General features: G+C 41.5%; 1 protein-coding gene across 2 annotated transcripts; it reads right to left on the bottom strand.

Moving 5' to 3' along the window:
- Window positions 1-6,950: 6,950 nt before the first annotated feature.
- Window positions 6,951-49,865, bottom strand: LOC114879326 (homeobox protein abdominal-A homolog). Of its 2 annotated transcripts, none has more exons than XM_029194157.2 (3): window positions 46,358-49,865; window positions 42,514-42,546; window positions 6,951-17,452 (listed from the first exon to the last, which is right to left on the bottom strand). In XM_029194157.2, exons 1-3 carry the CDS (start codon window positions 47,109-47,111, stop codon window positions 17,025-17,027), a joined length of 1,215 nt encoding a protein of 404 aa, XP_029049990.1. In that variant the 5' UTR covers window positions 47,112-49,865; the 3' UTR covers window positions 6,951-17,024. The 2 variants fall into 2 exon arrangements, with proteins under 2 accessions (XP_029049990.1, XP_029049998.1); XM_029194165.2 differs by having other exon boundaries at window positions 6,951-17,425.
- Window positions 49,866-57,311: the final 7,446 nt, after the last annotated feature.

Here is a 57,311-nt window from a genome sequence, read left to right as displayed (position 1 = left end):
GCAAGAGGGCGCGCCTCTCGTCGGTGAATCGTGATTTACTGTCGGACAGACACTGTTTCAAGCGTGGATATTACGCAGACAATACGGACGCGTGTTCGTTTTGTAAGTTACGAGGTGGTGCATCGGCCTTTAGGAAAGTTTGGTAGGTCGAGACGCGTCCGAGAACGGCCATAGTCCACGGTGGATGAATGGTGGACGTTAGTCGTCGAGGCACTTGAGTGCTTGAAATTTGAGGTTTTGGCCAGAGTCGTTTCGTCCTGGAACAACGTGACGTTTGAACGATGAGTACGTAATGAAAGGATAGCGAAAAAAAAAAAAAGATGAAAAATGTTGCACCATGGACCTTCGTTTTTATATACTCAGTTAATGTTCCATCACCAGAAATCAGTATATACACTGTGAAGCGGGAAATATCCAGTGAAACAGTTTAGAAAGCATGAACTCTTCAAACGATTAACCCGAAACTGGCAGGAGAAACTTTTCGCCATCAGATAGCCCCATGACGAAGGAAAGGCTTCGGTCGTTGGCGAAAAAATATTCCCTTGTAAAACGGTACGGTATGGGAACAGCCGCGGGGGAAAAGGAAAGTCTGCCGAGATCAAAGGGCCTTTCTTCAACCCTGTCTTTTTAAAAACGTGAAATTTTTATGACCGCACTTTCGCACCGCACTCGACAAGTCCCATCGTCGGAACAGTCAACTTTCTTCATGGATGTTCGCCGTGGGGGACGATTCGGATTGTTTCAAAAGGGTAGTTTTCACGCTTCCCTTTAGCGATTTCTTTTGCTGAATCTTCACTATATTACATGTTTTTTTTTATAAACATATCACTTTAAAAACACATAAAAAATAACATAAAAGAAACTTTGCCAGCGATAAAAGGTACCGATGTTCAAACAGAGCTAAGCAAATAACGAAGGGAGCATAAATAGCGCCTTACACGATCAATATGTATCAATACCCATTCGCCAGCATTATACGCCAACTGAAATCCGTATTTAAGTGACTATTATAGCCATTAGGATGTCGCGTTAATGCATCTATTTACGCGTCGATGGTAATCGTTTAAAGAGACTCGCATTTAAATTTTCCTCTCCGATCGAAGCAACAAAACGTAACCCAAACACCATCTAAACGTCGAGCGTTTATATTGCTGCAAGTTTTGCATTGTTTCATGCCGAAACGCCGTAAAGAGTAAAAAGATACGATCTCAATTAGCCCTGGACGAAAGCTCGGGACAAGGCGAAACAGCCACGATAAGAACTCGACGACGAGACACACGTTCCACTTATGGTATGCAACTGTTCCCTTGAATTATATCTGACCCTCAGCTTTTGAGTAATTCTACGAAACTGTTCGCAGAATCCTTTGGTCAGAATAAAAAGGAGCCTTCGGCTTTTAAGGCTGAAACTTCACTGATTGATTCGCTTGCTTGGCCTTTTAATTCTTATGTTCATTTATGTTATTCACGGTTAATGCACTTGTAAGATACATAATTATGCACGCATGCTCGTTTCATACGTGAGATATCAGTGCAGTGATATTCATTGACTTTCTGTGGAGAAATAGTTTAAAATGACAAATTTGTGGTAACTTATATCATGTTGCTTTCCATCGAAACACGTTTCGTCTTTTATTTCAGCTGAGATCAGTCACGTCAAGTTCACCGAAATCGGGAATCCTGCAGTTGCATCTCGAGAACTGCATCAGCTTCAAGTGCAAGAGGTCGTGCACACGACTACACAGCATACTCACTCGAACGCGATAAAGTGCTCGCGATTCGCGGAAGCGTGTATACGAGAACATCGTGCGTCCATTCGGTTTGGGATCTCTTGCTTTAGGATCCATCTCCTGTCCATTTCTCATCCACTCCCATTTTCACAAGAGTGGAGACCCATCTTTGAAATCTCAGCTTGCGAAATGATCGCTTTTGTTTCGAAGAATTTGTACTTTTCACGATGCACATTTTGTATGAAACACCTTGTAGAAGATCAGCGCGAAGGGAAGCGATCCGATGGTGGTAACGGGGCCGGGGTCACCATGGCCGGACAGCATCTTCGCGACGAACACTGTGAAAGCGATAACGAGCGGCGCGATGTTACGAGCTCCGGAGATAAAGGGACGTGAGAAGAACGGAACCGTGACAATAAACCTGCCGCCGTCTAATAACCAGACTCTTGCACTGCAGCCTCTTCGATCGCAGTTAATAACACCGATAAACAGATTTGACCAGGTTTAGAAGAGTAGAATCCAGTTTGCTCGTAATTTCATTACGATCAACGGAGATACGTCTTTTTTTTCTTTTAGTTACCGTACCTAATGGCGATTACGCGGCTGACAATAGTGGATCGAACAGTACGATAAGTAACAGGAGCTAGAATTGTATTCTTGCAACTCTGGTTATCTTGGATCTCGATGGAAGCCAGAGTTTACGTTGAGCAACTACCACTACCGTTACGGCTTCCGAAGCGATATAAGAGCGCGGTTGCCTTTCATTTTGTCCTTTAACCCTTTCACCGGGTATGAAGTCATACGTGGCTACCAATGGAACGCTTGCCATGGACTTCAGAAAATAGTTCTTCATGATCTGTGGTATAAACATTATTAAATGTTTATTGTATTTGATATTAGTGGTCTTTATAAGTGCGGCGCTAAAGTGTTCCAAGTGTGAAAGGGTTAAATTGGTCCACCGTTGTTTGTCGCTTTGCGTAATAAATGGCGAACGGCAGCGAGTCACAGATTTCTTTAATAATCCGAAAGCAACGGCGTCGTTTACGATAATTGAGCCACGCCCTACATTGCGAGTACCGTGAGGCCCTAAATCCACGTACTAATTGGTTCCTGAAGGGACGATATAAGTCAAAAAAGATGTAAGTTGGGGTATACAGGTACATTTTACACATTTTCTTTTAATTGTACGAAAATGCTAGAAAGAGTTATATTGAAAGTTTAAATACTCATAAAATTAGTAGTTAAAAATAATTATATATATATTGAATATAGTTATAGTTATGTTAGTTGAAAATGGTTGATTATTGAGTCCTGTCGCGTTGCGCAGAGATGACGCGACTGCGGAATGGTGTAAGCTGGAAACATGTAATCAGGGGCATCAGTGTAATTTGATCCGCAAACGCTAATTCGCGAAAACACTTTTAATAGCTTGCTTACTGTTATATATTTTCATATTATAAATAACCCTTCCAATTAAAAATGCCATCAATAACTTTAAAAACAATCCTAAACTACACAGGTAAACTAATTTTTAAATACACAATTACTTATATACTTGCAAACCAAAAATGACATATTACTTAAACTATCAGAAGATCCATTTTTTCCAGAAAACCTGGTCCGCTTATTATTCCAACATAAACAAATGGTAAAGGTCGTCAAAGTCAAACAATAAGGTAACGTCTTTCATATCTGTGTCCGAACGAAGCTGGTCACCTAGGCCGAGGGTTAAAATCCCCAAGGAAACTTGCACCTATCGCATCGTCCTGCTTCATCCTCCCTTCTTTGACACCCTTCTGGAGCTACTTCGATCCCAACTGGCCGACCACTTTTCTTTCCTTTCTCAGCCAACCGACCGACGAAACCAATAACTAAGGGAAAAGAAAAACGGTATGGAAGTCTCGCACGCTCGGAGCATACATATATTTTTGCGACGACGTGGATATATCGTCGACGTGTATGTACGTAGGTAGTTGCAAGCGTAAGATACACGTACACATACTAAAACCTAACCCCCACGAATTAATATTCCATCCACGTGACTTACACCAGTCTCGCAGATTGCCAATGCCGTTCGAGTTCCCCGGGAACGTCCAGGACCCTCCGGAAACGTTGGACAAGGACAAAAACATAGCTACCCGTTGCTAGAGTCTGGGTTCCGTTTCTATTCGTCAACCGGGAACAATGACTGGTTTCTGGCCTCCTCTTCCCACCGTGGAAAATAAGATTCCACCATGAGGAGATACGTAATTTCGCTACTGATCCGATGAGTTATCGCCACGAGCCAGCTCGACGACATCCTTTCAGCGGACAGAAACGACATTTTATTTGCTCGTTCGGAGAATCGTTATGGCGACGTGCTAGCTCGACACGATCGGGAGGGACGGGGTGGTTTTCAAAAGTATTGAGTTGAATAATAAATTCAACGTTGAGATGGTTAAGAATAATCCTTCTTTCTAGACTTCCAAGAGGTAACACCGCCATAGTACAGATAGAAATAGTTAATTTTAAGATATAATATGTATTTTATCGAAATGGTTCAGCAAAAATTTATATGCGATTTGTAATCGAGGGTAGGTATTTCATATCATGTGTCGTTAAATCAGTTCAAAATGGTTGCACATATTTTAGCAGATTTTCATAACAGGACAAAGTGCCTCTTTCCCGAGGAGAATGCATTCCTATGCATTTAAAGTTAACCCTCGACTAGAGCTCCAAGGGATTTGAATTGGGTGAGGGTCTTTGTATGGATCCTTCCTTATTGATACCGGTAAATGTTATTGAACATATTTCGTGCGTCAATAGCTGAATATTGAATGATACGACTTCCAATGTATTTTGATAGAAACAAAATTATATTATGCAAAAAATTTGTAATTTATTCAATTACAAAATAACCTACACTCGTGTTACCTAAAAGATGTTAGATTAAGAAGCTTTTCCCTCCTGAAGACGGCCAACTAAATTTTCCAGCCACCTTCCATAAATAATCGGTTTTATTAATTCAACCTCCCCTTTGGTCGCGACATCCTTAATTACCGTACCCATGAAACGCTCCTTTTTCAGCCGGTTCTACAAGGCAAAAATTCACCATACTCCTTCTAGTTCCCCCTAGTATAAGATTCCCGATCTGTCCCCGTGATAAGGGTGGGTGTCAACGCGTGTGCGCCATGGTTATTCGTTTCAGCCGATGCCCCTCGCTTTACGCATCCAACCGGCATAGGAATACACTTGACGAGATATAGATAATTGGAAATTGGAAATTATATCTACCGATAGGTTGCAACTAGCCTGTTTCGCGCATATCGCAATACCTGTTCCAGAAAAAATTCTAACTTCATACTTAATTAGAAATGATTTTCGTTTTCCATCGTGTGTGATTCACCGATTCTCTTCCCTCCAACGAGACTTTGATTTCCCGTTAGACCTCGATCCCGTTTCACCGAACAGAACCGATATTTTATTCGCGCCACGGGTGTTCGAGTAAAAAAACACAATTATCGTAAATACAGCTGAATTTTTTCCCGCGTTTCACTGCGAGAATATCGGAACACGCTCGATAAAATCGATTCTCCTCGCATTTCGATTAATTCACGCTTTAACGAGTCGACTGTTCCGTTTAGAGAAATGCGAGTTTCAAAACGGTTTAGTACCTAATTAATGTTTCTCGTTTTTGTTTTCATAAATTATGTTGAATTCTTTTCAATCATTTCTCTGTTACTCATAAATTCTCTGGATAAACTGGATTTATACGCTTGTGAAATTTGCACAATTCAATTTTTATAAGTAGATCATGTGAATGGTAATTTAAAGTTTGATCAGTCAGACCGATGAGAGGAGATAAGTAGGTACTTGTCATGCAGTCATTAGCATTGCAATTTCTTGACAAATGAATCGTAACACTGCATCCCTTTGTAGCTGGTCAAAGCATAGAACAACAGCAAAAACGTTTACACGCAATTATACGACGTTTACGAGTTCCTCATCGAGAATATCCCGAAAGGTCGTAAATTTTGCGAACCATCGAGGCTACGTTACATACGCACCACAGTCTACAGGGTAATTTTACGCTTGTTTTCGTCTCGTTTCTTTTTCGGTTTAACGCTTGTAGAACTCACGGTGAAACAACGCTTCGGGTAGATCTCAGGGCTTCGGTCTATTTCGGATGCACTTTCGAAACGCAAGAAAGGGAAACTGAAGAAAGTTTGAACGATGATAATACTTGAAAGCAACTCCTTGCTTGAACGTTCGGATCGTTTCCAGGGGAAAAGCTAAGGGAAAAATGGAATTTCTTCGCGTCTGCTTTGCATCGTTCTCGACGCTCTTCTTCGAATCACTTCGTATTGTATCGCATCGTAAGAGCCTTTTTAACGCAATCGAATCTAAACATACGAAGGGGAGGAAACAGAGAATTTATTTAGAATGTTTAAAGAAGAGGATCTAGCCCATCCCACAGAAAAATCCTAAGTATACTAATGGTCAAGGGGTAATATACTTCCTGTTAACAACGTGTTATCCTGTTTGCAATTTCCTGTCTTATTACTTTCAAATCGTTTCATTTTCTCCCTTGTAATAAGCGAAAACTCGCTAGAAGAGAGGGCAGAAATGGAAAGTCACAGGAATTGTCTTGTAGATCGAATAACAAGAATGAAGATCGAAAAACGGATATTGTGATTGTAAGGGAAAGAGGTTAGATGACCGGCGCATCGGAAGAGAAGCAAGGGGGCCATGGCGCATAAACCGATACGGTTATTTTGGAATATCTGTAGCCATACGCGACCACTCGATGCTTCCATTTCAATGTTCCGCCCATCCGAGCGTGAAAGTGGCGAAAATGCGTCGAGATGGGGTGAGTTTTGCGAAGGGTTGCGAGCAGACTGCCTCGGTAACAATACCCCGGTGGCTGGGAAAGGCCAATCGAGACGTAAACTTTGATACTCCCGGGATTAGCCCCGGAGAATCGAGAGGAAATCGCGGAAACAACAAACGTGTGTATCGTTTTGGAACACCAGAACACTTTAACCCTTTGTTTTACGAGTATTACGTTGATATTTTCAGGGCACTACTGTTAACTATTCATTGTTCGAGTACAGACATTGAACTATGCTTCGATTTTACTAATTGTGATTAGAATAAACATTGTCGTTAATACAAAAATTGTTAGTAAGAGCAAAAGGAGAAAAGGGCAGGTCACTGACAATCGATCATTAATCACATCCCATAATTTACTATACGCTTTTATTTCGTTTGTATATCATAGATATAGCTTATGAGTATAATTCTACATCAAGTTTCGAAAATGGATACATTTACATTCATTGTCAATGGATTACCTTTTTTTTTCAATTCGCCTGTCATCGTCATATCGTCAATCGTCAATCGCCAACCTCGTCGTCGTCACCCTTTTTTTTTTATCGCACGGTAATAATAATACTAATTTTCTTGAAATAGTCGAGCAAAGACATGAGACTCCATTATTCCGTTACTTTTATTATTATTTTTTTTATTTATTATTCTTAACGTGGGTAGGTAAAGGTATTGAAGGACAGCTACGCTCTCTTATCGTTCTAGCATTACATTTAATTAGGTATCATCCAGCGGCACACGAGGATCCGCGGCTCGCAAACAACGACACAACAGATCATTATTACATACTTCTCGATCGATTTGAATCGCGTTTCGATGGATCGACTCACCGCGGCTCCTCGTTCACTGAGCAACGTTAACGTTACGTAGTGTTAATATTTACATCGAAGAAACTCTGGAGTAGTAATACATCGGCTTTCCATTCATTTTAAAACGTAGGTACAGCAAAGACAATAATAATTAAGACCTAAATTTCTCTCGGTTCTGATATTTTCCTTTCGTACGTTCACGCAACTGAACACGTACATACATGTAGCTGTGTGTTTCTGTCTGTATATGTCTGTGTGCGCGTACGGTTCTTCCGACGAATGGTTCACGAGTTGGACCAACAACAGATGCCCGTGAAAAGAAACTCGAGTGTTTAAGAAAAAAAACGAGGAACAAATATGATTTTCGTTTCTGCGCAGAGATAAACAAATAACGATCACAGTACGTCGATACGTCGAACAATCTCCATTAACCCTTTGCACTCTTCAAGAACTCCCTTGGATTGTAATATTTTTTAAACAAACATTCATCAGTCATACAGCACATTCCAGAAGTTCAGGTTCAACCTACTTTTTATGAAAAGTTCGTTAAAAAATAAGGTGTGTCCAAACTTTTGATACGCCCTGTAGAATACCACCCTGTGAAGAAAATTGACGTCGAGGCAGACTCGACACAGGAGTTCAAAGGGTCAAGAGAAATTCATCGACACGAAATGACCTCAAATCGTCTTTGCGACTCGAGAGCAAAAAATGAATACGCGACATGTGCACAAAACCCGGCTACGTGGCTCCATCATTTTCCACTTCAATTTTCATTTTCACACCTTATCTCCTAATAGAATAATAACCACGACTCGCGTTAATAATCGTCGAAAACGATAAACATAATTGTATTTAAGTAACCGCGAAATCGACGCAAGAACAATATAACCGATGAGGATGAGAACTTAACAAAACAGCGTTTCGAGAATCGCACGATCGTTTCACTGGGTGGAAAAAAGGGACGATGGGTGGTGAAAGCCATCAACCTTTCTGATTGAACGTGGAATTCTCGAGACGTCATCGACCCGCTGAGAAAAATTAACGCTGTTCTTACTAACGTAGAAAATAAAAAAAAAGACTCGTAAACGTAATAGTATTCAACACGCGAAAAAATGGGACAGCTGCCAATAGAAGAAACAACACTTAAGAGTGTAGACCACCGACACATGATCAGCCTACCGTCTTTTTACGGAATCAGTTGTAAGCAAAATTAAAAAAAAAAAACCTTATCTCATTTTGTGATCGTTGATTCTGAGAGAGCTTACATCTAATTCCGATCCTAAGTGTATTCTCTAACGAACACAATAAAAAAAAAGAATACGTACATAGAAATAATATATATTACAATCAGACGCAGTTTTTGCTGAGCTTTTCTTTTTTTCCTTTGAGAAACAATCGTTAGTGACTGCAACAATTATAAATATAAATAAAAATAATTTGGAGAAAAAAGTATTAAATTGGTATCAATAATTTTGTGATATATCAAATGGGTATAGTGCATTAATGGAAGTCCAAACTACACGCGATGTATAGTCGGTTTTGAAGATATAGCCCGGTTATAAATTAAAACATGAAGCGAAAATCACTAACGATCGTTTTCACGTTTCATACCACGATCACGCGTTTCTATGGCACGAAAGACAGATGATGGTTAAAATCGTCCTTTGGTTACGTGGTACAGAACGAAAACACCGATTTCTCAAAAATATACTCTCTATGTGGTACATAAACAGCACGCTTGATTTTAATAGCAAAAACAAAAAGAAGACAATGAACTCTTCAGTACCTATATCTCTCTCTCTCTCTCTCTTTCATTTCGCATTTAACAAAAAACAAATATACGAAAGAGTACGCATAATAAACAGTTCATAAATAAACAATCAGATATACAGGTTTAAAAAAAAAAGAAAAAAGAAAATATAACAAATTGTTTCATCGTGATTTTTTTTCTTTTTTCGCAACTCGATCCTGCGTTCCGCCAGACGGATTCGGCTGGTGTTTTTTTTTCTCGTTTCACCAATCAGTACGTACTTATTCAAGAATAAATTCTACCCTTTTTTAGTATTCTCGGTTAAATTTTCGTACATGTACGTAGTACGGCGCGATTCACGCAAATATCCTCTTTTATTCTTTCTCGTATCACTCGCACTCGTTTTCTCGAATTATCATTCATATCATTTTATCTCACTCACACCAAAAACGCTCTGAGTCACACTCTACAAGTGTCTTCATGTGTGTTTTTTTTTTACGTAATTGTAATTTCCTTAATTCGGATAAAGAGAAGTGTGTTGCGCTCGAGGGCGCTAAGTTTCATCCCCTTTTCAACGACTCTTTATTCTCCCTCAAGACTAATCGCGTTAACACTCTCGATTTTTTTTTTCTATCATCGATTCGATTCAGAAACGACGATGTAAAACCCACCATCGTGGTTTGTTTTTTGTTTTATTACGCGAGTTTGGCAAGTCAGGCAATAAAGTTGTACTACTCAGCGATGCTTGTTGTCGCCTCGCGTTCTTTCTTCGTTAATCTTGTTGTGTTTCCTTCTTTTTTTTTTTCTCGTGTTTTCTTCTTCTCGATATAATAAACTATACGTTATATATAATATGTATGTATGTATGTATATGCGTATGTATAGAGACCTAGTTCGATATAGTTTAAAGTTCAATATAATACATCTATAATAATAATGGTAAGAATAGAGCGAGTTAAATCGATTGGATTTCTAGAGTAGGGAGACGGAACATGATGGAAGGATAAGGGATGGAGGGGGATGGTGGATTTCTTTTTGTCGAGGGTTGGTAAAAAGGTGCGAAGAGAGCACGAGGAAGCGTTTACGAACGTTTATATGATATGATTACGCGTCAGTTATTTGGAATAATATTCTATATAACGATGTTTAGATGCCATATAGGTAGCTTAAGCCGAGAGAGGAAAGCTTCGTATTGTGGACGGCGCCCGCACAGTTTTCTTTTTTGACTCTCTAAAGATTCTCGTTTCACGCGATCAACTTCAATCGGATCGAATGGTTTGGGAACATGATCGAGCACCGTGGTAAATCAACAGCTCATTTTTGTAACAAACAGAGAATAACAGAGAAACGTGGAGATTTTTTAAGTGTACTTAACACCCTATCGACTGAAGATCAGTACGCTTGTTATAAATGTATTATAATTTGAGTTCCAATATTTAATAAAATTTATTTAGTACCAGATTGGCAAAATTTAATAAATAACAATTTTCAGTCAAAACGACTACAGTTGATAAAGTGTTAAATTAGGATCGTCCATGATCTTTAGGGCAACCCTGTGGTCAACCGTTGAACGGCCAATACCTGGTCAATCGTGACCCACGAAATTTGTACAAGAATTTTTCGTCGAACTTTTGAACAAAAGACGTTCATGTATTAGAAAAATAATTTAAAGTACAGAAAATAAAAATGAATTGAGTGTGAAATTAAATTTACTATTCCAGTGATCTGCCGTTCAAGGGTTGAACAAAAAAAAAATGATCCAAATTATCTCGAAACGACCGACAAAGTAACAGAAACAATTGTTAACATGTAATAAACGATCTTCGTACCGACTGTTCGTCAACAAAAACAGGAGAAACAACGATCAAAAGAGAACAATAAACGCCTCAAAAGGAAACGTGAACTAAATTGAAACATGGTGCGAAATCGATCGAGGAAAGAAGCAAAAGAAAGAGAATGTCTCGATTCCCAAATCGTTCGTTCGTTGCGTCAACATACCGTAGTTTTCTCGAATAAGAGAAAAAATCTCGCGTGAAAATTCGTGTCACACTCAGCTACTTCTTTTTTTCTATTTCATAACCGCAGTCGCTAAACGATTAAAAAGACCTTAATGCATACGTACGTATATATAACACGGCCGCTACGAATCTCACCGTTGCAATTACTGTACAAACTCTTCGGCTAATTAATAATGATAATTATTATTATTGTTATTATTACGCATTACGTATATCCCTAATTTGTCGGACGTATCGGCGCCGCCACTTCCGCCAGTCCTTTACCTAGACTGGCCGCGTCACTTCTTGGGTCATGAATAGACCATCGTACGCAGAAAAACTATCAACCCTTTGCCTTATGATATCCAATCGAACTTGTGGTTTTTATTGCAATTAGTTTGGAAAAATTAAATTAAATTTGTATTAAGTGCTTATATTAATTCTAACTGCAATTTGAAAAAATAATTACTTAGTTTTGTAAGGCAAAGGGTTAACTTGGTTGAAAAATTAACCACTAGGTTATAGGATAAAAGTAAGAAAAATAATGTCCACGATGATCATGATGATGATAGTAACAATCAGAATAATAATTCGTAAATAGAGTCACGTGTAAAGCTTTTCTACAAATATAGTTATACCGATTCTCGGGATTCGATCGCGTCACGTGTGTTAAAAGAAAAAAAGGATTTTTTTCTCTTTCTCTCTCCCGTTCCCGTTAAATCTCTTCGTTCCCCTTTTCTTTTCGTTTATTTTTACGTATACATTGAGCCGAAGAAGATTCAGCGATCTTTCCTTTCGTTCGCAGCGTCGACAGAACAACGGAAGCATCCTCGAACCGGAACCACGAAAAGTTTATCTCCCAATCATCGTTAAATTCCGTAACCGAGATCTCACGTGGCTGGATCGGAATATTTTATCGATTATACAACCGTGTATCAACTTTAATTATACATTTTTTGTGACCGCGTCATTTCTACTTCAGCGCCATCTACGCGGATGGATTTCCCGCGCAATTCTCCGAAGAAGACATAATTGCTTCGTTGGAAGTCGTCTTAACTGATGTGTTTTAAACAAAATGAAACTTAATTGAGATGTATCACATGGAAACAAGTACGATATATTTGAATTAGCCACCAAAGGCAAACATAAAGATCGTTAGTAGCGATAATGTAACAAAGAAATTAAAAATTTAACAAGCAAACAAACAAGAACGATCTATGAATTCTATTCTTCAACATATATTTTCACGTGCCAACTCTGTCATGATTATTGATATGTAGAATAAGCCATGTAAAACAGGCTACTTAATTATGAATCTTCCCAAACTGTGGGTGAACTTAAATCAAATAGACACAAAATGGCACTTATGATCTATTTTACTTGGATCATTCTGTATATGGGTGATTAGAACAAAATTCATGACTTATAGGGGCATATGGAAACATACCTTCATAAAATGTCAATATTAATTAGGACTCCCATCGCTAGCAACTATATATTCTTCCGAGTATCCTGTTCCTTCAAAATATCGCTGCTCAAACCGTATCACTTTCTTGTACCTTAGAGCACGTACAATCACCTATAACGTAAATGTAAATGAAAATGTTAAAGTGTATATTTGTCTTCTTTACAATTGCCTCCCACTACTGGGTCGTATGAGTTAGTCAAGTGGTGGGAGGTAAAAAGTTATCTTTGCATGCGACTGTACACTGAAAAACTATGAAGGTGTCTTAGCAAAAGAAAATGATGATTCGTTATAGGTGCTTGTACATACCCAGGTCACTGACCACTTTACGTTAAATTATTCGTCACGATAACGGCATGTAGGTACATTTGCTACTTGGGATAGAAAAGGGTGAAGGAAGGGTAAATAGTAGGGAAGAGGGTGTCTGTGTATTGGGAGGATATTTACGTGAGTACATCTCGTGCGTAGATTCTCATGCTTAATCGTTTACGTATGGGGATAATTATAGTAATAATAGTACTTTAGTTTAGATGATTAGCGGTACAGTATTTAATACAAATACGGTTTAATCCTTTTTTCTCATGTTTAGATTCTTTTTCTTCTAAAACGAAAGCTATCTCGCCTTGATTACGGACGTCTATTTGTTTCTTTCTTCTCTAACAGGGTCTACAAATTTTTTCATTTCCTTCAATATTTAACAAAATGTCTTATGTACTTATCTTCTTTTTTTGTGGGGATTTTCATCGATTCTTTTTTTCTCTAATTTTCTATTAATTGTGTCTCGTTTTCTTTGTATCAGTACGTATTTTTAGTTCTTATCAAGCTACTATCAAAATCTTTTTTTCTTTTTTTTTGTCTTTAGAGCACGGTAAAACAGATTTTCTTCCTCGTTTGTTCTCATATACATATATATTTGACATATATATCTATAATATACTCGTTACTTTTAATAATACATATAATACGGTATTATTGTGTACACTATGATTTTACATCGTAAATAGATAGATCACTGGACGATTCGTACAATAGATTTCCCCCCTTTCGTGATGAATACATTATATGTATATATATATATATATTTGCTCTCTCTTGGTTCGAGTTACGTATATACGTTTTTGCAATCCTTTCTCCCTTACACGCCCTTTAAAATTATAAATCCTCGTCGAAACTTAACTATTATTCACGCTACAAAAAAAAAAGAAAAAACAGAAAACCACGAGTAACGAAAAACAGAGGAAGAAAAAATATAGAAATACTCAACAGGAACATTGTTTGATCGATCGTTCTCCATGAACAAGAACTTATGGAAGACCGAAAACACCAACACGTCGAATATATATTTATAAACGATAATTATAAAAAAAGACACCGGTCAACATTTGGAATCGAGGTTTCTCTCGAAAGTATTGGAATTCTTTGTACGAATCGCGTGAACACTGGGGGGGAGAAGAAAAAAAATATAATCCAGGCGATAATTTCTATGATCCAAAGAGTTATCTGGGTCTCTTTCATTTCATGGTTTTCCCATTCTACGTCCTTGTTTTCATTACGAATTCTACGCAAGTAATTATCAACGACTGCCTCTAATATATCTATGGAAAAAGGTCTACCCTGACACCAAATTACGTATTTAATGTGTACTAAGAGTGAGGATTACTCGTCCGGTGATGTGTCTTTGCTTGACGGTCACGTTTTCGCCCCCTTTTTTCCCTTCTCGTCGTTCGCGGAGACGTTGCTCTGTCCCGTGGCGAAAGCGTGGCAAAAGGAAAATGATCGAGAAGAAATAAAAAGAAAATAGAGGAAGAGAGTATCGAATACGATTCGACGCGAACTCGTCGATACGATCGCGGTTAACACTACGTAAAATTAACGGGATGAATAACGTTATTCCGAGGAGAAAGAAACAAAAAATTGGAGGGAAACAAACGTACAAGGTGTTTCCTAACATGTGGTACACATCTGGAACACCCTATACATCTAGAAAAAAACATTTTCTACAATGTTACGATAAATTATCTTAGATAATATGGAATACGTACTGGTTTTTATATACGTGTTTATCCTGTATTAGTAAAAGCCTTAGCGATATCCTCTGAGATCTAAACTGAACTGATAAATGAATGTAAGACGCTCGTCGACGAGTCAGCATTCCCGAACCGACCACCCCTGCATTTGAATTTTTCATCACATTTACACAAATCACTGTGTAATAATATTCTTTTTTCTACCTGCTTTTATTTCGCGTTCAAAATGGTTGAAACCATTGAGACATCCAAAAAATACACGGAGAAGAAGCTTCCTTTCTGAAGGGTATCTAGGAGACTTTTCGAATTAAAGATTAATCAAGCAAGGAATTTTTATAACTTTCATCCAGATGAAAATATCCCCTTAAGAATCTCTTCCGACCAATCTTTTCCAGCAAGATGATCGACGATTCGTTGGTTACTCTTCATGGTCTATCAACCGTTACCAAGATGATTTGTAAAAAAATAAACCTTCAACGTTCCGCTGAACGAGTACTTCGTTTTAAAAGAAGGAATTTCCTTGGTTTCGATGATGCCAATCGAAGCAGCCAGCTGTTTCACCGTCGATTTTCAAACGTTTCGCGAGCGAACATGGCCGATCCAGGTCAGTGAAACAAATGAAAGAAAATAATTTCCGTAATGGGCTCGATTAGAACGGACAGATGATTTTTTAGTATCAACGAAGAAAATCTCAAAGCGTACGTCAAAACGTTGAAAAATATTATCGACTAATTGCAACGCGAAGCATGTGAACCGCGGTTAATTAACTTGGGAAAAGCAGCTCGGTAAATGGCATAGGTTTGTACCGCTAAATTCCTTTCGAGTTAAAGAAATCGGCACGAATCAGCCTGGACGTACTTATGCATACACGTAGCTTTACTTGTATGATTGGAAGAAGGTATCCAAGGTATTCGAAGGAGTCTGCAATCGTTCGTTGTTTCAATAAGAGCGTACAGAGATCCTTACAGCCGGTCACGCGAGACTAATTACTTCGCGTTGTCAATTTGTTCTACGGAACAGCAATTGAACCTTGAACTTGATGATTCTTATGCTTTGTCAGATCTGATTGAACTGTTTTTTTTTGAGATAATAATTCCTGATAGGATTTCAAGCTGGTAGGATGGTGATTAGTGATGGGATATTATCCACTTTGAATTGCTAATTGGAATGATGAATTTTTAGGTACTGATTATATCAGTGCCCAAACAAGTATAAAATAATATTTTGAATAATTATCAAATAACGTAACAATCCAACATTATCTAAATGAAGTTTCCAAACCTTCAAAAATTTCTTTCTCTTCGAATACTGAGTTTTGAATTTTAAAATGATATAAAACTCAACAATGATATTGCATAAAAATTTCTAAGATCAAATATACCCATCACTATTAACGACGGTGATGGAATCGATTTGGGTAATGGCAGCGAAATTTGAAAGATCATCCCCGCGATCGTCCCAGTTTCCCCTGCTGGTGGCCACATTTATCCCTCCTCGATCGTTCCAACGCAATTAAGTCGAATTCTTCTCCAACCATCGCTTAATTACTCCACCGCGTTCTCTTCTCCGTCGGGTATTAATTGATCGTCTCGTCGCCAGTGTCGTTAGCTCTATCCTATGACAAAAGGCCTGACACCCGACCCTTTAATCACCTCGTCTTCTCTGTGCTCGTTTTATTAACTAATTCTAGTGAGTCGGTATCCCGACGCGCGCGATCATCATTGGCTTTCATCTTGCGTATGGCAGTTTCATCGCGCCAACTCGTCGTCCCACTGTTTCATCGGCCGATTAACAATATACATTTATACGTTCTAGGAATCAGTCACAGGCTAGGTCCATCCTTTGGCCCAGCCAAAATAAGTACGTAGTTTGAGGGTGTGCTTCTTACACGCTTTCTAAAAACCTCTACTTGTATGTTTACGTGTATGTGCGGGTGTGTTTTATCTTCCATTTTCCCTTTCGTTCCTTTCTTCCGTATAAAAAAAAAGAAAAATAAACAAAGAAGCAACAGAGACAGACACGACAACGAACATCGTCGCTAGCCTATTTTTCTCCTTTGCTTCGACGTTGCGTCGAAAGGAGTTCTCTTCTTCTACGATCTCGATAGGGATAAAAAGGAAGAAGAAGAACGATCACAAGGTCTTCAACGCGAACACCCATCCTTTCTCGAAACGTAGGAAGACCAGCACTCCAAACGTCCCCGTGGATCTTCGTCCATTACGCTCGAGAAGAGGGAAGGAGGAGCGTGCGCTCTGTATTTCCTTTTTCTTTAAGGTCGACCTTTAGCAATCTACCTCGGTTCGATGTCTGCGTGTCTTGGTTGCCATTCCAGTCTCTCTGTTTCTTATTCAAAAGAAAGACAACCGATCGGGTGGATTCTCCTATGTGGGCACCTTACTGACCGCTTTCAGGAGATCACTCTGAGTCTTGTCCAAACCGCTCACATGATGTTGCTGCTGATGCTGCAACGCTGCGTTCTGTTGTTCTTGTTGCATCTTCGCTTGTTTCTCCGCTTGCTGTTTCTTCATCATGTCCTGTTCCTCCCGTTCTCGCCTGGCCTGTTCGTTGATCTCCTTCACCGCCCTCAATTCCTTCTTCAACTTCATCCGTCGATTCTGGAACCAGATCTTGATCTGTCGTTCCGTTAAACAAAGGGCGTGGGCGATCTCTATTCGTCGCCGTCGCGTCAGGTAATGGTTGAAGTGGAACTCCTTCTCCAGCTCCAGCGTCTGGAACCGGGTGTACGTTTGTCGACCCCTACGCCTTGGACAGCCGTTCGGTCCTGGAAACGTCAGAAACGCAGATTTGCCTAGGTTAGTTTTTTCATGCAGGACGATTTGCCACTTTTAACCCTTTGCACTGCACACAGTCAACTCGCGTTAGCTTACCGAAATGTCTCCTTTGCATTGGCCCTCCCTTATCGAAGCTGTTGGTTGTTAGACAAAGATTCGATTAAACTGAACATTATAAAGTGAATATATTTATCGAAGAAGTTGACTGTAGGCTTACCGTGTAAGCGTGCAAGAAGTGCAAAGGGTTGGTTGATTAAATAATAATAATAATAATAGCGTGGAGAGTAAGTTGAAAAAATAAAAGAAATGATTCGTATCACTGACGCAGGGACTTGAAAATTGAAGACGAGTTTGAGTATATGAAATAGTAATTAGTCCATTTAATATTCCGAAACGAGTTTGAATTTATGTGTTCTCGCTGGTGGTCAAGTTTGCAACCTGGATCCCCAATGTTTGTCCAAGTTATGGCCACGTAATCGCGAATCGAACATATCTTTTAGCGACTAGAATAATTTACATAATCCGGTCATGTTGTAGTTGAAGAGTTGAGTGACGATTAACTTAATTTCTCGAGTACATGATTTCACAGTAAGAACCAGGTCATATTCGGGAAGTAGTAAAACCGTCTAGAGTACTTTACGTTTCCTTCGATTGAATTGCACTCGCTCGTTCTTATGCGACGAACAAGAAATATGGTACCCCGAATTTCGTTACGTAAACTTCAGCTTTTCCGTGATTTACGGTTACCCGATGTTTCGATCGCCAACTCACAAATCTCAACTCTCTCCTCGCTTTCTCCTCGGACGGGAAAAAGCACCACTTTCGGATGGTCAGTTTATTGCAGGGGTTGTGAAGGAGGTAAAAAAAAAAAAAAGGAAAAGAAAGAAGACGGTAAAAAATAGAAAGTTTCGGAAAAGCCTCGCGCGTAGAACGTTGTATACTCCCTATTGTCTGAACCCTTTCTTGAAATGCCTTTTACCTTGCCAAACTTTCTCCGGCCCGGAGTCAAAGTCGTAAAACGGGGTACGCAGGAAATGCATTTTTTATGGTGTTTAGGTAGCTATCGAACTGTGGTCGTCGCGAAAACCAGGTAAAAATTCGAGTTTGTCATCTGGTTTTTACCTGAAAACATTGCTTTCGACTTGTAAAGCTGACTCGAAACGTTTGAGAGGCGCCTCCATATACTTATTAGAATTAGTAAGAATTAAATTTGAAGATGTTTTCCATAAAATATGAGAGGAGTTGGAACTCATCATTCGACACTTAATTATAAGAAATGCATGAGGCTGACTCGTCGAATGTGCTGAAGGGATCAAGGGATCCTACGACTATTCGCAATCTAGGGCAGAAGACAGCAGAAGATCACAAATGGTACCCTAGACGGTTGATAAATCTCTCATACGAGCAATTCTCGCAATTGGCCCAAAGGTAATTTCACTTCTGACCAACGGTAGAAATGGGGAGTGGGTCGCGTTTTCGGTTCGTCGTCGTCCAAAGAACCGGTTCCCTGGTGCAACGAACAGTCGGCCATAATACCATCATTCTCACGAGAAGACGCTGAGTGGCCATATTATTGGCCCGAGACGAAGCAAATACGCGCTACCGACCAATAAAAGATAGCAAGATTTCGCAACACGAAGGTAAAATGTTTCGCGAAAGTCTTCATCGTGGTTTCAAAGGTTTAACCCTTTACTTTGTAATATGGAGTCACATTTGTGACTCACCTTCTTCATTTTATCTTTACATGTAATATCTGAAGAACACGAGGATGAAACGTATCGCAAAGGTACCCCTTGTTCACATCTCCACTCATCTTTTACAACCCTTAAAAATCCTTCATGAATTTTTCATTTTCATCCAGGACAAAAATGGCTATTTTTTCTCTCTTCGCAACTTATCGCCCAAGAATTAAATAAGTCTCATTCCCTACCCTCTTCATTCTCAAAATAGAGAAGAACAATTTTCCAAAAAATTCACAAATTCCTAAAAGATAGCGTTTACTTCTCTATCTACTGCATTTCTTTGTTTTCCAACGTTTTTTCGCAAGCAATCAGAGTGTCTCTCGAATAGTGTGTAGCCGGTGACATGCGAGATGACCCATCCGGTCCTCTTGTCATTCAAAACCGGACAAAAAAGCACGCGGGAATGCTGGGAATGCTGATATTGAATTCAGCATGGCCGTTCGCAGCAGTGCGGTCCAGGATTCACCGAATGTATACTTGTGTGTATATGTGTGTACCGATACAACCAGTCAACTCGTTCACGAATTCTCCACTATGTGATGTGTATGTGTATACAAACCCCCAGAAGGTTTTTCAGCAGGTCTGCGAGTGTGTTGGTGAGTCGAAGCTCACGTACCCCATGGCCGATGCAGCCACAGCCGCGGGGTGGCTGTGCCGAAGCCCGAAGGGTGGGCCATAGGTTACCTTGGCAACCAGAGGGAAAACCATTCCATCCTGCTGGCGGCACATCATGCCAGGGGCGAGTCAAGCAGCTAGAAAACCCTTCGTTGCATCCTCCCTACCTAGACTTGGGACTTGCCTATAGCCTCGCCTCGACCACCATGGGGGTGAACACAACTCGATTGTACTCCGCCATAAATATCACTGGACCATCCTGACCGAGTGCTGGCACGAGCATTATCGACGATTCAGTTGGATTAAGCTAATGTTCCATGTAGAATATTTCTAGATAACCGCCCCTTCAAAGGGTACTGTTTGGACAGGATTTAGTAGAACGATGGGGTTAACGAATGGGCGTGAAGCTTCTGGGTGTGTTTAACCCTCTGTTGAAAATTCTACCAGTAGGTTTTTATATTAAATTATCGAATTATCATAAAAAATGATAAATTTTTTTTAGCATAGTGTTAAAAAGGTCATTCTAATAGGAACTACGAGAGGATACGTCCGATGCTAGATAGTTATTTTCAAATATAGCTACGCTGATAACCCTCCATCAAAGATCTACGATAACCTTAAACGAGGCGATTGACACAACGTGACGAAAGAGGCGTGTAATATGCCTATATGGCTTCTATATATCACAGATAACCCGAGTACCTAAAGCGATATAAAGCACGGTCATTTACTCTGACACTTGTGACATTCATTCACCGCGTCGTCGACGTTCGTTAATGGTAGAATTAATTGCTTTACACTTTTCATAATCGTAAATCAACGGATCGGTAGCAAGCCGGAGAAAGGAACGTAAAAAAAAAGAAAGATATGAACGGTGACACGTCGATTCATAAAATCTCTTGTATTTTCAATGATAAATGCTACTATGGTAACTTGCCACGGCAGTAAAGGTTTCTTCAAAATCGTATGTAGTCACTTTGTTGTATACTAAGGTGTATATACAGGATGTTTCACGATAAGTGCCATTCTGTTGGTATCAGAATTTATACGGTCAAGAACGTACTTTCCTATTAAACATATGTACACTGAATTAGTAACAGTCTTGCAAATTACTGCTGCGAATAACTAATTCATTCAGAACACCAACGTAAACTAAGCTTTATTAGACTGTCTCTTACCTATAACTATTCCCACTCTGATAATCAACGTGTCAAATAACATCTAGCAATGGTACGTCAACATCATTCAACAGCACTTTCACCATGAATAACTCAACATTTGTTGTTCATGTTTTAATATCCAAGCCCAGTTGCTCCAATTAAAACGCGTTCCCCTACGCCCACCCCTGAGAGATCAAACAGGGACGATGACAGTGATTGGTCGAACTAACTTCGTTTCTGCTTACGAATGCTCGCTAATTAGCGATAGGTCCGCGAGTGATTTAGGGACGAAGGAGTTATGGTTGACAGTCGGTGGTCCATTTGGCAGAGGGCAACGGAGCAAAACACGGCGTCCAACGCACACGTACACGCAACCTGTAAAACGCACAGGATGGGACGAAGGCCTGCGCCTAATTGCGGCTATATATTAAGTTTAATATCTGCTTTCGGTCGCCGCACGCAGCTTCAACGTGTTCACCGTCAAGCAGACGAGGATATTGCGGAAGTTTGCCTCCTCCCCTACCGAGGCGCCACACCACCCCCGTTCAAGATTCTATCAATGATCTCCTCCTTCTACCCCGAGATCGCGTGGCTGTCCTCTTAACTTTACGAATTTATTCGAAATCCGTGGAATCGAACTTTAAACGCCTCGATTACGCCGGATCGTTTCTACCGGGACAAAACTTATCTCTCCCTCCTCCATCCCCGCCGGCTGAATTCAACTTGATGCGACACGCGCGACTGGTATAAAGAAATTCTACGGATACCTGAGAAAGTTAGAAGCTTCAACGCAAATTACAGATTTTCTGATAGTCTGCCGGTGGACTAGATTTGTACAGCGTATTCCAGTCAACGTGGTACATAGTAAGCTTCTCAAGAGAAAATGGTGATTTAGAGGAAGACTTCATCACTCGTTTCAGTGTTCGAGGAAAAAACATAAATAATTGCTCTGGAGATGCATTAGTGAGGAAGTGTAAGAAAACAGAGATAAGATCGCAATAGAAATTTGTCATTAATGTTAATAAGCATCGATCAATCCTGCTTAAACATTCAGTACCTGTTTGTAGCTCAGTAAAAATTATTATTCATCAATGATACAATAAGTAATGTAATCATTAATGAAATTACGTCGATCCATAATCTATGGATATGTATATAGAAATAAACATAATTAATAACGCTACAATATTTCATAAATACAACGCATAAATCTAGCTCTAAAAAGGCCAAAGCTGGCCCAAAAAATGCATTTTATGAACATCTTGCATATTATTCCAGAAGAATATTTTCTTTTCTACTTCCTGATACATTATTAATATTCTGAATACCTGTTTCGAGATTTTGCTCTCAATCGATGCATACCGAAACATGTTCTGGAAAAATATATTCGTGGAATTTATGATGATAAAACAATTATACTGTGGTACATGTAAATAGTAATTATCCAGAATTCGTAGATACGAATCAATGGTAATCACATCTGTCTGCTCCTTGTACTCTAAAACATGATACAGCGAAAGTGATTTCACGTTTATTACTACCAGGGATGTATAGTTAAAATTTTGTTAAGATAATTTATCAGAACTGCAAGAAAGAAGACATATCATAGAATATCGTGAAACCACGTTGAATATTTTCCCCCCAGGACACAGAATCCATGAGTTAACTTGACTCCGCCATCGCATGCAGGGATCTTCAATTTCTTGCCACATTTCTCATCCAGTGCGATAACCGGAGGAAAAGTGGCGATAAATCGTTTCGACGACAGTTAACGTCGGTATCAGGTTGACCATCGTGCCCATCAAAGCTGCGATGCTCCGGTATCGAAATCGAAAGGAAAACGATCCCTGTCAAGCGTTCATATTTTTATTCGTACTTCAGCAATCGTAGAAACACGGACGTCAGGGATAATTAGGAAAGTTTTCTAAATACCGTGGCGAGTTTTTGCCGACTGCTGAACGCGAGAAACGCGTGGAAATCGCAACGGATTACGCTACCGGGAATTCGCAATCACGAAGAGAAAGGTGCATACCGAGCGCGTAAAAATAATCCCGCTTACGTTTTCCAAGCTTCTGTGTTACGCGAACGCCGTTCGTTCGACGCTCGTAAAAAAAAAAAAGGAAAAAAGAAGGAGGAAAATCGTAATACCTGAAACGTTTCCAACTGTCACACACATCTAGCGATACGATGGAAATTACAAAATCCAGGAATTATTGCTTGCAATGAAATTTAAAAGTTATAGAGGGTGCTTCAGAAAAAAAAAAAAAAAAAGAAATTGAATACCCTAAACGATTGAATTATCAAGTTTAAGTTCTTGTGAAGGAGACAAGACGCGAATATATGCCACGGATAGATGAAACCGCCAATATCAACACTATAGTCGAACACGAACGCGATTTACAGTCGGAGAACGATGCTCGAGAAGCAAGGCAAAGAGGGAAAAGGTGTTCGCGTCAAGTGTACTTGACTATCGTCGTTTCTTTTGGACCGAACGAAATGGCGGCGAACGAGGAACGGAGACAGAAGTTGGTGTACCGCAATAGCAGCAACGGCAATAGAGGGCCACAGCTTGTCGTAAATCTACGGGGGCGATTAAACGTCGAGTGCGAGGCTCGTACGCGTCTCCATGCGGTTTCGGTTCTTCCGCGCGAGTAACGAAACGCGGTCGAAAACAATAACGCTGGCTTTAACGACCATTTTAAGTCGCTCCATTCGCTCGGACGCGTTATCGGGCCATGGCGCTTCGTGGTTATCGGTCAACGGGCTTTTTCACCGTTCAACGAATACCACACCGAGCGGTTTTGTTTCGTTACGTGAATTTTATTTCCTTTTTGTTATTTGGACGTCGAAATTCGCGGACAAGTGGATGTTACCTTCCTGAACTCAATTACTATACAGGGTGTTAAAAAGTAGTTTTATAACACCATAGTTCTAAAAATGATTTCGGACAAGAAAATAGAATATCCGGTTCTCGTTGAACGCGGTTTAAATTCTGACACGTTTATAGGAAGACCACACAAGCGTGACGCGAATTGATTAACATATAAAGCCGGACACGTTGTGCACACTTTGCGTCCACTTTAGTCGACCGACTGAAAATAGAACGACGATTCGCGAACGAAAGATGAAAGGAGTAGAAGGCATTAGAGAACGTGCGAAGTTTGAAATTGAAACGGGATACGGAGCCACTGACAGCTGGAATGGCTTCGATCATACGGTAAATTCACCCCTCTGCTTACCTTGTCGCTTTTATTCGGTATTATTTAAGTGCTTCTGATTTATTATTTCACTGAAAACGTCGAGGAGCACTCTTGACAGATAAACGGGGTTCGTTCTACGCGTATCTAACCATTTTCATTTAAAACTAAAATTAGATTGAAAAAAAAAACCAACACAACCTGTATGCTGTTAGATTCTATCACCTTAGCAATAAAAAGGCCTTAATTGTTTTTTAAGTAAATCATAATTAATGCGACGGACAATTTTTCAATATTTAATTGTTCGTAATTAAGTAAATGGGTGATGGTCTCGTATAGAAATTTATGCATCATCAAGATATGGGTAACGCGACAGTTAAGATAATAGTGCCATTAATTCACACCTTCGATACATTTTCATGATTCGAGATTATAGGCAAAAATAGAAAAGGAATGGTGATTCAAGTGTAATTACATGCAAACCATTATAAATCTGAATAAATACAAATCCATGCAAAAAATAAAACTGTATTTATTTATAATTAGAAATACTTAATTGGCTTTATCTAGTCACTCTTTTCCCACCTTTCTGAGTGAACTTTGAAATGTCTTATTTTACTAATTACAAATACATTATTGTTAAAATGTTTGCAAATACCAGCTTTTGCTGATCATAACCATACGATACGTCATCGAACGATCGAAATTATTCAGCCGAGTAGCCGCCGTTACGCACGACGGATCGTCACGCTTAAATCAACGAGTAGATTTAATCGCGAGCCCTTTCGTGTACCGATTACAATAATCACCGGTGATCAACGGTGCGCATAAAATTACCATAAATGAATCTCGCCGCTCCGGTATCTCTTGTACAATTGCCGATCGCTTTCCCCTTCTCGTTCCAGCCAGTTGCATATGATTTTCTCTGTTAGACTTTTCCAAGGAATCAAATAACATTTACCATTTGAATTCCTTTCCTGTTTCATGCGTGCCGCGAAAAACCGGCCGCTTTCTCGAGCGAAGAATAACGATCGAACGAGAGGTAAGATAGAAGAAATTCTTAGAAGAGAATCTTCTTTCAGAGAAGAATTTCAGAGGAATCGATTAGGGCTGAATCCATGACCAATCAATGCAAGTTAGTGCGAAGATACGTGCTCGAAGAAGTGGCAAATCAACCACCAAAAGTGCAAGGATTAGCCGGCTAAACCGCGCGCTCGTGCGGCGAAACTTGAAAATTAAGGTGGGTAGAAAGAGAAAGTATTCTAGAAATGAGAGAGTTATCGCCACCATTTTGCTAAAACTCTCAAGGAACAATGGACCACAAACTTTTTGAAGCTGACTGAAAATGTTCCTATACAGTGTGTTGATGGGATGAAGTAAATGAAAAGTGGCTGATTAAAGAGTTCTAAGCATCCATAGGATTCGTTAGCATAATTATTCTAACAAATCATTAAGCAAGTAAGTCAGACACCCTCCATAAAACATCTTACATTTTTTTTTTATATGTATTACGTTATATAAATACTCTCATAGCTTTAAGTGTGACATGTATCCTATATCAGCTTATGGACTGGGAATGGTCCAAAGCTTAAATAAATAAACAAATAAAAAAAACATTTCTGCTTTGCGTCTCTTTTTAACTTACGTACGCATTCGTCCCCTCTCGGTCACCAAACGGGCAGCCCCTCTGTGCTCGTTCTAGCAGAGGCTGCAGTGACCCGAGACGGCGATCAAGCGATTCGTGGGTCGTGGCTGGACCGTATCTTCTGCCGGGTTCCCCCTTCGTTCAGCCTGTCTACATTTTTCACCGGCTCGAGATTTTATTCGCCCGCAGTGCCGCGAAATTAAGCCGTTTTGAGATATTTACGAATGGATCGGCAAGCGGGGGGCACCAGTGGACCAGCCGCACGAACAAAGAGGAACGCCAGTGCCGTCTTTCCAACACGCGGTGCCTCGTCGCGATTTGCGACCGTTGTCGCGAACTAGACACATTGCTTTTCTCATTTTTTGCCTTTTGCGCCCGATCTTCACTGTCTACCTGGTCTCGGAGACTCCTCCTCCCTGATCCCCCATCGATATTGTCTATGGAATTCCTCGAAGGATGCCGGACACCAAACATATCTGTTATATGATGTCACGTATTCGAATACATTAGTCGTTGTTCATACGGTGGCTTTTTTTAGAAGGCGAACGGATGAGGACGTGATTAAAAGTTAAAGTCGTCGCGCTAGACTGACTCGTTAACAAGTCCAGTCTCACCTGGCCCATAGATGGTTCATTCAGTTAATGTAAGGTTCAAATTGCACCTTACATAATTCGTCTTAAGATAAATATCACGTGCAACAATTAAGACATCTCGTGGCGCCATCTACTTAAGATCTAGGTTGCCATTGGATTAGAGCTGACAGTTTTGAAGAACTGAAAGATGTTTTGGTTTAGCAATTTGCTATAGTCAAAACTTTCATCGTACCCACATCTGACCAAAATACCTACAGTCTAACGTTTCCACATAATTTTGGGATCTAGTTTCAAATGCTTGCCACGAGCCATAAATTTCACGCGACATGAAAATGCGTTAGGACTTGCAATGAGTTCGAAACGCGTTAGTAATCTCCAAACGTATCACAACGGCTAGATGATCTCAGAACAGTTAGATAACTCGAACAGGACAGTAACACACCTTTCATTTTCAATGACAGTACGACGACAACTTTTTAACGATCGAACAGCGATAAGCGCAAAAATTTCTATCGTACAGACTCGTGGACAAGGATCAACGTTACTCAGACCATGTGATCACTTTATCACAAAACCAGTCGGTCCGCGTTCCGGATCCTAGACAGCGCCACGGTACGCAGCCGAGTTTTACAATGCGCGTGAATAATGGCGACGGTTAACCGTGACGACACACGTCGTTGAACCACAGATCGCTTTAAAGCGCGTGGGTGGTGATAAAGTATCTTTTTTTCTTGAACTTCTCTGTCGCGTCGATATTCATCGTCATCGACATCGAGAGATTTGTTGCCCACAGTCTACGAGTCGCGACTGCAGCTATTTATGGGTAAGTACCGACAAAGATAGAGGAATCATGGAGGGTCATCCATCTGCTCCTCCTAAAAGTAGTCCTCGAACACTGTACTCGCATTTTAGAATTATCCTCGTTCCATTCGCTGTCGAGAGTAGGAAACGAAGGGGACGCATATTGCACCGTGAACGAACGCAACGTGGGTGTCTTTAAATCCCGATGCAAAGTATAAAAAAAACTTGAAATGCGAAATGATTTCAGCAGAGGACAAGCGTACAGGTGCTCACGCGCTCTTTCATCACGCGAGTGTGCGTAGGCACGACACAGTTCCATCGTGGGGGTTAGCAATAGGCTTAAATCCCGATTGGTTGGACAGCTCGTTTCGCCGTTGGTGTGTGTGGCAGTCTGCTCTGTCGTCTACACACATTGGAAAAGGTTGTGTTAGAGGGTGTGGAAGAAAGAGGGTGGATATATATGAGGGTACACCGTTCATATATACACCGGGTGGTAATAAAGGATTCCAACAAGGATGGATGGTAAGAGGGGGAGAGAAGTTCGCTCCATTGTTCCCGGTGGAGCCCAAACGTCATCCATAAGGGTGCCTCCCATTATCTGGCGTGTATCTGCCACAAACACAGGCGCGCACACAGGTCCAGCCAGTGGGGACACACTGTACGCACACATCGGCTAAACTGGAGAGAGATCAAGTCTGCCCAGATGCGCGACATGGCGGTGCCTTTCACGGTGTGTGGAATCGGTATCTACATGGCGGCCGACTGCACTGCTATTCCTCCACCTCCTGTAGCAATAGGAGCTCTATCTCCCACGAAATTGTAAAGTCACCTTGGGAGTGAAATTTATAAGAGAGGCCCCGACCTGGCATGGCACGAGCTACGCGCACATCCCCTGTGCGTATCCTCGAAAGGAAGAGACTTCTCGTGGCGCATCCTAACACACCGTCAGACACCGTACACTTCTTTCCTTGTTTCTTCTGCTCCAGTGAGTGGAAAAAACGTGTACGGTGTTTACGACGCGTCGCTTAGGGAGAAAGATGATCTGCCATATTCGTTTCCTTTTTCTTCCTTTTCCATGGGAGGATTGGTTTCTACAGGATGTTGGAGAAAAAAAGGTTAGAGATTTATACGGAATAGACGGTACTCTGCTGGATGAATATATGAGGAGAGATTGAACGTTTTGAGATTAACTAGCTGATGTATTCCGTCTTTGCCTGGGGCAAATTGATTTTGCATACGATTCGAGCATACATAATCGCTGTAAATCCTGAACACCTGTGAGTTTATAAGAAAAAGTGACAAGATCGAGTAACTGAAGACAGCCATCATCCGTGAGAACGTATTCCTGTTATTTGTGAAACAGTGCGCGATAATGCGAATGCAACGAGGGCGTGCGAGTCGTGCGTTAATTGCTTTACCGTGGCGCTGCGAGCGGCCAACGTTTACAACTAATCGTAATGTCACTAGGCAATTCCGATAAATCACCAATCGAATACGAAGCGTTCTTCACGGTTCGTGCGCTGTTTATGCATGAACTCGTAATTAGTATAAGTAAATACGTGACGGTTAATTTATTTTTATTCTCGGTTTTATTTACACAGACTTGCAACCTGGTACGATACGATTTCGAAAACTGATAACGACCCAAGAGGAAAGCACGCGAAAAAACAACTTTTTTCTTTTCGTTTTTCGAAGTTGTTCCTTTTAAATAACGCCGAAAATAGCATCGTGACGCATGTCCTCCTTCGTCGCTCGTTTCTTATAACTTGAAAAAGAGTACAGCCGCTAATTACGCGGACAGGCTGTTCGCATAATTCTCGTTGTTTGAACGCAGAGGAGCGGTTGGCGACCGGACCTTACAAAAATAAACCAGCCGGCAATACGCCAATCTTAAAATACTCTCCTGCGTGTGATACACCGGTTGGGATTACATTTTAATTTTGCAATAAAGAATGACGTATCAAAATGCCGTTGGCAAACATTCCATCCCTCGTAAGGGGAGGCGTGTTGTTCCCCAGTATATATCTTCGCCGCTGACATCCCCATCCCGCCTGCGTGTAACGGGCCAGCAACGCGAACACAACCACCCCATACTACCCCTAAAACTCTAATTACGGCCTTACATTCCCTGCCGACCGTCTTTCCGCGCCCCCTTTTCGAACCCACCCCTCTCTTCTATCTCATATTTTCCCAACATTCTTCCTCCCGACTTCGGGGTCCTCTTCCCCGCTTTAGATACTATCCAGCCCTCTCTGCTCTGCACCATTACATGCAAATGCCACGGCTGTCTCTTTCCGCTAATAAAAGTCGTGGCAGCGCAATTTAGAACATCCGACGTAGACTACGGCTTCCGAAAGATACTCGAGACGAGACGGGGAGAGCAAGTTCGAGGAGGTACCGACGTCGGGGAAAATTATTACTCATTAGACGAGCCCTGTAGCACGCGGGCCTGGGTGTTTTTATGTTGGGCACTGGCTGTGCATCAATGTTTGATTATAAAAGGTATCAAAGACTAATTTTTTTAATCTTGGTTTGGCTAAAACAAGCACAGTGTTAAAACACAATTCAAATTATACCTCTGTATTGTCTTTTAATGATAAACTTCAACAAGCTCGAAACGGTTTATGTTCTTGAAAAAAGACTTACATTTATCGAGACTTATCGTGAACCTTCCAAATGACACCTCACATTTAACGTTCAAGCATTGTATTTAACGCGCTTGTCTTTGTTGCGACGTAATTTTGCGATTTTCTAATCTGTCCGAGGGGTGGAGCTAACGCGAACACGCATCGGATGACACTATCTAACTACGTAACTTACAACTGTTTGACAACGTTTCACCTACTAATCCAAAGATATCAGTGATACCGTTATCAATACTAGACGATTATACAGTAATTATGTACATAGATTTCTATATATTTGTACGTACAGTGTGTCAGAAAAAAAAAGTTCCATCATATACTCCTGAAATTAGTAAGAAATTCATAAAAGAAATGACGTTCGATCCATTCCAATTGGCAAGAAAATGTACAAGGTCGAGAAACATCCTCTTATTGAAAGAAACAATTGAAGGAATAGATGTTGGTCGTAGGCAGTAACGAAAGCAGAAGCAGCCATCGTCACGTTGAGAAACGTTAGGACCCACATAATGTTTAATCAGAGCACGTTGCGGCTTTACGATATTAGTCCCTGTTACGCACCCTCCTGCTTTTCACCCTTTCCACGCGTCGCTACCCTCCGGACTATCTTCCTGGCAAGCCCTTCCCGACAAAATATACCAGACTTTCAGAATCTTCCGAATATTCGGAATTTACAACTCCGAGGTGTTTAACCTTCGACACGAGGCGGAAAGAAATGTGTATTTGATGTCCCCTTCTCGATGGACCTACACACATTGGCCGGGACATTATCGCTTCATCGAATCGAATTCACGACTCGATGGCTGTGAAAGCGTAGGAAGAACACTTCATCTACGAAAATTGCATGGAAAATTTCAATCGTACGATGTAAGCTTCCTGTTCGATTATTGTCATTGCGGCGAGTTTAAACGAGAATCTTCGGGTTAAGCCAACTGTGTGCAAAAGATGAGCAAAAACAGGCTACTAACGACCTAGTTTGAGCATTACTCTCTATCACATATGTTTAACTGTTAATTTAGATCTGCCCCAAGTTCATTGTGGCTTATAACGGCGTTATTGAGTTCAAGGCAAATATCATCCTCGCAGCCACTAACAGATAATACGAGTTCTCCTTGTAATGTATCAACACTGGACTATAATGGACGAATTTCTAACTGAGTGTCCAGTCCAGAATGTACTAATCCTTCTGAAAGGTCTAACTTCTTTTTAAATTGTAAAATATCAGAGCTTCCTGAAAAGAACTTCTCAGCATTTTTCGAATCTTTAAGATTCGGCGCAACGAAAATCTGCAGCGCACGTTCCTGAAGATCGCCTACTAGTTGACTGCGAAGAAGACTTTGCCGAGCGAACACGCGTATAATAAAAGTCGCAAGATAGGCGAATTCCTTCGGGAGCTGTAGCGACCTCTCCCGCGCACCCCCTACGCGAGATGGCTCCTCTCCGTTCCTCGTCGCGATTCTTTCGTTCCTGCTCGTCGCTCGGACACGCCACGCGGACAAAGGGGAATCCCCGCGCATGCGTACTCCACACCAGCTCCTAGTAACGATTCTATCTCCCTGTTATAACTCGCGTCGACCCCACCAGGGGGGGATCCCTCGTTCGACGACCACCATCAGCCTGACACGAGCTACACAGGGTACGGTTTGTTTGCTGGTGTGCGTGTATCGCATCGACGAGCACGATGGGTTTGATTCGATTTTCGATTTCGTAGGATGATCGAAAAAAAAAACAAAATTTGCGACCAGATAGTAATTGTATTGATGCAATATGTCTTTCTTCTTATTATAGTTATTAATCGTACATAAAAGCTAAATAAATCCTATGCAATTTCCTGTCCATCTAGTTTTAAAATAAAAATAAGAAATCCTATACCTTAGAAAGAAGCTCCGATCATTGTGGTTGGAATGGGTCAAGTTCATAAGGGGCATGTTTAAAGTCGATTAACATTTCGATTTCAAAGAAGCTACATAAACCGCAATTCGAATTGGATTAATTCTAATTGAATCGAGCCAAAGTTTATAATTTTCTTTCGATCGAATAAAGAGGGGTGTGGAGGTTGGGTGGTCGTTAAGGCACAGCGCCACCACGCGAGAATTACCTTAAACGACCAAGGCGGCTCGAAAATATCGAGGCAAAAAAGCGAACAGGAATTGACCCAGTAAATTTCCTGCCCGATTTGGAGTAAAAGTCGCGTTTAAAACGCGCGAGCAAAGAATTGTCACTTTTAGTGATCCTTAAGCGATACCGCAGCCTTTAATTATGTCCCAATTAAAGCAACGCGCCCGGTATTCCTCGCCGCCTGGTTGCTACGCACGTTTTCATTCTTTTTTTCTTCTCGAACCCGTCACTATCGACGGCAAGCACGAAAAGCAGTTTCCATGAGTAGAGAACCAAATATGATCGTCTGCAAGGCGCACGACAACGATACTGTGCACAGCCTCGACACATAGAGCACTGGTGTGTACGGAATGGTGTGACAAGGAATACAGAGAGCCGAGGATGTGCACCGACTACCAGCTCAGGTTGTTCACGTACGTACGTACATGTAAGGTATAAAGAGAAGAGGCGTAATATCCTGCAACGGAGCCGCAGGACGGTACAAAGCTGGAAATGGAGCCTTGTAGTTTTTATCGACGGATAAAAGTCGTGACTAAGTCTTATCAAGGGTGTACCGTGAAAGAGCACGCCGACGTAGTCGCACGGTATCTAGACCGATCGGTGCTAGTGTGCGGAGAACTGTAAGTACGTTCTTTCGTACAAGGAACATCGAGGTATATATCGTGGACTTCGAAATTTCGGAGGTTATTGCACCAGATATTCCGCGAGCTTCTCTCTAGATGGCGGCTGCGCGACACCATGAATTGCGAAATACTGAACGATCGGATTAAACCCTTTGCGCCCCAAGTGGTCGAGTTTCGAAGCTTCGTTTCAGGTGTCAGCACATTTGGTGTTAATAATAAAATTATACCACAGTTACATGGAATATTCTAATCCGTATTCTAGGGTTAAAGATGAAATAATTTGTGTCTAGCTGTGGTAATGAAAATTTCATGTCCCTACTTGTCCGTGCATACAGTTATACATTATTCAATTTACTAAATAACTGTATGGTTGTTGTGCATTCGCAAGTGTAATCACTCGCAGCGATGCTGGTGTTTGCCACCAGAGGGATCATATTCGCAAGCATCCAGTTTCTCGCAAGTACTCATCTAACTATTCATCCAAAATATAGGGCTAGTCATGCAGTTAGATCAGGGTTGTATCTCCACTTTGGTTAAAGATACAAAAAAATGGTAGAAGTAAAAGTTTAATGTCGTGCACCAGTCAACCGATGATATAAGAGGGACTATGTAAAACGGGAATACGAGGAGTCAGAATCGTATCATCCTCCCTGAGGAGAAGTATCGTGTAATCTTACCGAAACGATTGGCCTCTGAATGGGAAATTGTCGTGTTATTACTCGACCTTCCTGGCCCCCAGTGTAAACTAATTCCGAGACATAGTTAGGGTCGAGTCGTCAGAAAAGTAACGAACGACCGAGCAACTTTAATGGCTCGCGGAAGGATTAGGGGCTAATTAACATCTGTAATAATATCACGCTGCCAACGACTTCACACTCCGGGGTCAAACGTCAAGTATATGTAAACACTCAGTTTTCGTTTTTTTCATGAAAATTAATTTTTTACCTTCACTTGCAATGTCTTAAACTCGACCCTATAAGTCTAATGTAGTATTTTCTTTCTTAGGCCTACATAGATCCGCCAGTACCTGCTATTTCCAACAGAAGGGACAGTAAAACGCCATAATTGTTGACTAGCTACCAACAATTAGGAGACGTGCGAATTTCAAGTGATAAAATCAGTGTCCCGATCGTAACACAAACGATAACATCGTAATTCTGATCACAGTAAATCTACCTGGGACCGAGGTGGAGTGTTCCAGTATGGACCCTTCTTCGGTATTGGCTATCCGAAGGCATAGATTATACAGCGTGTCCCCTGGGATAAGGAAGGAGCTCCAACCCTCGGTGTTTCTCCCTCTCCCGTACGACCATGTCTGTTCTCCGTTACAGAATCGTAGCCCTCGTTTCTCTGTCTACCCTCTTGCTGGCTAAAGGTCTATTATCGCGCACCGTCAAACCTACCCGAATTGCTCGTCGTCGTGTTATGCAAACGGGCACATTTGTTACGATAGTACCCCCATGGGGTCGTTCTCCACCATCCTGGTATGGTGTAGCTGTAGCGTACAGGCTGAGAGTAACATAGCCATCCATACCTACCACCACCACTGCCCCACTTCTCTCTCTCTTCTTTGGATCTAACGTAACCCTGGTCTGGGTGAGATCGCGTTCTAACCGGTGAGCACGTTTTCTCGCCTGGACAACGTCGTTCTGCGTGTCAACGCTTACGTTTTTCCTAACAATGAACCTACGACCATGTTCCCTACCTCCCTCTCTCTGCTTGAACGTTATTGTTCGTATATGGGGAGAAGAGACGTTCTAAGTCGTTCGTCTTACAATATAATTATGCATTACATTTTTTTTTTTTCGCAAAAATGATTATGTCATAAATCTCGTATAATCGAGTACCACTTAACAGAATCGTCAATCGAGTGGATCGATTCAAAGAGGATCGTCAAATGGTTGGTAGACGCGAAGAAGTATTCCACGGATATTTAACGATCTTCTCGCATCCTTATTCGTCACATATTTCACCGGATCGTTTCATCCTCGTCATAAAACTTTATCGACCGTGAAAATAACATTCTATCCATGGCAAGGTGTGCCAGAGTGACATTCTCCAAGTTTAAACGACCGTCCACGCGCCTCCGTATCTGTCACCCGAAACCTACCCTTAATTCTTTTTTTGATTTGATTCCTTCAACTTCCTCTCTATCAATGAAACCGAACTTATCTCGTTCCAAATTTTATCATCCAGAGAAATATTTTCGAATGACTATGAAAGTAAGGATCTCTACTTGACTCCAAGATCGAGAGCAAAACATCCGAGATCCTCGTCTCTCTTGGAATAAAAATGTAAAATGTCCTTCAATCTCCATTTTGAATCAAGCAACTTCGCATCCGGTTCCATCGCGAGCGCGAGAAACGTTCAGACGATCCAAGTTTCGGTCGGAGAGAAGTAATTTTTCTCTTAAACACCCATGCTAAAGTTGAAAGTTTGAACGTTGAGACGGGAAGACAAGTTCGACTATGCGTCCTCGTGTTCCGGAAGAATAGGATATCCCGACGAAAACTCGGGAACGAGATGTTTGTTATAGAGGAACTTTTAGCTAATCGCGACTACGACGGCTCAGGAAATAAGACTGGAATTCGTTCGAAGAACGGGTGAGAATTTCCTTTGTACACCGTGCTATTGCCTCGATGGAGACAAGTTTTTCAACAACTGCCAATCGGATCTCAAGAAATTACACTGACGATGGTCAACCATTGTCGCTAACGTTCCTTCCAATGAGCAGAGACAATTTGCAGCTTCTTAAAATTTTAATCAAATCGATTTTATATTCTTAGAAAATATAAAAATTGTTTGAAACTTGATAGACCTCACCCTTACAAACTACACGTTCTGACACATTCAACTGGTTCGTTCCATTTGAACAAACCTCCAAGGGCAGGAAGAAGATAAAAATTAAGATTCGCTTATCAAAGCATCTTCAAACTATTCCAATTACAACTTTCTTGGGATTCAAAGCGAGTGCAGCGAAGCAATTAAACGCTCCGCAGTAATCGATGATTTTTCTCGGTAATTGAGCGGCGTGGTCTCGTGAATTTCCCAGGCCACGGTTGGTATGCAAGACACCGCGAAGATCCGGGCAAACTCTAAACCCAAGTTTTCATTAGAACGCTACCTACCGCCTATCTCAATCCTCGTTCTAACCCCATAACGTAATCGTATTTTTAACAAAATCCTGTTACCAGCCAAGAAGAGAGCGAGGCAAACAGCCGTGCCAACCGTTCTATTTTATTTAAACTACACCCATTCATTGTACGATGCCTCAGAGACATTTATGAATAAAATTCATACTAATAATTCATTCTTGAAATACTTTTCCAGACAAAATGATGAAATCTCGAGGGAAGAAAGGTAAGAAAACGAAGTAAGGGGTGCCTTGACAACCCTCGCGAGGAAAATGGCGGACCATGAAGAAACAGATATCACCGTCTCTGTAATTACAATAGATTGTTCCCTGTACGATAATTGTCCATGGAATGGGATACGATGGGCCTGTGTTCCTCAGTCGACGTTCACTTACGGTTATTAGATTTTTTAGACCCTCCCTGTTGCGTAAATGGCAGCGTTGAACGTATACGATCAGCCATGATACACGCGGTGCTGTCTGGTTCCTTGGCAATCTTTTCGCTGAATGTGTTTATAAATTAGAATGCCTAGTATGCCGCTTCTTTACGAGTCAAATGTGTTACGTGTTCGCTTAGGGGTTTGGGAAACAAAGACTGGATATAATTAGCGATTACCTATATTGAACATATAGAGAAATTTGTCTACAGTGGAAGGATGGTTTAACTCATCTTCCATTTCAAATTTTTTTTGACCCGATAAAACATACTTTAAATTCCGTACACAGTTCAGCACTTCAGACTCGCATATACGACACGTTAATTATGAATCAAATGATCCTACATCAGTCTATCTCGTCAATTCAATAATATCCATCTGTCGAGGGTTAATTATGAAAGTTGATTCCTGTTATCTCCTATTTACCTGCTTATCAATTTCTGTCCATTCAGATGAATTCCCTGATGAAGTATCACTATTCCAATTTAAATAGTTGACGATAAAATGTTTGCAATACATTCGATCAGGGTCAGTTTCGAATTTCAAAAACCACCGAGATGTTGAATTCTTCTAGACAAATAATTTATTAACATCTATCTAATCGAATTTCAGCGTTCGATTCGTTTCCAAAATACGAAGAACGAAGAGTAGAAACCTAACTCAGGCCTTCAGGATGATTGATTCCCATGCACGACAGATATGTAAGTCGAAGCCTTTAACTTCACCCGCCAGAGAAATGCCATGATTTACGACTCTACCGAAGAGACATCGACTTTATTGGCTCTTTCAGTGGATGGGGTAAAATTTTATTGCTTTTCAAGGGACGAGGAAAAAAACACGCGACTGTCCACAAAGGGTACGGTGAAAGTTTGCGTCAGGTTAGAAGAAGAAGGGAAAAAAACCGATCCTAAGGCTAGAGGTGAAACCGTAAAAAGGGCTGGTGGAAAGCGACGACCTTGTGAAAGTCGTACAACCATCGTGAAATTTCGCTTATTGTTAATAAGCTGACAAAAATTCTACTGCCTTCTATGAACACATTGCACAGGACGTTAAAATAAGAGTTCTGGATTTTAAGGAAGGGTAGTAAGAAAAGTTCATTGGACCACCTTGACCAGATAAGAGTTAAATATACCAGAAAGGATCTTAAATAGAATCAACACGTAACGATTTCTAAAATAACGAGAAGTGAGTCACTTCTTCTTTGCTCGAAGAAGTCATCCACATCTCCAACAATCTTAAACGAATAACGAGACCAAGCAGAATCTTGAAGTTCGTGGACGTAAAGAAAAGATTGCGTAGGTGTATATCTCGTATCATACGCATGGTTCCATGGAGATTTTACCTTGAAGAGCAACCGAAAATAACCGCAAAACAGAGTGTGATTTGAGGTCGCTGCTCTCTCGCTGTTGGTATATAAGAAGATGCTTTTTATCCGAGGAGGGCCGAGCAGCGTGAATCTACGGTGACATTTAGAATCGTCCAGGCTCTCGTCCCGAGGATTTGACTGGGTATGATGGCTTCGGCACGCGACAAAACTGGGTACACACTGTTGAAACCACTGCCACACCATGGTCGTGGTATGACCATAAAATAAACGTTGGGGTAGCGCAGGCGGAGGCCAAACCTGACGGCGCATAAACACTTATATAACAGCAATTAAACTGCTTTTAAGGCCCATAAACTGCAGTTTCAATAATCTCGGTGACACACTCGATTCTGACCTGGCTCAGACTTCTACCAGGCCTTCGGAAGCGGCTCTTCCCTTCCCGTTGACGACCTTGAACACTATCACTCCTGAGATTACCCCTAATTCTCATTTTTGAAACCCTGTTGACATAATTCCCTATTTTAGAACGATAGAAAGGGTGACAAGGGTTTCAAATTGATCCAGAAGCTTATGAAACGATAATTCCAAAGAGAAAATTCATTTTCCAGCTAAACGCCACGTTTTTTCCAGAACGAGCCTTCATTGGCTACCTGGCGGATCCAACGGCAGAAAGCCTTCCGACAAAGCGAGATAGGTGGTAAAATAGAGAAGAGAGAAAGAGAGAGAGTTAGAATAGTGAGGGAGCAGCGAAAGGCGGGTGGAAACGAGCTAGAGGCCAGGTAGGGGAGGCCATGGAACGATGAAATGGGATAATACGGGACGCTGCAGGACGCGGCAGCCATCATCGAATGCTAATGAGGGGTTGGCGGCTTTTGGGGCGGAAGATTCAGTCCGTGCAGTGGCGCACTGTTGCCAGAGAAACGGTCTGATTATAAATTATACATTATCTCGTACTAGCCCTGTGTACACACTGAAATCCAACTAGACGTACGCAGGCTACCCGCGGCACGAACCATCAAAATGCAGAACGTTTAAGGGACCAAGGGATAGATTAAAAAGATCGCGCAAGGGTTGCTGCGGTATTATCGCGCGGTCAGGTAGGAAAAGTCGCTTCACCCCCCTTTTGCACATCCTTGGATGATTGTTCACCCCTTTCAGTAGAAGAGACAAAGTACCTTTTTGATTGGATGACAAGTTGTATTTTAATCACCAAGGTTTAATGGTTATTTTTTTCTAATGTACTTGCAACGATCAAGAAGGTATTATTTTGTACAGTATACACGCGAATCTTTCGTATAAGGAAAAAAAAACGAAATGCAACTTGTAATTTGAAGGATTTTATTGTTATTGACCCTCTTTGTTACGGTTACGGGGTAAACGTTTCTCGGAACAGCACAGCACCACAGCGAGGGTTAATCAAAGGGTGGAGAAGAAGCAACGAACAGCTCGAACAGTACCGACAGCTCTGAGTAAGCCAACAAGAATGTTTGCCTGGTGTACTGTTGCCGGCAGATCGAACTGTTTATATATTATACATTATCTCGTGATAGCCGAGCGTACACAAAACCAGGCTAGACGTTTACCGGCCACTGAACTCTGTCGCGAGAGCTCCAAAACATTCGGTGCCAACAGAGCAACAAGAATTAACTAACGAATGAAAATGTTATGACATTTTTGTGTCTCCCGTTTTTATACATAGTGTGACAAAAAAGATTGATCCTCGGACGACGGAAGCCTTTCCTATCTAAATTTTATTTCTTTAGATACTATATTTCGGATGTTTAAAGATTTTACATCTAGAAATTTGAGTGTTTAATTTTGGACGATAGGCTTTTGTATACTTTTCGTAAGGCTGGGTCATAACTGACTCATCCACGGACGTTCCTGGATTAATAGAGCTATTATCATGCTCCAAACCACTTGGAATGTTCAAAAACTTTATCGTTTGCTTAGAATTTATCATGTTTATTATTGGAATGATCGAAAGTTACTTGTATTCTTACTTGACCTATGCTATCGACATTTTCTGCTTTCTATTTTGTAATTAGGGTAGATAGAGAGTTAAATTAGATATTCTACGAGGTGTGCAGAAACATGGTCCACCAACAGTACGAGTAATAGAAATAATATAAATTAGATTGGTGCAAAATTTGGTCGCAGTTCAAACGGATTCTTGGTCAGAGAAACGATCTGGTGGAGCCATCAGCACTTCGCCGATCCCTGACCTCAAAATGCAGTATACGTTCGCATATCGCCAGTGAAAGATTAAATATACGTAATATCTCCTTCAAGTTAATTCTGTGTTACAAAATGGACCAGTTTCTTTCTTAATTTTACGTGACCGCATATTTGGTTTCTTGGTTGAAGGATGAGACATGTCGAAGGTTCTCCTTGACGCTTTTGTACATTTCATAAATTCTATCGTGACAAGAATTCGATATAAAATTCTGATACACGCGTATAATTTAGACTGTAAATGTTAGATTGGTCCATGATGTAGGTACGTCTGCATAGAGTGGTCATTAATCGTTAACACTATTAATTCGACCAACCTGAAGTAAACTCAGATGATGAGAAATTGGCGCAACTAATAAAGATTCCGTCACAAAGTGCATTCTCAAAGCCACCCAGTCGCCAATCCCAATTCTAAACTCGAAAGCGCAGTACGTTCACGTACTGGCGATAGATTACGGCCATAGACACGGCGACGGATATTGCATCGAGTGGAAGAAAAAGAGCGAAGCGCTTGAGTTGAATTCAAAGTGCTATTCTTATATTATTACTTTATTGCGAATGAGACTGTGAGCGACCAAGAATTTCAGCTCGACGTTTCCCGATATATTAAAATTTGGGAGAATCGATTATGCGAGGACAAACAATTATTCTTGAAACTTCTTCATGAAGTTTTTCAGATGAATATTAACACTTTAATGACACCTATCTCGCGTCATTACTCTTTTCCTTATTTTTATCTGCTCAATCAGATACTAATTGCAATTTAATAGCGCATGTCAAAAGAAACTTGCAAACATGATTACATTAATAATCTCTTATCGAGTAAGACGAGGAACGAGTAAGATTGTAAGTATGATTGATCCTGCGCCAAGTGTGATAGTCAAAGATGCAACGATGAATTATATTGTATGTAATGCAAATTGGGAATTTAAAAAATGTCGAAGTAAACGATAATACCGCTTAAAATTGACGACTAGGAATAAAATGAAGATAAGGAAGAATTACGATTTCAAGCGATTATCGTTACACATTTGATCTGTTTCTGCAACGAAACAGATCGGTTGAAGAAATGGCGAGACTTTGTGCAATGCGATTATTCATGCAAAAGAGATCGAGAGAAAAAAGGAAATAAACGAGGAACGAGAGACATGCATTATGCATCGCGCGTCCGGGGCTAACGTTGATTCGCGTACATAACTTCAATTGCAATTAGTCAAACATCCTGGAGGTCTCTGTACAACGTTCCCACAGGTATTTCGGCTGACGCACCCCAACTTCCAAATGCATTAACGTCACGTCTCTTTCGCGCATGGACGTATCGTCCTCGTTGACTGTACCAGAAAAGCGACGCATCCGACAGAAGGCAACTCGAAACCTGCTTATACAATCATGTTTATAAAACATGAGCAAATTCGTTTGTGATATTGATACGCGAATCATTAAGAACCTGAGCCACTCGTTAAATCTTTTATTCCAACACTTCCGCCTTATGACAATCGCGATTTGATAGGCAAAGCTCATTGTCAGTACACAATTTATCTCTATCTTATTTTGATGCTCTTTAGAACAATTTATGTTCCATTATTAATCGATGTTAAAACGATATCTTGATAGCCATAGAAATTGAAATTATCAATCATTTTACTTATTTCAATTAGAATGCCCGCAAGCAATAACGTCGACGGTGTTTAATTCCGACCAAATTGGAGGCGATTCAGCAATTGGTTAACAGTACTCATTGTACACCGGCGACTTCCTGCGGCAATCACGGTATCCTTATTTGAAATTATGATTAGTCTAATGTAAATAAAGCATCGCGATAAGTCCGACGGCAGAAGTTTTACTTTCACCTAAACGCTATTTACTCCGTCATTGTGCGGCCTGTAATAGGCCGTATAAAAGATAGTCACGGGGATAATTTGCGGCCAACATTATCACGGCGACGACAGGTGTAGTTAGCCGTATACATGTCCTTCTTGCATGCGCGACCAACATAAACGAATGGGGCACCGAGTTGGTAGCACGTGTTACCGGCACCAAGATTCGAGTAAACGACCCCTACATGTTGTCCTTGACTTTTCTTTGACACACTTTTAAAAACCCCCCGTACTAACTATACTCGTTAAGAATCTATTTTTTAACGCCATAATAAATTCGCGAACTGCGCCATCTAGGCGATCACACGTGGGACAAGCGCATAGGTTAGCTGGGGAACAACTGTTGGCTGAAATTGTAAGTAAAATTTAACAATGCATACGCGCACAGTGTTTTTATCGTTGAACTCCCTTCGAGCTTGTTCTAAAACTCGTCTCTTCGTTGAATCTTGCGTACTTCGCGAGGAAATATATATAACCTACAATATTACGAAACCGTTCAGCTTAATGACCACTATTTCCAATAAGGAAACGTGTCGCGAGGTTGTTTGTAAAATTATAAATTCGGTTAGAAACCAGAAAAAAAGTGGTAACCGTCTTGTACATTTACGTACGTTTCGTGAATGAAACGCTCTCGTGCGTCGAAAAATATGGTAGCCACATGTGGCAGTAGCCACAGATTCATCCTGCCTTGTTTTACCTCCTCGACCGTTTCAAAGGAACGATCTTTAACATTTCATTGAATGTTCACATACTCTTTATCTCGTGATGCGGATAATTTCTAAGTAAGGAAGATTCAAATGAAAATGGTTTCGTTTCGGAATCGGACAAAAAAGTCTCGTCTTCAATATTAAGAGGAAATAAAAAATATATTTCCAGCAAAGATGTTTTAGCGAATAGCGAGAAACGATAGCAACAGTAAGAGATGGTACTCACCGCACACGACTCTGTCGAACGGGCTCATCCAATCTGAAAGCAAAAATAAAAACCAACTGTAATTAAGAACAGAGGGAAAGAGAGCATCAAATCGATCCGATAGGAAAATTATCTAGCGTTTCAACCGAACCGTGAAAAAGCATGCACTTCAGATAAAACTACCCACCACAAACACAGGCACGGTAGAATGTCGTACCGAAAGAGAAGGAAGGAGAGAGATAAAGAAAGATGGAGAGGCAAGCAAACGGAGAGGGAGCCGCGTGTAAGCGAAACTTATTCCAACGGATACGCAATTAGAAAGTAGGAAATTCGCGGCAACTCGACACGCAAAGCTCCTCTCCCTGTAACTTCGCCTGCTAGAAACGAGGATTAGAGGAACGATCGTGAACGGTCAACCGTATCGGGCTTAATCCCATGTTCCTTCTTCCCATCCTTTTCTCTGTCTCTTCGTCGATTAAACGGAAATGTAGCTGGATTAGGCTGACGTCGATTCGTGCTAGGTGACACAAGGTCCGATCGAAAGAACGCGAATGAACTGTTTTGTAAGCCCGAGCAAACTGTTTGGCAGAGAAGTTCTGATCGCGAGAACTAATCAACGACTATTCGTTGTTCGATCGCTGAGACGCCATCCAACCGCGGCTTGGAATTCATCCCAATAAATCTTTTGCATTACATTCTGACAACTATCGCCGAGGCAACTGGCGTGTTCCCTTCGTTCTCGCCTCATAAAGTTATTCTTACGCACTCGTAAAGCAGATAAGGACTTTATTGAATCACGAATAGACACTTCTTGCGAACGTTGCCCGATAAGACTCGCAGCGCCACGGCGGATGAAAAAACAGACATCTCTGTCTGTTACTTCTTTGTCGATCTCGTGGCAACTATTGATACAGGAGATGAGGTTAATAAAAACTGACGGGAGCTGTGAATTACAGTGAAGCACGTGTTGAGAAAATTCGCTCCTTGCTTTGTATTGCTATGATTTATTCGTCGGTTTGTTACTATTGACGCTACGCGTGGCCATTTTGCGAGCGCGGCGCGACGGTCGTCTATAAGTCGAAAAAGCGTGAGCGTCGGAAGTGCTCAACGAAGATGGCTTCTGATCTATCACTGGTCTAACTTCAAATGTAAAAAATGAAATAATTTACCTCTGATAATTAATTAATCAATTTCTCGACTGAGTGTGTCCAAAAAGGAAGTTTCTTTAATTCGAACAGCACAGTTAATAATAGTCAAATGGTTAACAGCAAGCCGAAATTCTATTGAAAACCCGTCAATCTGTTCCGATCGTAATTTACAGCATGAATAACTCGCAAATATAATACGCATCTTACTCTCCTCGTTTTGTGCCGATGAAAAAAATGCATGAAAGCTTAATGCGGTACAAGAAAACGTTATTACATGGTGTTGATAACGGAACAGGCTTCAGATAATAATTTGCATACCGAATGTTTACAACTTCATCTGAGTATGTATCCAATCCTCGTAATATAGGGAGCGTTCAGGTCTGAGGAAATTTTGTCAACTAACACACGACAATATTTAATAAAGCAGAAGTGATTTTAGAATGTCGTTAATCGCGACAAAGCAATTGAAGCCAGGTGACGTCAACGACCGCTAACTCGAGAAACTTAAATGGTCCTAAGGCAATATTAATGACTATCGTAGCATTAATGTCGACTATGATTGTTTAATGTTTCTTACAGAATTCAAGATGGCGTAATTATTCTAAGTCCATTCAAAGAAAAAAGTAAGTTTGCTAAGTGAAGGCGTGCTTTTAAGTTAAGAGCAAGTGTCTAGGTTGAAGAGTATTAGGGACAGGACTCAATTTAACGTTATCTGGTTTACTATAAAACCTGAGAATGATCGTGAAACGTATAGACAGATTTTACAGTACTTCGGATCAGTGTTATTTCCGTTGAAACCTTGAACAGTTTTCATTAAATTCTTCTCGGAAGACAAAAGAGGTATCTCGCGAAAATTTATTCCACTTGTTTCACACGAATCATCGCGTCAACATACACAAAAACAATGCAAACCGATGTATATTGGCTGGCTTTTAAAAATACACGATAGCTATTCATGCGCCGTCACCACGACGAAACAGAGCAACGAGAAGAGAAGGTTAGGTCTTGCTTGTCCGTCGCAAATACATGCATTAAAACTCCGTCGGGCACTTTGTTCACGCTAATACGTCGGACAAAGGCTCTTGAACAAGCTATATACGTGAAATACATTATGGCGGAACATGGAGAATAGGTTGGTCGCTGAACCGACGAGACGCGACGTCTCGAGCCTGCGAAAGCGACTCGAAGCGACACTATTGTTTCCGACAAATTGGAAATGGACATGAATTTTTTACTGTCATGTTTTTGTTGTTAAGACGATAATTGGCAAATAGAACTGTTTTGTATGTAAATCAATACATGTGCCATAAAATTAACTTGCTTTTTATGCAGCAGAAAAATACGTTTCAGTCACAGATGTTATTATCGAAGTTTACTAAACTTGAATCGACCGATAGATTCGTTTTTATATTGCGGATACGTTAATTATGCTGTTACAATTAATCAACTATAACTGTTGATCAGGTACAAATTGCACTCATCGCACAGATAAGAAACTGTAATTGATGTCGTAAGAATCCTTGATAAATCTTTATAAGCTCGGAAGGAACTAGATCAATTTGTGTATTCATAATGAGAGTTTTCATATTAATGTACCGTAACAATTGGTTTGTGACAGTATTACGTATATTCCAGTAAGAACCGACGGTGCTTTTAGTAAGCATTTTACGAAGGTACAACAATGGTCCACCGTAACTCTGTATAGTGCCCCCTGCAGAAAGAATAACTATAAACACGTGTACCGTAGATCAATTTTCATCTACTCTTCAACATCCATGGGATAGACCATCATTGCTAATCCCTTATGGACTAGTTCTACTATGTTTCTCAGCGTTTTCCTATCGAAACGGTAGTAGAAAAACTGTGTGTAACTGGATAATAGACACAGCAAGTATGTTAATGCTAAAAGAGAAAGGAACAAGGGGTCTCTATGTTCAGATAAAGCTCGTATTTCTTGATACCCGATAAAGTCGGTACTATAACGATCGATTTTCACGAAACAATAAATCCGTATCCAAATCGAGCGTAATTTATTACCCGATACGGCCATCGTTGTACTTGTAAATTCGCGACATAGTGTTCAACAATAACAATGCATAACATATAGAATTCAGTGATTTGACGATCATGCAACAGCACAGACGCAGGCGTTATCGTTATCTCCAGAGCGCATTATTAAGAATAACATGTGACGCTAAGTCATTAACGCGTGTCGATAGCGTAACATAACGAGCAAGATGATGATGTGCCGAATAGGCAATTTCACTGTCTCGATAACGTAATTCTATTATTGATTCCACATTGTTTCTTCTTACACACGGCCAATTTAACGCCATATTGAATACAAACGATAGCAGCCACAAATCGACGGATCTATCTTAATCCAGCTTCACTTATCGTCGCTCTGCATTATCCGCTGATAAAGAGGAAATGTTAAATAGCCATAACACGATCGTGTGAAACACATAATTAACTCCTGGACGCCATCAGGAATTACCAGTCTAATCTTCATATTGTGCGCAAACGTGTGCCCGTTAAACAATATTCGACTTTGTTCATCGGAGCAGAACATCATCAATCTACTTGCCTACCGAACCGATTCGAGATTGGAATAGCTACACAAGGTCTGACCCTTATTAGAGGAGCATGCTTCGTTGAACAATAGGCGAATAAAAAGCAAGAAACATGGAATGCAAGAACATAAAAATTGAACTTACCGGTAATAGACATCCATGGATATCGTGGTATGTCCGAAATGCCGGGTTGCCCGGTGGTGGGTTGTTGGCAGGACGTCAAAGGATCAACAACGGCCGATGCTGCAGCAGCCTGATGATAGAACTGTGCTGCGGCGGCCATGGACGCGGACGCAGCCGATACGGCTGACGAGGCGGACGCGGAGGAGACCAAGCTACCAGGTGTAGCGCCGTTCTGATGATGATGACCAAGAGTGTAATTGACCATAGGGTCCGCGGACGTGGGTGCAACATTTCCAGTGAGACTGGCGGTATAACGACAAGATTTGTCGCCTGCGGTTGCGGCGTCTACAGCCGCGGCCGCGGCCAACGCGGCACTCGAAGCCGCGGTCGAACCGAAGCCTGGCACCATGCTAGACGTGGCACCAAAGGCTGCGGCCGCGACCGCTTGCTGTTGCTGATGATGATGATGCGCCGCTGCCGCGGATACGTAAGGATACATGCTCGATGTGGTGCGTGCCGCCGGTGAGGTGGATGCCGAACTTCCTGAATGTTGCGGACTCGAACCCGTCGGGCTTGGCGAATTGTGCTGTTGCGCGTAATTCACTGCCGCGGCCGCGACTGCAGCCGCGGATAAACTGGACTCTAGACTGGCGGTAGCCGGACTTGTCGTGCACGCCTGAATCGTGCCGGGATTCGCGCTCGAGAACAACTGTTGATGATGAAACTGTTGGTGGTACTTAGGTAGCATACTATCGATTATGAATTTCGAACTCATATCGACTGCCGCCGGTGCCGATTTCGGACTCGATGCCGAAGACACGCCCGGACACGGAGACCCGGGTCCAGTGTCTCAACACCGACACCGTGCCGGCGAATCGGCCAGCAGCTGCTGCTTCATCGTTTGCGCACTTTGTTTCCGCAGTAATCACACCGTTTTTTCTTTATCTCTTATCACAAAAATATATGCCTCGATCCCCCGACTGATACACGGCGATCTTTTTTTTTCGTCGCACCCAACTACACGCACTCGATTTACTGTTCGATCAATTTGATTGAACTTCTTCCTCTTCTCGTTAGGTCCTCAAGTATTCCCGTTTTCTTTCACTTTTGCGTTCTCCTTCTTCTCTCCTTCTCCGGCTGTCTTTCTACCTTCCCTTCTTTATCCGTTACCTTTGACCCCCACTTTGATCGTCACTTACGCAACTTTACACATTATCACAGAAACGATAACCGACGCGAACGGTCGAGGATGGATGCTCCGTTTAATATAGACGGAAGATCGCGGTTACCGAAGAGTTCGCGACGGCAGACGGGTAAACACACCGGAACGACTCCAAATCATTCGGTTTCTCTTCGGTGGTAGACACGTCAGATCATCGTGTTGTCGATCACACCGGGGATAAGTATCCGACGAACAGGTATGGTTTTCGGCCCGACGTTACGATTCCTTTATGGTAATTACGATTCCTTCCACATCGGGACGACCAGCGACAATAAAGCAGCGGGTCTTTCGTTGGTCGGGCCCACCCAGCTGATCCAACACAGCGGTCCCAGCGAGGAAATTGGGCTGCGACGGCGAACGAGGCGACGGCACGAGGAGAGAGAAGAGAAGAGAAGAGCGTGGCCCCTGTCAGGTGTTAGAAGCCGTTTCTTGCGTACTTCTCGGATAGTCGACGAATCCTTTATGGGCCATGCATGAAGGTACTATAGCCCCCTATCCCGAACGCCGCGTACTACAACCCACGGCCAGCTAAATGTAACCCCTTACAATAATGGCGCCGCTTGTCTCTCCGTTCTGTTCCCCCCTCTCTTCTGCGATTCTCGAGCGCGCTGGGGTACCAGCTGGTAAACAGAGCCGACCAATCGCGCCGCTCCCTTATCTGAGGTGGACCAATAGCGCGCCGCCTAGGCGCGCCAAGATGAATGGCTCTCTCTCTCCACACCGACTCTACTCACTCTGATCTTCACTGCTGCCTATACTTCCAGTTCTCTCTCTTGTTTCTTTTCAGCTGCTGCCGTCTCTCGTCCGCTCTCGCTCCACTGCTTCATGTTCTCGCACTCCGTCCATACCATGCTTTTCTCTCGTCGCGTCGGTTCTGTTCAGCTCTGCTCTGCTGTATTCTGTACGTTCTCTCTTGTCAGTGCAGTCCTGCTCGCCACGTTGCCTTATACCCCTGTACGCTATCGTGCAGGTTTCAAACGTCTCGCACAATATTTTCTCTTTCTCTTTCTTTCTTTCTTTTTTTTCTGTTTCTCTTCCCTTCTGTTTTTTTTCTAATCTCTACTCCTCTCTTTCTTTGCTGTCGGTCTTTTGCTTCGCTTTCTTCTTCGCCGCTTCGTCTTTTTCGTGCTTTGCTTTACTGCCGGTTCAGCAGTTTTTTGAACATTAGCCTCGCACGCGTTTATCCGTTTTTTCTCCCGGGTTGTTCTCCTTTGTTTTTACGCTTTTCGTTTTCCCTCGCTATTTCATTGCTCTACGTTCAGGCAGGTCTCTTTTGGCCAGCGTGTAAACGCACCAACTAGCAGTTTCTTCACTTTGCAATTTTTTATCAATCTTGCTAATCGTATCCTAACTCCTGATTAGTTCAGCCGACGATCTCCGTTCTTTTAAGTCTTCACAAATTTTCTCTGCTCTTTTCTTTCCAAACTCGTTCCCTCTTATCTTCCTTCCTTTATTATTTTACCGCCTTTGTTCTGGACCAAGGACTCTCTCTAACCCGTTCCTTTTGACTCGCTTCAAACAATGCCCGCTGGAGCAATAGTTCCCGTGACAATATCCCGCGCGTTTTTAAACGAGCCCAACGCCAGACCAAAGTGGATACGTTCGATCAATTCGCAGCTAGGAACCTCCGTGTTACTGGCCGATCTAGAGGGCACTCGGATCGCCTGCTGATTTAGCCGGGATTCGCGTAAGCGTTTCCCCGTGCCTCTTCCCGTTTCCGCGAGGAATATGCAAGCGAAACTGGCGCGTTTCGCCAGTGTCGTCTGCTCGACTCTTCGAAACCACTGAACTCGTCCCAGTCGGGATAGCGGCAGCATTCCTGCGTTCTCAGAGTGGTGGCATCACGATGGGGCACGAAACGACTCGCGGGGCCAGGGGAAGGGGTGTAGACTAGTCGCGGCCAAAGGAACCGAGGAGGGAGTATTCTCGCGGAGGGTGGAAAGGTGCAGGGGACGAAAAAAAAAACAGTTCTCAATCGTAAAATTGCTAACTGTGGACAAAAAAAGCCTATCATATCTATGCTTCTCTACCGAAGCTTTTCTTCGATTAATCGCGTTTCTTTTTTCCATTTTATGTTCACAGCAAGCACGAACTTCGGTTTAAATATAACGTGGCTTGTTTGTTTTCGTGTCCAGACTCAATGCCAAGAGGTAAACGGCAGTTGCTATTGTACGTGGTAATTTTTGCTGACGTAACGCGATCTTTACGAAAGACTTTAACGACCAGAAAACGAGTTTTGGATAATTTTGATGATTTATTCGTCACTTCTTAAATGACGAATTAATTAATCGATTGGTAAGAATTATTAGCTACACGTACTCACCTTGGGTGCCATTTTTCGCTCCTGAAACAGAACATAAATAATAAATTAATTAGGTGTATTTCGAAGGGACAGCTTTTATACACAAATGCATATTCATACTCTTCGTTCAAAATAAAATTTGCAATTCGTTCGATCCCCCATTACAAATTATCCCTGTTCTAACTCTAAATTCCACGTTGTCGGCACGGATGCTCGAGAAATTGGGAAAGGAAACAAAGGATGAGCAGGCGTGGTTTTTTAGGCATTTCAAAGCAGAATATGGAAGATGTGTGGTACCATTAAACTCTAAACCTAATCTATGAAGATGAATGTTCTAGTTAGTGGGAGGACTAGTGGCGAAGACTAGCAGAGTTGGAACATGTATTGGAACCGCTCGATCCTTTAAGACACCGCCTATTTTGATGATATCTAGCAACTGGACGTACAAAAAGAAGAATACTGCGCCGCCTTTGTTGTTGAAACGGGGCTCGATAGATCGAACGATACAGAAAACGACCTAAACAACAACGGGTGGTTATACTCCTTTCCATACCTTTGGAATAAATGTATAGAATAAAATAAAAGATTATAAATTGTACGATGTGGTAATTATTATTTCCTTTTCAAAAATAATCATTTTTAACAAAAAACTGAAAGAGCAATAACATACTTGATATTGAAACAAAAATTCCAAGTTACAAGTAATATCTTCCAATCCCTCAATTAATCCCACAATTAATTAATCCCGACTATCGGCGATCCAACGACCTCATAATTACCTGAACATACGATCAGTGCCAGGTCAAAAGTGTCGCCAACGTTGTATCCGAATTCATTCAGTACCCTAGAAGAGATCATCCAATTATACGAATGATGGCGATGCTGCCGGACAAGACGCAGAGGCTGCTTGTCTGTACAATAAAATTATGCCTGCCTGTCGACCATCACAGGATGTAAATTGCAACGGTGACACAAACAGCTAGACAAACAAAGACACAAAACGTGTAAGCTAGTGTATCTGCCTACGAGAAAAGATGCGTCGCGGATAAAAAGGTGGTCCGGTTCTTCTGGAACCTCGAGCGTGTCACGAAATTCTCGAAGCGAGATTCTCGTTCAACGGTTGGGCTCGGAAAAAATATTCAGGAGGGAACGAATAGAAGGGAAGAGAAATTGGGCGGTGGTCCTGCTGATAGTTCGGGGTGCACCAGGGGTGACGCCCTGACGATCGGAACAGAGACACCTAGCGCGCCATCTTCGTGGAGATTAAGGGAATTCTCGAACCGTGTAGCCGTACCGGCATGCTTTGCGTCCGATCCTTGAATTTAACCATGGCGGGCAAAAATTCTGCAGGTTAAGTCGGATAATATTCCTCATCGATTCGTGAATCGAGAAACATCCTTATGTTCTTTGATCCTAATTTGTAATGTTATTGCGAAAGATTACTTCACACATTGTCACGATGGATTAAGACGCCATGATTTATGAAAAATGTTCCATCTTGAAACCTGGCTTAAAACTCCCAAGATAGTCAGTAAAACTTTTGTCTTCAACCTTCCGGCTTTAATAAATTTTATTCATAACCCATTATCACCTCTTATTTGGTTTACTAAACGTCATCTTGAATGTGTTTATTAATAAATTACGACTTAAGCTGTGAATTGATTGGTGAGTGCCATTTACAGTAAATCAAAGTAGGTCTGCCGCAACCTTAACCAGTTACGAATTAATCTGAAGGTGAAAAATAATTGTAAAATTGTTGCAAACGATTAGAATGATAATACGTTGAAAGCTTGGTTGACATTTATTACGATTCATATTTGTTCGAATGCAACGTTATAGGGAATACATCACGGGATACGTTAACGCGAACGTTAACAGATAATAACTATGAATAAAATCTTTTACCTTGATTATGTAAATACTCCATAACGTGTCACTTTTTTCTTTTTTCTTATCTGCCTTATCTGATCTATTTACAACTTACTGCCATGTACAGCTTACATGTTATTTAATTGTCGTATACGCACCGCTAATTAAACGGACAATTAAATTGCTCAGCGATGGATCACGTACCAAGGTCACGGTCCGTTTTGTCCGTGACTGTTTTACCGACTCGTTTTGTCTATCGCGAAATCCGTTTTACCTATCGAGAGGTATTCGCACGCTTCGTGGGTATTTTACCTACAACTCCATTTTTCCGGTCCATCGCGAAAATGCGTTCGATGCACCGGAAAATAATTGCATATCGCGTGGATTCTTTGCGAGTTCCGCGTGAAAAATAAACAAAAGATCGCGTGAAGGTATTTGCAACGAAGCGGCACTTATTAAAAATGGAAGGTGAACGTCGTGTACAGCGTACAATAAAATGTTAATAGTACTAAAACTATGCAGAGATTCTAGTTTTTCCTGAATACATACATTTTATGTTGAATTTGCAATATTATGTATGCGTTTCGCATGTGTTTTATTTAAGTGGTGCTCACTCTTGGAGCTGATATTTTGTTATCAACTTTTATCTTAACGAAGAACTTTCTATAATCAACAGGCCTGTAAAATAATTTAAATTATAGTAACCACCAGGTTCTTGATTTTATCCTATGATATGATTGTATCAAATGTAAATGTTTGTATTTTTATTCTACCGTGAATAAAATGTGAAATAAAATATTGTTATCATTTCCTTTAATCGAAGCTGTTCAGAAAACTAACCATTTTCTCGCTACAAATCAAGATACGCTTGAAAAATTAATACCAAAAGAAGGACATGCTTAACGTTAACACATTTTACGAGGGCGATTTACCCGGTCGCAGATCTGCAGAGAGCTCGGTTGTCACCGACAATCTCTCGTTTTGGTCCCGATAAACCGAAGCACCGCAATCGAAGGGCGGAAAAAGAGTGAGGATGAGGTGGTGGAGAAAGATCGGCCCTAAAACGCCGACGAGGCACAGATAAGAGGCGATCCAGTGACGTTCTTCCTGGATTACCGATTCCCTCGAGTGGAGGAATCCGTAGGAGGTGCAAAGTTTGTGTTCAACTTTCGTCGAAGACACACGTGCTGTTGAATTTTCCAAGTAAGTAATAAACCACAATATTACTTTTAATAATTGGGTATCCCTCATTTCCGTTTGTGTATTGATTTTAGTTACGCGTCATACGCATATACACAACATAACCATTTAAAGGGTTAATCGTGTACCCAAGTATCTTTTTGCTCAAATTCTCGCAGACTTTCTCGTAGAAAAATGTAACGTAATTTGTTAAACAAACCTCGCGCCGTAAAAGGTGCACGAACACCATCGAGGCTAAAGTGTAGCCCGTACTTAGGACGCATGGCCTGTCATTACAAGCAATTTTATTAACGCTTCCGAGAAAGTACGGTGAAACCGTGATGCACGAATACGATGATTATGGTGTACTACAGGATGATTGGTCGATCAATTCTCGGAACGTACTAACACTGCCTGGCTTGGATAATAACAGTTTTCCGCTGTTCTATCGAGAAATATCAACCGTGAATGCTTGGTTTGACCGGACGAGTAAAAACCGCGTCTCTGGTCGGTTGAATAATAAAACGTAAGAAATACGAAGGAACAGGTGATACCTAAACTTTCACTGAATAAAATTTTTAAGTCCTATGATAATTTCTATTAAATTTTACCTACTTCTCAATTAAATTTCCCGCGGCGTTCACGTGTTGCTTGCACGCATGCGCTCGCAATGCATCATGGTCCTCGCTGAATTCATCGACGCATGCGCACTGCACCATTACGCGAACCAGCGCGACCGAATTTGAATCAGTTCCATGTTTCTACGAGATTTCTGTCGAAATAAAAGTGTGATATTCAGCAAACGGTGAACTGCCAAGCACGTGACAGTCTGACACGACGCGTAGTGACGTAACAACGTGGTGGAAGGTCCGGAACGCGGGACGACAAGTGTGGCGAGACAGTGACAGTCCCGCGAACGGGGCGGGCCACTTAACGACATTAGCAGAGAAGGAAAGGGAGAATGAACTGGATAGGGAAAGACAGAGCGAATGGACTTGTGACTCGATGCGTTTTACTGCTGCTTTACGACGGTTTATTGCGCCATCAAAACATAAAATGTGCCCGGTCGGGAAGCGTGCACACGCGTGGGTACACCCCCACTTTACTTTTACCGCTGACTGCCGGTTAAACCGGCCAACATTTCCCGATTTCTTGCTCCGCAGAACGTTCCGGTTCGTCTCCCCCGATCTTCTTTTTCCTTCCTTACCTCCTTTGCCTGTTCTGTCGACTAACTTACCGGGACTTTGTTCTATCTACCCTTGTTATCTGTTTACGCGTACAACCCCATGCCATCGTCCCTTAGGATTTTATGTTTCTTTTCTGAAGCATCGTTTTATCGATGATTCTAATAGCAAATCTTTATTAAATAGAGAATAAGCCGTAAGAGGTTAAAAGGTGATAAGCAATATACAGTGGGACAAAAAAGTATTGGCACTCCTAATTTTCTGGTAATAACTTTATGGAAAGGAATGGCGCAAACATCAACATCAACGTCCAATCGAAAGGGTTAAAGCTACTTTGAATCTTGGATTTGATTCCCACTAAGTTGAAGGTAGAATGAAACGGAACTGGTCGAAGGAACTTTTATCTGAGAAAATGGCGATCCTCGGCCAGGTCGTGCGCCATTACAGCGTTTTGTCTGGCGAAGAGAAAGAGAAAGGCGGACGTTTGCATTCCGAAGCTGGACGATTTGCATTTGCAGCGCGATAGCCGGCCATGGGTAGATCAAGACAGCGGCGAGACTTTCGGAAACGAGAACGCGTGTTATTGGGAAATTTACAAGGACACGGTGTCCGTAAATTGAACGACCGCGAGCCGCAAATTTTATTAATCGTGCAAAGGTGGGCCGCCTCCGGTTCTCTTTCTACCCAGCTCTCTGCCGATCGCGATTTCTCAGTTGGCATTTTTCGACTTCGTTCCCCGATAACGTACGATATCGTCGCCGGGGTGGTTACTAATGTCCTTGGATTTTCTTGTTCGCGATTCAGCTCTTTCCTGAGATATAAAATGTTCTTGGAACGAGAGATAAACTGTATCTTGACTTTAGAGCTTTCGAAATTTTGATTTTTTAATTCTATCTAGATTTGGATTAGAGTCTTGTAAAATTTAATGTAATCGTGATAAGAAAGGGATGTGACCTTTTCAGACGAATTAAAGTTTATAAAGTTCGATTAAAAGTTCGTCACAAATTAGCTTCAATCAAATTTAGCTAAAACAGAGGGACAATCGAAATACTGAAACACTCTAACAATGTCAACAGGGAGAAATGTAGGGAAGGCAATCAAAATATCAATACGAAAGATCATAATAGCTATGGTTGCTGAAACTTGCGAAAGCCTTGTAACCTTGGAACCTTGCTGCGATACAGTGGCGTCATCTGACGAGGGGTGGACGAACGCTGGTTTCTCCCTTGTTTGGGGAGCATCGCAAACCCCTCTGCACAACCGACCGATCAGAGAAGGACCGATTGGCAAACCCTCCCTTACCCCTATAACCCCGGATGCTTCCAACGGTTTTCCAGGATACCTTCAGAGATACATAGTTCCCCGAAATCACACCAGAGCGATCACACTAGGAAAATGCAACCGTAGAACATTGCACAGCGTGAAACTTTTGCATTAAACAATGACCAGATCCACTGTTCCATTGTGTACACTATATATTGTTACTGACTAGGCTACTTTATAATAAAAAAGAGACTCGAAGGTAATAGATGACACGAGAACTTGGGAAAGTAAAGTTTATGTAGTTTAAACAGCATTATTATTATGCTAGGAATCAAATAAAAGGTTAAAGTCGCAGATTAATAATTAATTTTTCAATATGTTTGGCTACAGTATCCATTTTCACTACGACAGTCAAGCTGTTAGTTTAAACATGTCTTACTATACATGTCGATTTTACCTGTGGTAGTCAACGTGTTAACCCTTCAATTGATATAAAACGAATCGTTCCACCGTCAGATTGTTTCACGCACAGAAACTGTATAGTTTAAGGATACCCCTGTCGTTTTTGATTTATTTGAAATCTCGAGGTGGCAAGGAAACAAAAGGCAGGAAGTAGAAGCCGGGGGGAAGAGGAGTGTAGCGCGTGACATCTTTCGCTGGTCCACCGAAACAGCGTGGAACCGTTCGTTCAGCAATGCAGACCGACACACGGTGGCGAAACGTTCATAAAATTTTAACTGCTTAATAAAAATGTTACGAGCCACTGTCTCACGCGAGGAATTACCGTTGAAAGTCGGCTTGTCTCGTCTCGTCTTTCACAGCGTATCCGGCCGGCACTATTCAAAATCACTATTTTCGATCCTGCACTCGGGAACAAAAGAAACAATGTCATTCACAAGTGAAAATCCTTTAGTTTACGATATGGTGCCCTTTAATCCGTCTTAAAAAATGCTCTGTAGAGATAAATTTTCAAAAAAGTTGTGACAACATTTCCAGGATTATAAAATCCTCGATAAGATCATAAAAAAAATTGTCATGATTTATGTACATCGGGTGAAGTGACCTTCTCTGCCGAAAATAAATATGTCAATGGGTAATATTGGAAAAAAAACGAAAGGCAAGTTTAGGGTAAGGTTGAACGAAAAAAGACGGCCGACCCATGCAAGGGTTGCGTGGTTGGCCTTGGAGGGTCGTTTGCACTGTTCTTGACCGCACGTAGTGGCCACCGTGGACCCGTGGTCCTTCGAGGAATGCATGAATCTCGGCAGCTAACTACATTATACTCATTGTGCACATGGCATAGAGGTTTTCCTTCATCCGAACGTTTTAACCGCATGCTTCCTCGCTTAAAAACCTTGGGACATTTGCCATGCTTCTACTCGGTCTGCTTAAAAATCTCGAAAGATTCTTAGTAGCTAGTGTATTGTGTACACGAGATTAAGATTAAGGGAAAATGGGATGATTATAATTTTGAAATTTCCATTATTGCAATTGTGGCCAAGGGCCATTTTTAAAATTGAAGCAAATATTTCGCGCAAAAATTCGATTAAGAGGGAGAATGGACGAATCGATTCCCGGGTAAGAGAACAAGGGAAGAAAAGGGCGAAGAAGGTTGGAATAAGGCGTTGGAACGCGGCGTGCCGAGGAAAGAATGCGACGAACGGACGTTACCAGGCTGAAGCGTGCATTCGGTGGCCGTTATCGCGGCAGAGTTACGGCCGATCGATAAGGTTAAGAACCCCCGTCGGATTTACGATGTCGCTCAGAGGATGATCGCCCCGCGATTGCACGGCCTTGTGTCGTAAAACGACGATGACGCGGCTCTACTTACGCGTTTGCACGCATATGGAACACCACGACATATGGAACCGACTCTCGCACTAGATAACCACTGCTAGGAAATCCTACCGATTTACGGCCGGAAAAGATGTCTCCACAAACTCAAACTCCGTGACT

Source organism: Osmia bicornis, chromosome 2 (genome assembly GCF_907164935.1).
Source record: "Osmia bicornis bicornis chromosome 2, iOsmBic2.1, whole genome shotgun sequence".
Lineage (NCBI taxonomy): Eukaryota > Metazoa > Arthropoda > Insecta > Hymenoptera > Megachilidae > Osmia > Osmia bicornis.
This window is presented reverse-complemented; position numbering and strand designations above follow the sequence as displayed.

What these genes read in the sequence shown, in the direction of transcription:
- LOC114879326 (XM_029194157.2), bottom strand. Translation starts at nt 47,111, where the DNA reads ATGAGTTCGAAATTCATAATCGATAGTATGCTACCTAAGTACCACCAA. An exon ending in TCCATGGATGTCTATTACCG is followed by an intron (nt 42,547 to 46,357) that starts GTAAGTTCAATT and finishes TTTTGCTTTCAG; the next exon opens with ATTGGATGAGCCCGTTCGAC. An exon ending in GTTCGACAGAGTCGTGTGCG is followed by an intron (nt 17,453 to 42,513) that starts GTGAGTACCATC and finishes AAACTAACCTAG; the next exon opens with GCAAATCTGCGTTTCTGACG.